The 62,972-nt window shown below is 33.8% G+C and overlaps 2 protein-coding genes across 11 annotated transcripts in view; both read right to left on the bottom strand.

Annotated features, from left to right (window-relative positions):
* Window positions 1-2,328: 2,328 nt before the first annotated feature.
* On the bottom strand, window positions 2,329-30,548 carry LOC127852959 (cadherin-23-like). Of its 10 annotated transcripts, none has more exons than XR_008036376.1 (26): window positions 30,516-30,548; window positions 29,737-29,803; window positions 29,155-29,217; window positions 28,580-28,692; window positions 28,153-28,203; window positions 27,537-27,623; window positions 27,166-27,288; window positions 17,311-17,430; window positions 16,945-17,061; window positions 16,382-16,481; window positions 15,159-15,274; window positions 14,478-14,654; window positions 13,774-13,917; window positions 13,432-13,593; window positions 12,848-13,059; window positions 12,486-12,606; window positions 11,883-11,953; window positions 10,258-10,342; window positions 9,026-9,157; window positions 8,502-8,572; window positions 7,948-8,086; window positions 7,622-7,713; window positions 7,274-7,345; window positions 6,468-6,524; window positions 5,796-5,971; window positions 2,329-3,134 (listed from the first exon to the last, which is right to left on the bottom strand). XR_008036376.1 is itself a non-coding variant. In XM_052387042.1 (26 exons), the coding sequence occupies exons 1-26, from the start codon at window positions 30,528-30,530 to the stop codon at window positions 3,062-3,064; spliced, it is 2,760 nt and encodes a 919-aa protein (XP_052243002.1). In that variant the 5' UTR covers window positions 30,531-30,548; the 3' UTR covers window positions 2,329-3,061. The 10 variants fall into 10 exon arrangements, 6 of the variants coding, with proteins under 6 accessions (XP_052243002.1, XP_052243001.1, XP_052243004.1 ...); XM_052387042.1 differs by having other exon boundaries at window positions 5,796-5,975; XR_008036377.1 differs by lacking the exon at window positions 2,329-3,134 and adding an exon at window positions 3,167-4,951.
* A 16,731-nt stretch (window positions 30,549-47,279) lies between these two features.
* Window positions 47,280-62,972, bottom strand: part of LOC127852664 (cadherin-23-like) — an 18,307-nt gene continuing 2,614 nt past the window's right edge. The window contains exons 5-19 of the mRNA XM_052386613.1: window positions 62,291-62,434; window positions 61,947-62,108; window positions 61,363-61,574; window positions 61,000-61,120; window positions 60,397-60,467; window positions 56,219-56,303; window positions 55,469-55,600; window positions 54,977-55,035; window positions 54,555-54,693; window positions 53,880-53,971; window positions 53,541-53,612; window positions 52,948-53,004; window positions 52,290-52,469; window positions 49,919-50,030; window positions 47,280-49,743 (exon numbers count right to left, since the gene is read on the bottom strand). Coding sequence (XP_052242573.1) covers window positions 48,991-49,743; window positions 49,919-50,030; window positions 52,290-52,469; window positions 52,948-53,004; window positions 53,541-53,612; window positions 53,880-53,971; window positions 54,555-54,693; window positions 54,977-55,035; window positions 55,469-55,600; window positions 56,219-56,303; window positions 60,397-60,467; window positions 61,000-61,120; window positions 61,363-61,574; window positions 61,947-62,108; window positions 62,291-62,434 — 2,391 coding nt within the window. The 3' untranslated portion in view covers window positions 47,280-48,990. The remainder of the gene's footprint in view (window positions 49,744-49,918; window positions 50,031-52,289; window positions 52,470-52,947; window positions 53,005-53,540; window positions 53,613-53,879; window positions 53,972-54,554; window positions 54,694-54,976; window positions 55,036-55,468; window positions 55,601-56,218; window positions 56,304-60,396; window positions 60,468-60,999; window positions 61,121-61,362; window positions 61,575-61,946; window positions 62,109-62,290; window positions 62,435-62,972) is intronic.

The raw sequence follows: 62,972 nt of genomic DNA, 5'->3' as shown, positions 1-62,972 counted from the left end.
TGTGTAACCAGGTAGAATTTCCAATAATTCTTACAACAGTCGATGGATTTTAAAACCTGTTCAGCCAATAGCAGTCAGTTTTTGATTGAGCTGCAGATTTTTATATCTTCATTTGTATTTATACTTCTTACCAGGTTAGTACTAAGTGTATTAAACATGCAATACATGTTCGTGCATATTTGTAGTTATTATATACTTTTGAAATGATTGCAAATGGGTAATGCTCTGTTTGTAAATACTTTGTTTTGAGTTTTTTGTATAAACCTGTATTTGGGAGAGTATTGTGCTTTTCCATTTTTAAGTCCTGTATGCAGTAATCAGGCTCTTTCTATTGTGCACCATAAATCTGATGTTGCAGTTTTAACCATCACAAGTCAGTGAGAAGAGAGAGTCGGACAGACAGATGTAAAAGCCTAAACCACATTTGGTATGTTGATATGTATTGTATGTGTATGTGTGAAAGAGAAGAAAACATAATTTTTGTATGTAATACATATATATGTGATGTTATCTGTTATTTAAGCATTGTTTTATCATATGTAATTGCAAAGGGAATATTTAAACATGTGTAAAGTGTTAATTTTATTGGGCCACTAGAACACATCCTGTAAATAAGTTTATGTGTAAACAAGATTTATTGTTAGGTTATTCTATATGTTTCCTATATGATATTTATGTGTATGTTATTGTTTAATTTCAGGGCTTTAAACGTTTTCATCCAATCTACAGGGAATTGTGTAACCCGACAGTGTTTCATCATGAACATTTTCTTATAAAAACTTTTTTTAACTTGAATACAATTTTATTGAAAGAAAATGTTTTAAGTTTTATATACTGGCAATAATGAAATTACAAATTGAGCCCAACCAGAAAGAAACTAAATTACATATATTTACTTATTGCTTTATGAATTATTTGTTTTAAATTCATTGACGCTATATGCTAAAAAGAACTCTGCGTTGAATCCTTAATTTGAACACATTTTCTTTAGGCTTATGTAAAATCGACACTAAGCGATCATACTTAAGCTACATACGCTATCCTGTTTGCAAACAACAAAATAAATTAATATTTATTCAGGAACTATGTGGTTTAACTTTGAAAATTCAACCGACGTTATGTCTACTCGAAGGTAAAAAAATAGATAGCATTGTCACATTTAATAAAATTTATATATCATAAATTAAAACGGAATGAACAACGAATAATTACACATATTGCTGTATATGATACAACTGGAAAGTTAGCGGACCCCAACAAGTCAGTTAATAAACATGTTTCAATTTATTCATTTCTTCAATATGTTTTTTTGCGTAGGAGAATTAAATAGACAATATAATATTTTCAAATCTATTAAATAGAATGTGTTATCAAAAATTCATTTATACCACAACAAACTTATGCGGCTAAAAGTTTTGTTTCGAGGTCGGCGGTTGAGCACTTTAACGGAAGGAAGATGTTCACCATATGTTTATATGAAGAAACAGACAGCGATTTGATCTAAAAAATTCCCGACTTCATGGTGCTACTTTCTGAGCACTCTAGAGCTTTTGTGTCTCTAGCGTCTGCAATGTCTGTATATGAAGAGAATAGTGAATACAAAAATGTTTATGTACACATTTTGCGAACCAAATGTCTTCGTATATGGTATTCGCACGGAGACACAATGAGCTTTTGCCGACAAATTACCTTCGTCATCTGCGAATGTGTCTACTACCGTCGTTGTGATTAAAAGATGCGAATTTTTACCGTTTGTTTGAGTTATTCAACACATGAAAAAGAATTGACCAACCAAAAACACTTCGTATCAGATCAATGCTCTTTTTATAAAGACGATTCGTAAATATATTCTTTTAATAGATATATACTGACATGTGTGTTATCTGTATAATAGCATTATTTTCACCAGATAAAAGACTACAAAAATACTTATTATTCTAAAAAAGACTCTTCCAAATTGTGTTAGAGTGTACTTATTGTTCATATACGGTAAATAATATTAATTTAAATCAGGTTTAACACGAAAGCGAGAGCAATGTTAATTAAACACGAAAACACATACAAATTGTATTCTTATCTCTTAAGCTCCTGTATTCCTTTTCAGGTTCTCATAATATTGCTGCTCAGAACACTACGTTAATGTAGTTTTAAAATACCATCATGTGAATGTTTATTTAGAGAACGAGACAATACTATTAATAAAAATAATTTAAGATGTAAAACTGATGCGCATAAATTAACAAGGTCAATGAGATGGAAATTCGTATAACCGTTATCACGATAATTTTTATACAAAACTAACGATATATATCTAGCTGATGTGACGAGTACTTTTCATCTGTGTTTATTTAACAAACATGTGCAATTTGAACACTACATATTAATTTATAAAATAACAGCACACCACACACTTAATTGTGAAGAGTAGACATATCATGGACTATTGCTATATTATATAAAGATTTTTGTGAGAAAATTTATATTATCATGATAAACACTCGATATGAGACATGTAGATACAAATATATTGACTGCTAAAGACTCGTTGTAAACAAAACAATGCCTTAATGCCTCCAATCCAAATAGGTAAATCGATAGGATGATCGAAGTATTCGTTAGTAAATATTTACAAAATAAAAAGCAACTAAATATTTCATTAAATAGTAACAACTGTTTAAATATGGTCGGTGAATTAAATGCTATGATAACACGAAATCATGATACTGCTGAACCTGTATCTGTCAACAAACTGTTCCGTAAAAAACTGCATTAACATCGCATATAATTATCTACACATGTGATTATATCTAAAAGTGTGTTGATACTTCTGAAGCAAAGTACTCTTGACTGTTGTTGTCAGAAGTAATGTCCTGCGAAGGGAACCCAATTTCATCTACTTATGTGTCAGGACTTGGTAATCGTCCATTCATTTCGTTTTTATATGCTCCTACATAAACGTCTGAATAAACGTGTCAAAAGCTTCGTGCGATGGGAGTGGAGTCTGTGGAGTGGTTTCGCTCGTACCTAACTGATGGGACGCAGTCTGTGCATGTTTATGCCGCTAAATCGGATTTCGAACCGGTTGTGTGTGGAGTCCCCCATTGGAGTATACTGGGTCCACTCTTGTTTTTGACCTACATTAATGATATGAAAACAAGTATATCATCCAATTGTAAACTAATACTCTATGCTGATGATAGTGCAATTTTGTATTCACATAAAGATCCTAGTACCTTTAGTCAAGTTTTGGGCAAAGAGCTCGAGTCATGTAGGAAGTGGTTAATAGACAATAAGCTATCCCTCCATCTAGGCAAAACAGAGTGTATTCTTTTTGGTTGGAAACGTAAACTCACTAAGGTGGACAATTTTAATATACAATGTAATGATCATGTTATAAAATCTCAGTCGCATGTAAAATATCTTGGTTCGATTTTGGATGCTGATTTGTCTGGTACTTCTATTGTAAATAAATATACAAAGTGCTTTCTTAAATAAAAGTCTTAGAATAAGTTTATGTAATTCTTTGATACAATGCCATTTAGATTATGCATCCTCTTCGTGGTTTTGTGGGCTCACGAAACAGCTCAAGCACAAGCTACAAAGAGTCCAAAATAAAACGGTTCGTTTTATCTACAATTCCCATAGTAGAACATCACTTGGTGTATCGAATTTTGAAGATCTTTGTTTATTGAACATTGAGCAAAGATACAAGCAACTTCGACTTAACCATATCGATAAGATTTTCTACAATAAATGCCCGAGCTATATGAAAGACAATTTTGTCAAATGTATAGATGTCCATCAATATGGGAATAGATCAAGATTAAATTTGTATGTACCTCAAATTGATGGCTTTACTAGTTCTTCATTTTACTACAATGGATTGGAATTCATTACCTGATAATATAAAGTCCATCAAATCGAAATTTACTTTTAAGAAACTTGTTAAGAAACATCTATTAAATGAAATGAAGGAAGACGAGAATTCCATGTATTTTTACTTTTAGATTTGTTTTATTTTATGAAATTGCTTATTTTTATGCTAATTCGTATTAGTCTGTGTATTATCATGTCAACGTTTGAAAGTCTCACTTTTTTAATATGTAAAAGAAATAATTTAAAGATCATGTCGTTTTTATCTTAAGAACTGAAACAAACTATATATTTATAGTCACTTATAAGACCTGTTTAACAAAATCCAGGGACCCCGTTGGAAATAAGCTTATTCATGTTTACATGTCTAGGCTTTACGGGTTATCCTGTGCATACATCATGTCGTTATATTAGTTAGATCTGTGATCAAAGGCACCATTTACACTTGAAGTTACAATGTTAGCTATATCGTAGTATTTGTAATTGTACTTAACATGTAACGATATTGTAATGCATTGATTATATTGAACTGTAAAATGCTTGACATGTATACACACATAAAACTAACTAACTAAGTCTTTTGTCGGGTTGTATTTATTATGCATTTCGTTGTTTTTTAACTCATCTCCTTTGATAGATGGTTGGCCCTTTTCATCGTAACCATTCTCATTCGATTCCATATTTGACGTATTGCACCCTCTCGAATGTTTTTCGCTTCATCCGTTACCTTCAGTGGCTCGCTAAACCTCACTTTTTTGGTATCGTAGTCAGGGTTTGGTTCTTCAAGCAAAGGCTCAGCATTGCAATCAGATTGCGTTTCAGTATTTCCAAGGACGTTGCTGCCATAACTTTTCGTTTTCTTCATTTCTGCGTAAGAAACGTGATCACTACATACAGGTGTTTCACGATTGCGTTCGATTGCTTCATCAGGCATATCTTCAGAATTAAAACCCGTTTGACGCTCATTGTCCTCGCTACATAAACGCTGATCAAGACTTTTCATTACCTCCGTTTCCGACTTGATGTCTTCAACTTTTGCTTCCACATCACCGTTACTGGTCTCAAAGTTTGTTTCGTCCTGCATAAGTATTTTTAATTCAAGGATGTTCATAGAAACAACTTAAAAATATAACCGAGTAAATTGTTATTACGCAACAACCTTAAATCAATTTATCGGATAACACCATGTATATGGAAACATATATTTTAATTTCATTGTTAAACATGGTCGGAACTAAAATGACTAAAGTTTGTACGTTTGTGTTCGCTGATCAAGACTCGCTTTCAAGCGAATTGTCCTTAGTCAGCGTTTCATATCGTTTTTTGTATCTTTTGTGGCTGCGAAGAAATAAATATTTCACAATTTACGCGTGACATTCAGAAGGCTTCTAAGAGTCACAACGTTTTGCAAAGTTTAAGCATAGTGAACGAAGCAAAGTCGTCACGTAAAAATAGGACAAAATGTGAATTTGTCTTTCTTAAAAAAGCACTTTCAGTTAGTTATGTGCAAATAAATAGTTATATTTAATAATCATAATAACACACGTATTTCTGTCTCATTTCAGGCATCACATTTGTAATTGATATGTCGTACTGGGTTATCTCTTTATAATGCCTGATTTTTTCAAAGGTGAACATATCTATCACGACCGAAAAAAAACATATCTACGAAACCGGCAAAGAAACATTCGAATTACAACGCAATATTTCAATATTTGATTATTGTCTTCGTACAGCTCAAGTGTAGACACGTTTAAGTTATTAATATAATATTCTGTATACCTTTAAACAGTAACCCATTCAAGATTCGACCACCACCAGAAGGATGTTTTCAACCAGTTGTGCAAATGGTCAGTTTCAAATTAGTATCGGTTTGAATCTTACTCTTCTTTCAACGACCGATAAGATTAACAATCTCATACCTGTTATACTGCCTGCTAATGAAGACCATCGCGATAGTTGTTCCAACCAGAATAGCAACCGCCATAACGATGAGACCTATCTCTCGTGCCCCCAGGTCCGAATCGGAATTTTTGGTGTCCGCACACTCGAGTGCAAAATAGAATAATGTCCGTATCTCTTCGTAGTTATTATACACCTGTCTGAAAAATATCTCAAATCACATTCTAGCATCCATCTCTGTTTTATAACGTTATTAACAAAACGATATTATTCGTTTAAAACTAGATATAGGAATAAAATAAAGTCATTGCTTCAGGATAAACTCCATGCAAATCGTTTGTAATATTTTTTTCTTTTTCTTCTGTTACATTTAAGATACGGCTCCTATGCAGCATCGACGCGCTTTGACTATACAAGACCGTGGGTAGAACCAGTATTTGGTGTCTTTGAGGTAGATCGAAAGTATGCTACCACAATGGGGATCTAACCCGTGACCTCCCGATTGATATTCGGACACCATATCGCCATAACGCCACGGCGAGTTTTTCCTGATATGACCCACACGTTAAATAAGTGAAACCACACCGACTTTATGACGCAAATACGATAGCCAATCGCATATGATATCAACAATCTTACATCATTTGTTACTTTAACACGCACACAATGACATAAACGACATGTCTGCTTACCTGACAAGTGTGCTGGTTTCGACGGACTTCTCTGTAGGAGTGATGAAGATTCTGGATCTAGAAAACACAAGAGCCAATCGTGACAAATCGTTAAATAATTATCCAATACAGTGGAAGAAAAAAATGATGATACAACCAATTTAAAGGCAAAAAAACGCTATACATTTACGCTACCTAAATATAAATAAAAAGTCATTCTGAACTGAACTTGTTTTCAAAAATGAATTGGATTTCACGCTTTAACATTCTTTACGACTAAATATATATTGTTAGTTTCAAGGTTTAATACACAATTCAATACATAATTCACAGACAGCAAATATTATTAAAGGAAATGTGAGTAAACTTGTTGTTTCAGTACTCGTTAACATTGCGATCTTAAAGGTTCTTTTATTTTGAACACAATATTTAATTGAGTCAATTCACGGACAGCAAGAATTATTTAAGAAAACGGAAGTTCAGTTGTTGTTTCAGCACTCATTGATATTGCAATCCTAAAGGTTCTTATAGTTTTAACACAATATTTGTCAATTCACTGACTACAAATTATTTACGCAAACGGAAGTCCAGTTGCTGTTTCATGACTTATAAATGTTGCGATCTTAAAGGTTCTTGCTTGTGATATATGACTGATTCAGATTTCAGAATAGTAAAAGAAGTCGGATCTTAACCATTTCGACTAAAAAGAACAGGTTTCACAATATAAAAGGTCTTTTTCGCTGGTACAAAAAACAATCAGATGTGTAAAGATGTGTAAGAAAGTGGATAAAACAAGTATATAATTGATAACAGAGAAGGTTACTCACCTGTGCGGAGACTTTTCGTAGGCATCCACATGTAAAATGACTACGCTCTGGTTTAAAATCTCTGAAATTCCCCTGAAAAACAAAAATGAAATACTTGGGTATAAACAATACCAACTATTATTTATGGCGTCGGCTTTCATACTATTCCTTCTTAGTGTATCGTGCTACTAAACGAGTATTATGATTTACTGCATTTAACCATAATTCTAATCTTACATTGTTCGTGTACAATCTTACTTAATCGTCAACGCAAATATGTTACCATTACTTTTCCCAACAATATCATTATCCACATTATGTCAAGTATATTGATATAATTATGCACATTTTTATACAGGTCCTTTTTACCTTTCAAATATTTCTTGCTTGTTTGTTATCTGACCTTTTTGCAGAGGCGTGTTCAGTGGAACTGAGCTAGTAGCACCATCTCCACTGATGACCTTGAAATTGTTTTGTGATACATTTTGAGTATAACTACCTTGCCGCACTGTTTGTCAACCTATTTTTATTAAACTTTTACGTCTGTGAGAATGTACTAGTTAATCGGAAAATGCCAATATAAGGTTACCAGTATTTATATAGAGGTCATTTAATAAAACAGTTAATGACTAGAGGACCATTGAATTTGATCTTAAACGAATAAGTCAAGTGATCGTGAACTGAAGATTGCTTACATAAACAACAGCCGAAGCCTTGTATCGTGGAGTTCCTTGGTCTGCCGCGATGACACCAAGTTGCTCAATATCTCTGACATGGTCTTGATTAACAAGACTGATTTCCCCGGATGAACCGTTGATAAAGTACGAATGACCGCTGAATAACAGCAAAACACGAACATAAAGAAAGCAAATCCGGTTTCGACAATTCTCACACTAAAATCACATTATTAACATATTAGCACAAAAAAAGAAAATACTTTAATTTGAAATGATTAAGATAATCTACAACAAAACATCATTTGTAAAAATAAATACTTCATGTATTAATAAACAGGCGCATACAAACATCTTGTAACGCAGGATTATTGTCTTATGTAGCTTAACGCTGCCAACGAGTGCTTATGAGTAATATTACCTTTCCTTAATGTATATCAATAAATCAGTGGCTTAACGCTTACTATCAATACTTTTACGACAAACCGATTGTGTTAAAAAATATGTGTATGAAAAAGCTTGAAATGCTGAGTGGGCAGATACATATTATTCTAGAAATTAATGTATATATATACTTTTGATCTAACCTTCTGGTTGTGAACGAATACTTCACAATTCCGTTGTCGCCGATATCAGAATCACTTGCCTGAAACATAAATTAACTCTCAATGATGCAACTAAAACAAATTATATCATTTGCATAAAATGAAAACAAAAACTTTTCGAATAATATATCCTCAATGGTCTATAACTGGAAAACAATCTTATTTAAGTTAAGAAAATTGCGATATAATTTATACTTTATTTCTATGACTGTGTTAAGAATTATCATCTTAAATGTACGTTAATCAATATTTGGTTTTGTCTAGATTTTCGCTCTACCGCCTTTTGCAAAAGTACATTTTAAGAGCAACAAACGATGTTTTTGTGAAAAGATGGACTGTTCTCATTTAAATGCAATGACAACATTATGCATGAGACATTATTTCATACTCGCAATAGTAAATGAAGATTAAAACACAAATTGAAATCCTCACATAATAGAAACAAGTATTATTAAAACAATGAGCTTTAAAACAAAATGTTCCACCATACTTACACGAACTGTTCCGACGCTTAGCCCCTTTTCGGTTGGGTTTCCTAGGTACAGTATGTACGTGTCAGGGTGAAATTCAGGAGCATTGTCGTTCACATCAAGGATGTTTATACTAATGTTGAAGTTGCATTTGACCTACATCAGAGTAAAAATATTGTTGTATTCCTCTATAATTTACACTAGAAAACGGACAAAACGTTTTGGAAAAATGTCGTTACAATAATGACAGTGTATGTTAAAAAAGTACCCCAGGAAGTTATCATATCTCACCTCAGTTTAATGATTTGTAAATGAATAATGCATAATACACATACAATAGATTATCGTCTATGGATCTATTTATTGAATAGACAAACGAAAAAACACACGATATTATGGACTTACGTGCACTAAAATGTCAAAACCATAACTGTATCGCATTAACCAAATTATAAAGATTATGTTACACAATATGCAAAAAGAGGATCGTGCTAATGTTTTGACACCCACTGTCATTGCAATCCTTTTGTTAAATGATTTCATGAATTAAAGGGGCCTTTTCACGTTTTGGAAAATTAATAAAATTAAAAAAGTTGTTTCAGATTCGCAAATTTTCGTTTTAGTTTGGTATTTGTGAGGAAACGTAATACTGAACATTTACCATGCTCTAAAATAGCCAATATATGCATCTTTTGACGATTTAAAAACCTGAAAGTTATAAAGCGTTGCAACGCGAAACGATTGAATAATTTGGAGAGTTCTGCTGTTGTAGTTATATTTTGTGAAACTACGATGATTGCTTATATAAAGTATAAAATACTTTCTACATTTGTGAGCGCGGATGGCCAAGTGGTCTAAATGGTACATACTTTAACTCCAGGACTCCAGGGGTCAGTGGTTCGAGCCCAGTTGAGGGTTATTTTTTTTTCTTTTTTAAAATTTCATTATCGATTTTTTCTGGAGCTGTTTATTTCCAATGCTTACAATTATCAATATAAAGCATTTAATGAAAAACTTCAAAACATGCACAATCTGTGAAAAGGCCCCTTTAAGTTTGTAGGCGAGCCTTTGTTTTTTGTATAAATCAATAACGTCACGTCATTTAACCCAATTACGTCATGTGGTTTGTCGCTCAGAGAATAGGAAGCAAATGAAATTGATCACAAAGTGCTGATACACAAGGGAAAGATATTCGTATCCGGATGTATGTGCTACAAGCAGAACACGATAACAGGATGTGATCAGTGATTACCAACCTGCCCATACTGGTAGGCTTGCACCAGAAATTCATATGTCGAAATGTTTTCCCTGTCTAAAACTCCAGTCGTCTTCAAAATTCCGCTAAAACACACAAAAGTCAATACAACGTCATATACGTAATAATGTTAGTAATGACAGTGCATGCTCTTATTTGAAAGACCTAACTAAAAATAATAGGCCAGTGTTAGTAGTTAAAGTTAAATAATTCGTGTATTAGTATCGTTATCGTTGTTTATCTTACAAACAAGCACAATTTTAGCTTTGCTGCACAGGAGCTAGTCTCAAGGGGGCTTTAGCTAGGGTGATTGCATAGCAAAGCATCGAATGATGCATTGATTTTTTATCAATAATAATGCAGACGTTCTTTTTATTTTTTATTCGTTTGCTATCTTATAATTCAGTTTTTGTTTATTGTACAGGCAAGCCGAGTCGTTAATGTGTTTTCGTAAGTGAAGTTTATTAACGACTTTGTTCTGTCTCTGCATTTTTTTATACAATAATCAAATGAAATTTAGTAATAAATAAGCTCACAAAAATGAACAGACGACACTTAAATGATTCAAATTAACAAGCAAATTAAGCTTACATATACTGGATATTTAAAAGCGACGGTATTTTATTAATTACACAAATCTTAATACTTGATACATTTTAGATATATATATATATATATATATCTAAAATGTATCAAGTATTAAGATTTGTGTAATTAATAAAATACCGTCGCTTTTATATACATATATATATATATATATATATATATATATATATATATATATATATATATATATATATATATATATATAGTACACTCATATACATACTGCAAAATGCAAATGTGCGATGTTTGATAATTAATAGTAACATTGTTTATTTCATTTCACATTATGTTATCTCGCTACATTAACATTTCATATCTCGATAATGTTCAAATAAATCTCAAATGCACTCGTATGATTCTAATTTGTATACAGATTTGAAACAATACTCAAATATTTAATGCTTGAAACATGTTATCTTAGCCGTACGTTTCAAAGGCACAATTTATTAATCTTATGAAGCACATTATATGTAATTTGCCAGATGATTTAAAGTGATTCATTAAGTATAGAAATAATATGGATTGAGGTTACAGCTTCATTTTCACAACTTAGCACCCAATAGATGACTATATGACTGAATAACGTTTAAGAATCATTCACGTGTTTCTTAATATTAAGTACATAATAATTCAGAATGACTTCTCGAAGTGGCGGAACCAGAATAAGAAACCCTTCAAACGTTGTCCTATGAATCAGCCGATTTCAACTTTTGTATATACCAAGCACACATCGTAACCGTTTTTTTAAATTATTGGTGTTAAAGATGAACAGAACAGAGCACAAATAAAGCTACTATAATTGTTGAGAAGTATGTATCACCAGTTTGTGCTGTTGTCATTGTCTAAACGTATGGCGATCGGTCACTTGCCTCAGATACAAGAACTTGTAGTTATGATAAAAACAATATCATGTTGTCAAATTGTAAGAATGTTCATACTATAAAAGCGCTGGTGTAATGCTATAGTACTCATCTTTACCAAAATCACAACACAATTAATCATACGTAATACAAGACCTACCTGGGAGATACACCAAACGGCACTGCAGCTATATTGGGTATTACTTTATACGTCAAACCTGTGCCACCACACTGTAACATAATTCATATATATTTTTATTTATTTATTTATAAAGTCCAAAATGTTGTAATTATAACAATAAAATATATCATTGTATTGATTATTGTTTGTATTTCGTTTTCCGAATTTGCTGTTTATCGATCAAGTGTAAAATACAAGTTTTAAGCGTTTAAACATTCTTGACCAATAGTAAGTTTTAACTGAACATTTAAACATTAAGTAATTACGTTATATGAAACTTTCAGACAGGCAAACGTACAGTTAATGTATCAGTCAATATACATCAGTAAACATATTAAGCAAATGGTATTGCTATAAAACTGTGAGATAAAAATAAATGCACAAATATTAACAACACGAAGCGAACCATGTAACTTGTGTAAATTGGCAACGGTATTATTCTTATAAAAGAAATTAGTGAAAAACTGAGCTCTTATGTATTATAGTTGCTCATCATGCAGCAATATTGATGAATCAAACTGTGAAATTTAACACTTAAAGATACTTAGAACAATTCAATGGACAACGCTTTTCTAGATTTACCGTCAGTTGAGCGACGTAAGTATCGATGGTAACTGATTCCGTGACGTTTATGTCCAGACGAGGGTTATCCACAGTCTCATTGGCTTTCCTAGCAACCGCAACCGTAGAAATTGAGCATCGCCTGAAGCGATACGTTCTTACATTAAATAATAAGTAGAATAAACAAAAAAATTCTGTTTTAACATAAATGTGAATATTTGTTTATTATGAAAACTATAAATCATCTAAGTATATGCGTTTTGCAGTTTATCTTGTATTTAAAACATTTCTCATCATGAAATTGAATACTGTTCTGATGTATACTTTTTTTTGAAAATGACATGTTTATCTTTAATGAAAAGAAACCAATCGATTATACTGACCTCGCAATAGGATTATTAGGATTGTCACAAGCCTGAACAACAAATCGGTAACCATCACATGGGAGATTACTTCTGCTCATAACAATAAACCCGGTTGTTTTGTTGAGAATAAATGGACTATCGTTATTACAATTCCCTGCGTTCATGGTCCCGTTAACTATCTCATAGTCGAGAAGAGCGTTATCGCCAGTATCCTTATCAGTTGCCTCAACCTGTTTCATTAAAGCAATCGTCACTATACGATCAACAACTCTTGAGGATTAAATTAGTTCAACAAAAATTAATTCTGCAGGATGCCGATTTGAAATAAAACCACAAAAAACAGCAGGACGGAAACCGAAACATTAGTAAGCTGTCCAAATTTCATATTGATCAACAGGGAAACACAAACAAGACGTAGACGACGGAACCTTGTAAGAATATTGGAACGCAATTTACTGAGAACTTCAAAGCTTTGGTGAAGAATGAGAGTTCCAAATAGTCGAGCATTATGATAAGGAATTTTTAGAATTCCAACTCATTGACAGAATGTTTAATTAGCATAGAATGGACATTTGTGAGATTGTCTTTAGTGCATGTATTACCTTTCCTATAGACGTTCCAGCAGATTGATTCACATACGTTAAACTGAACTCAGACAGATCAGGGATACCGAAAACTGGATTGTTGTCGTTGATATCCTCTAGACGAATGTTCACTGTTAGGTTGTTTTGACCTGCTTCACCATGTTGTGTTAACGGTTCAATCTAGAAAAATATATACAAAGTAGTAATTAATAAGTACATGAATGTCATGTTAAATGAAGAAACGCAATTATGCCGTAATGCATGCATATAAAAGTGATCTTCATGTTGCTTTTAGTTTCCAAGTCTATAAATGTTTAACTAGCATCCTTAAATGGAAAAATTAACCCAGTTGATACTAACAATAACGGTGATGATTTCCTGGTTTTCTCTATCAATTTTCGCCGGATCCTTTACATTCAATGATGCCGAAATGTTGTCAATTTTAAGAAGCTCAAACGCCTCTGTATTGACAATGATCCGATAGGTAATAAACCCGTTTTCGCCCTGAAATAAATGGTGTAATGTCAATCGCCGACAAAGAATTGTTGATATTACATGGTAGGAACACGAGCTGTATAAAAGCCTAAAATAAGACGTCGATACATTTTAAGAGAACACTTTGAAACACAAGTTTGAATCAAATAAACATGTATTTGTAAATTAATAGGAGAAACAACACATAACAAAACATTAGTCCAGAGGAAAAAGATGCCAATCATCCCCCACCAAACACATTTTATTTGTGTCTCAAATCTCCGCTTATGACAAAAAGACCAATTTTGATCTTTGACCTGCAGGTACCTTGAACATAGAGTTAGGTAGACAGGTGTGACACACAACACGAGATCTCATGATTGTAAAATTTTGGCCAAGGTTGAAACACCATGCAAAATAATCAAATTATGGCTTTGAAAAAAAAGCAGTTTTATTGCCAAATTTACTTTTGTTACTTGAAATCCATCAATTTGTGTCAATAGAGAGTCTTTGGACATTCAAAACGCGATACAAAAGTGCGACTACTATGTGCCGCCTTCTTTAAGGTTGCGTAAACACAATAAACATACTGCATCGGTATCCAAGGCTTTCACGTTATACACGTGTGTACCAACGGCTGAATGTTCTAATAACACCACCTCGTCAACATCCGGTCGGAAAAATGGTTTGTGATCATCTATGTCTATGACGTTTACGTTTATAGTTGCTTGAGCGGTGCGCGACTGTGGGTTGTCAACTTGATAAGCCTTAACAATAAAATGCAACTTTTATATTCACTAACACAAGAACGTCCACCTCTGGGAATCTAACAGGCAAACAGGCAACATGAATTTACAAAGTATAAATAAAATATAGTTTGGAATTACCAAAAACATGAATTCAAAGAATTTTGCGATACAATAAAAATATGTACTTTCAGAGAAAATTACTCAAATAAAGTAAACAATATTTTTATTGTGTTACTATTTCGTATTGTATTGATATGCAATCTCAATAATTTTTGATCAAACTGAGCATTGGTGTGTTTTTATGCCATGCTCAATACAACATGACGGAGTCTTAAAATATGAAAGAAACTCAGTACATATTCTCAAAATTCATAAAACATACACAGCATGTTATTTGTTTAATGATTTACAGCAGGTTTGTTTTTACAAAACAAAATGATAGAACGGATACCATAATTATGTTGTCTGAAAAATAACTGTATTGAATGCATCAATACCACCTTGTTGAACAACGACGATTACCTCGATGATGAGTCGGTAATTCGATTGTTTTTCATAGTCCAATACTTCCGCAACATTGACTGTCCCTTTGTCAGGGTCGATAGTAAAAAGGTGCGCACCAGCAGATGGGGTAATAGCTATAACAAAAGACTTCTAGCTGCACCACGAGATTATAAACAACAACATAATCTTTATAATACAACCTTTTTTCTGTTCCAAATTTTATTTTCCACGACAAGTATAACATACATACGTAGCAAATTACATACTTACATACACATTTTTCTTATAGTATACAAAAGTCCATAAACGTTGTTTTGTTTATGTACAGCTACTTGATGGATACATACATGTACCGGTACTTGTTGTACTTTTAACATGCATTCATATACAAATATATTTGTGTTATATTCCACTTATTTTACAACAAAAAAACACAAGCTTTTACCATGCAAATTATACTAATGTTGAATGTATAAATTATATGTATTGTCTTTGATGGAATATCGATTTTAATTCACGAGCGATCATAGAAAATGATCATTTCACGAGTGGCGCAGCCATGAGTGAAAATATATTTTTTATATGATCACGAGTGAATTAAAACCTATATTCCACCAAATTCAACACATTTACTTTTTATTTTATACTTACAAATGATTATGATTGTATGTTTGCCATTCCAGACAATATAATTTACCGTTGGTTGCCCCGAAATTTTATTAAATGTATGTTCAATGGAAGCTTATCCGTATGTTTTTATAAACAATCAATGCCGAGTAGTCGCCCTTGGTAACATTGTGGGCGATAATGGGGAAATCAAAGATATCTAAAAAAAGTTTTGGTCAAACAATGAAAACTATCGATAATTTTCACTGTTATTTTTCACTGTTAGAAACAGTGAAATATCAGTTTTGTATTCACTGATATCTCTATATAAAAGAATGTTCCAGGTTTATAACCTGAAACTTATAAAGTTCAGGTCTATAACCTGAAATTAATAAAGTTGTTCTACGGAAAAACTATGATGACCGTAATGAAGTTTACGGGAATTAATACGTCACGCCCTACCACGTCGTCTTTGCATAAGGCGTGCGAAGTTTAATGTAAATATAATATAAATTGCAGAACGTATTTGAAACACAAATAAGCCACGAGACCAACTAAGAAACGAACAAACAAGGTAACAATTCATACCCCATAACATTGCGTTCTTTAGTAGAGAAAAAAAACGTGTCACTCACTTCTTAGTTTGTATTTAATGGTTGCGTTAATGCCGAAATCTTGATCATATGCGGATAAAACCGGCGTTGTAGTGTATGGTCTATTCACTGTCGCGTTGTCCTGAAAAAGACAAAGATATCGAACAATATTTAATTATGTAAACTGGTAATCAATAAATGTTGAAAACTATTCGTCAATAGGAATTGGTCAATAAACATCCGGAACGACCACATATTTACGAATTGATATTTGTACTTCAATTTTATTAAATCAATCATAAATAATGTTATTAAGTCAACAGTAAACAATTTTATGTTGTCTAACAACAATGTGTGCACCATGACGATATATTTAAAACCATTTAAAATATAAACACGGTTTTCATAGACATAAGCAAACCAGGTGCGAAAATACATGATTACAGTAAATGTAACGGTCTGTTGTTTGCGGTAGACAAAATGCTCAAGATGTGTAACGTTATAAGCGGTTATTGACAATTGTAAATTGATCGGCAAATTTCCATCAGCATTACGTCTTTTGTTTTTAATCTAAGTTCTTCACACAAATCTATGAGTAACATCACCCCTTCAGCGATATCCAGTCTGTAGTCAATACCGTCTTTGATGTTGAATGTCGGATTTTGGTCATCTTCGTCAATGATCTCCACAAAGATTGTCGTTGTTGCTGAACCATGTATACCCTGTAATGAGAAATTAGCGTACCAAGATTGCATGTGTCTGTCATAAATATCTTGATCAACCAACAGTAAAAATAGGTTGAATTGTTAACTAAATTATGATCAATAATTTAATCAACTTAGATAACCAATCAAAATATCACTAGATCATTTATATTCTCTTAATTTGTGTATTTGTAATAATCATACGCGCCATTTACGCAGCCTATTCATTTTAGAACAAAATAATTCCAATCACAAAATAAAACTTACCACATAAGTTCCTTCGATTGTCAGGGCATATTCAGTGCGTTTCTCATAATCGATATTGCCATATGTATATAAGGAATTTCTGTTTCTTGAGGCCCTCCAGAAAAACGGCACAGATTCAGTCTGACGAAAGGTTAGCGTAAATAAAAAATAAAACGTCAAAAACAACTGAGCACGTTTTAATTAAAGGGATCTTTTCACGTTTTGGTAAATTGACAAAATTGAAAAAAGTTGTTACAGATTCGCAAACTTTCGTTTTAGTTATGATATTTGTGAGGAAACAGTAATACTGAACATTTACCATGGTCTAATATAGCCATTATATGCATCTTTTGACGATTTAAAAACCTGAAAATTATAAAGCGTTGCAACGAGAAACGATTGAATAATTTGGAGAGTTCTGTTGTTGTCGTTTAATTTTGTGAAACTACGAAGATTGCTTATATAAAGTATAAAACAATACGACCGGAAGTGAGCCAGCGGAAGTGTCGGAACGGAAGCTGAGGGATCATATGAAGTCAGCATTGAAGCTCTCCAAGGATATGGTGGACGGAATACGGTTTGAGCGAGTACATAGATCACCTAACCATCCGATTCCCGGTAAAACGAGGAAAATTGTGGCAAAGTTCACATATTTTCAGGACCGCGAACGTGTGCAAGAGGAGTGGAAGCAACTGAAGGGCACAAACTACTCCATGTTTGAGCAATTCCCGAAGGCGGTCTCTGACAAGCGCCGGAAACTGGTCAAACATATGAAGGAAGCCAGGGATCAGGGCAAACGTGCTTGGTTGGTGTATGACACCCTGTACGTGGACGGTCAACCGGTCAGAAACTAGAGGGACGATGTGGGTGAGCTTTCCATTCTCTCGTGGAACGTGCATGGACTCTCGAAGGAGAAACAGCAATCTGCTCATTTTGTTAATAGTATTTCTAATTCTGATATTTGCTTTTTATATGAATCGTGGACTAATTCTAATAGTAATATTTCTTTAAATGGGTACACATCACATAACGTTTATAGGAAATTTAAAAACCGTAAAGCTAGGAGAAATAGTGGAGGTGTTATCTTGTTATATAAAGATCATTTGAAAGATGGCATTGCAATAGTTAAAAATCATCATGACACCATTATTTGGATTAAATTGGATCACATATTTTTTCAATATTGTAGAAGATGTATATCTGTGTAGTGCGTATATTTGGGGTGAAGAATTCCCTGCTAATAATTTTGTTAATATTGATTTGTTTGATACTATTGAACAAGATATTTCTGATTTTAATTCTGTTGGATGTGTAGTTCTATGTGGTGATTTTAACAGTAGAGTTGGTAATAAATGCGATTTTATCCCTTATGATTGTATAAATAACGCAATTGATGACCCTGACTATGACCCTGATTGTACCCCCGTACGGGCCTCTGTCGATAATGTTCAGAATAGTTAGGTACTAAATTAATAGATCTTTGTAAATCTACCTCTCTACGTATTGCGAATGGGCGCATATTTAATACTAGTTATTACACGTTTTGTTCGAATAATGGTTGTTCTGTTATTGATTATCTTTTAATAAATGAGCATGACATTATTTTCGGTTTGATAAATACGGTATAGTATGGTTTAATACGTGTTATTTAGAAGAGAGATTATGGTAATGGTTTAGCGCGAATAATGCACGGGTTTTGTGTGCATGTTTTAGCGCGAAAGCGCACGAGTTTTCCGTTTTGGGGTATATATGATTTGCACATCTATTGTAAACTTTTTCGAAACATGTTTGTGTTTTGCATATATTACATCTCGTTCGCTGGATATTGAAAAAACAAAAAACAAAACCCCAGTTTATATGTTATTGTTGTATACAATTAAACATTTCTCTAAATTAAATTAAAACATTAAGAGTTATTATATTTTTCATAATAATTTAAGACGTAAAGTTTTCCATGCAAGGTTGGTGTCAATAACGGTGCATGCATATGTGCTAATTAATTTACGATATTTTGATAAACTGTGGTATAAATTTTGTTTGAAAGGAGCGTTGACAATAAGACTGTTGTTTTAAAACTTAGATGAAAGGCATATATCGGTTTTGTTAAATTTAGTTTCGTCATAGTTAAATGCATTTTTAAAGATTTGGTACTGTACTGATAACAAAAGTAGACCGGATTTATTTGCATTATAAGTCATTTTGTTTTCGTGATAGTTTTTGTTCTTGTTTGGTGGCCTGTTGGCTTGATGTGTAAAGACAGTTTGCTTTTATGGTGTTTGGCCGTTTTTTGAATGCCAGTTAACATGTGTTATTTGCTTATCGTTTTGGTGAAAGCCAGTTGACCAGATGTGGATAAACCCAGTTAGCGCGTGAAGTTTGTTAACCAAACTTGTTAAAACGTGCGTTTACATTTATATTTTTGTTTTTATTTAATGTTGTTAAGATTGTACTGTTCGAAGGGTATTATATATATTGGAGAACATTTAATGTATGTTATTAAGGGCCAGATTGACGTATGTAAATTAACCGGTTGGCTCGGGTTGTCTTTTGACAGTTTGTTCAAGGCAGATTTTTTCAGATGCGTATAAGCCAGTTTGCTTGCGTGTCAGTTCACTAAAATGTCTCAAAACACATGTTGAAATTGCATTTACACATGTTTGCGAAGATTATTTTTTCAGTAGCTGGACAGTTCGAAGAATAAATAATGAATAGTGTAACATTATAGTAAGAGGGCAGCTCGAAAGGTATAATGTTTTAATTTTTTTGTGTGTGTGTAATTATGTGCTAGAAAATAACTTGTTAAGATTAATAATGATTATTTTATTGATGATGATGTTATTAATGTTGATGATAATGCTAACGTTATTGATGAGGAGGAGGAATATTTGACAGTATTTTGTGAATGGATAATACTACATTTACGAATTTTGAGTGAATGAAATTATTTTAGGTTTGATAAATACCGAATTATGTTGGTCTAAACATATTATTTAGAAGAGAAAGAGAGTATGGTTATGGTTTAGCACGAAAAAATGAATGAGTTTCTAGGTTTTGCGTTTAATTGAACAAAAACAAGTATCGGTTCAGCAACAGGGATTATTCTCAGAAGGTACAGGCATTCCTTTTAGAGTCACAGAAATTCAACTTTGCATCAATACCGGTTTTTTTTGCGATTTGTTTGATGGGTTAAAATTCCATAATTTGACGAGTTTTCCAGCCGACCAAGTACCTATAGCTTTGTATTTTAGTGTGTTTAGCATTTTGTTATTTTCAAATTAGTAAATCAAAATTAATACGGTGTTCTATTATAACAATTGAGCTCATGCTATTTCCATGGAAATTTGAGCCAGGTTTCGATCAGTAGCTTAAAGTATGTCTGTGTTGGTGAATTGAATCTAAAAACAAATGTCAAGTCGGTAGTTTTAATTTTAAGAGCAGAACATACGTATTGATTGTGAGAACATTAGGTACATGTGTTTGGTATTTGTGCATGTCTCTTGTGGTCATTGGACCAAGTTGTTTAAGGCCAATTGGCCTGATTTGGAAAGCCAGTTGGCTTTTATGGTCAGTTGACCGTTTTTAAAGCCAGTCTATATGATGTGTGAAAGCCTGTTGGCTTGTGTTGTCAGGTTACCGAACTTTCTTCGAACGAAAGTCTCATAGAATTAACAATATTTGCAAGTTTATTGTTTGCAGTGCAGTAACTGGACAGTTCGAATAGTATATTAAGTATTGAAGAACATAAAGGTATGGTTTATGTAGTATGTTATTATTATTACTAGGATAATTATTATGATGTATTTTATTTTTGTTTTAATAAATATTATTAATTTTATAAATATTGTTTTATTATTTCTGTTGTATTCTCTTTTTTATTATCTAAGTGGCCGGTTGACAGTTTGTTGATGGCCATAGGTGCCTGATGAGTATAAGCCGGTTGGCATGTGTGGTCAGTTGACCGTTTGTGAAGGCCAGAGTATGCCTGATATTGATAAGCCAGTTGGCTTGTGTAAGTTGACCGTACTTTCTTAGAACGTATGTCCACATGGAATAAACAATCTTTGCAAGTTTATTTTTTGCAGCGCAGTAACTGGACAGTACGAATGGTATGTTAAGTATTGGAGAAAATAGAGGTATGATTTATGTAGTATTTTATTATTATTATTAAGATTATGACAATGATTTTTTTTTTATTTTTGTTTTACTTATTATCATTAATTTTGCAAATATTGTTTTATTATATCTGTTTTATTCTCTTGTGTATTATCCAAGTGGTCAGTTGACAGTTTGTGAAGGCCAGAGTGTGCCTGTTGTTGATTAGCCAGTTGGCTTGTGTGGTCATTTGACCGTTTGTAAAGGCTAGAGTGTGCCAGATGTTGATTAGCCAGTGTGCTTGTGTTAGTTGACCGTACTTTCTTAGAACGCATGTCCACATGGAATAAACAATCTTTGCAAGTTTATTTTTGCAGTGCAGTAACTGGACTGTGTCAGTTCGAATGGTATATTAAGTACTTGAGAACATAAAGGTATGGTTTATTTACTATGTTATTATTATTATTAAGATCATGATTATGATATTTTTAATTTGTTTTAATAATGATCATTAATTTTGTAAATATTTTTTATTATATCTGTATTATTCTCTTGTGTATTATCCGAGTGGTCAGTTGACAGTTTGTGAAGGCCAGAGTGTGCCTGTTGTTGATTAGCCGGTTGGCTTGTGTGGTCATTTGACCGTTTGTAAAGACTAGAGTGTGCAAGATGTTGATTAGCCAGTGTGCTTGTGTTAGTTGACCGTAATTTCTTAGAACGCATGTCCACATGGAATAAACAATCTTTGCAAGTTTATTGTTTGAAAGTATTCGTGCTGGTGGAGTATCTATAAGTGCCAATAATAAGACTGTGGATAGACTTTGGCAAAGACATGGTAGAGGGAAAAGTGTTTCAACTAAGGACGGATATGTTAAAGATTCTTTGAAAGACAGATTATCGGTGTCGCTAAATTTAGATTTGTGAAAAGTCATTATTAATGTATGTGTGATTTGAAATGTATGCTGTGTTGTTCGTAGCACATGTAAGACACTATTATATATTATTATATAAATGGTTTGGAAATGCTTTTGAGTATAAGTAAGTTCTGTGTTTGTTTTGTGTGTATGTTCCTTGTGATCATTGGACCAATTTGTTTACGGCCATTTGGCCTGATTTGGTAAGCCAGTTGGCTTGTATGGTCAGTTGACCGTTTTTTAAAGCAAGTTGATCTGATGTGTGAAAGCCGGTTGGCTTTTGTGAGTTGACCGTATTTTCTTAGAAAGCATGTTCACATGGAATAAACAATCTTTGCAAGTTTATTTTTTGCAGTGCAGTAACTGGACAGTTCGAATGGTATATTAAGTATTGGAGAACATAAAGGTATGGTTTATGTAGTATGTTATTATAATTATAAGGATTATGATTATGATATTTTTTATTTCCGTTTTAATATTAATCATTAATTTTGTAAATATTGTTTTATTATATCTGTTTTATTCTCTTGTGGTCATTTGACCGTTTGTGAAGGCCAGAGTGTGCCTGATGTTGATTAGCCGTTTGGCTTGTGTGGTCATTTGACCGTTTGTGAAGGCCAGAGTGTGACTGATGTTGATTAGACAGTTGGCTTGTGTTGTCATTTGACCGTTTGTGAAGGCCAGAGTGTCCCTGATGTTGATAAGCCAGTTGGCTTGTGTGGTCAGTTGACCGTTGTTGAAGGCCATAGTGTGCCTATTTTGATTTAATTATTTTTATTGCTTTTACAAATGTTTGTAATTGTATCTTTTCAGTTAAAACACAGTTCGAGAGGTATATAACGTAGTGGAGAATATTTAGGTATTCATTTTATGTTTTATATGATTTGTATTCTCTCTTTGTTTTATTCGAAAGTCCTGTCAAATACAAGCACTCACTCCTATTTTGTCTTTGGTTTATTATTTGTATGATAATGATAACGATGATGATATGGGTTATAAAGATGATGATATTTTAATAGTATTTTGAGAATAGAGAATAATAAATTTACTCATAACTATGAGTAAGTCATTTTTCACTAGTCAATGATTTTACTATTGAACCATTTAATGAATGGAGTGACCACGCACCATTACGTTTTTCACTATTATGCCCAAAGCCTGATCAGAACGAGTATCCTAAGTGCGAAATTAAACATAAATGGAACGAAGAAAACGCGGAGCGTTTTCCGTTCGGGTATTATAGGGTGCTTACCGCGTTTCAACATTATACCCAAAGTATTGATATATGTTGTAGGGAATCTATTAATAAAACGGACGAAGATTTTTCTGAAATTATTAGATCCGTGGCTATTCCATTGTTTTCTAGGTGCTATTTTGTTAATAACAAGCCTTTTTTCTCAACAAAAATTGTGTTAAAAAATACAGATTGGTTTAATAATGACTGTAACTCTGCGCGGGTATTGTATTTGCAAGCACTACGCCTATTGAATTCTGATCATAATAACGCAAATAGGGTACTTTTAATGCAACGTAGAGCCTCTTATAAGAAAATCGTAAGGAAATGTAAAAATACAAGTTATAGACAAAAAATGAAAAATATTGAACGTCTTAAAACATGTAAACCCAAAGAATTTTGGAAATATTTTAAAAGTAAACAAAAATCCGTTTATGCTGATATTTCAATTGATGCGTTTCAAGAATACTTTGCTCATCTAAGTAATGATTTATCTAACTGCTACAATGAAGAAGCAGAATATTTTTGTGAACATCATGATTTTAATAATGTATCTGTTTGTAATACTGAACTTGACCAGCCTATCACCGTGAGTGAAATTCTAAGTGAAGTTAAATCGCTCAAGCGTTATAAAGCTCCAGGTAGCGACCACTTATTAAATGAGTATTTCATAGAATGTATTGATATTCTTGCTAGTCATTTGTCTGATATTTTTTACGGGATTTTAAAATTCGGGTTACTACCCAGAAAACTGGATGGAAGGCTTGATAATACCACTTCATAAAAAATGCGACCAAAGCGATGTTAATAATTGTCGTGGTATTACACTTGTAAGCTTCTTGTCCAAGCTATTTACTACAGTCATAAATAAACGCACTGATAAGTTTTGCACGGAAAATAACAGGATTTCGTAAAGGGCGTTCCACAGTAGATCCAATTTTTATTTTGCATTCTCTTGTCCAGAAAAATGTCAATGAAAATAAAGGGCTCTACGTCATATACGTGGACATGATGAAATGTTTTGATTCTATTTATAGAAATGAACTTTGGTTAAAAATGTTTAAAACAGGTATTGATGGAAAACTGCTAAGAGTTGTTAAAGACATGTATCAAAAAGTTAAATCTTGTGTCAAGGCATGTTCTACTTATTCTGAATAATTTAACTACGCTGTTGGCTTGAGACAAGGGGAGGTTATGTCACCTCTTTTGTTTTCATTATGTGTTGAAGATTTAGAGCTTTATTTGCAGTGTAATATTGATTCAGGCTTAAGTGTTGATGATTTAACTTTGATTTTGTTATCGTTCGCTGATGATATGGCTATTATAGGTAAAACACCTGAAGAAACTCAGAGGCACTTAGATCTTTTGTTTTAATACTTTTGTTCATGGGGTTTAACTGTAAACTACAAAAACAAAAATAATGGTTTTTCGAAAAAGCGGGGCATTATTAGCAAATGAAAAATGGACCTATAATAGCCAACATATCGAAACATTTGATGATTTTAACTATTTAGGTACTGTTTTTAACTACACTGGGAACTTTTGTAAAAACATTGAACATCTTAATGGAAAGGCCTTGAAATCCTTAAATGTTCTATTTTGTAAATGGTCTTTCGCCAAAAACGTTGTGTCAACTATTCGATGCATTCGTATCGCCAATACTTAATTATTCATGTGAAGTTTGGGGTTGTATTAAATCCAAAGAATTAGAAAGAATACACCTTAAATTTTGTAAACGATTATTAAGCGTAAGAAGTAATGCGTGTTCAGCTGCAGTGAACGGTGATCTGGGCAGATACCCACTGTATATTCACAGATACATAAGAATAATCAATTATTGGTTAAAAATCAAAGACAGTGATAACATTATATTGAGAGTTGTGTATAACGAGGCCCTTAAAGATTGTATTAGTGGGAAGAAAAATTGGGTCACGAGTGTAAAAACTCTCCTGAACGAATATGGATTTGCGTACATTTTTGAAAATTACCAGTACCTTAATAATAATGTTTTTCTCTCTGAGTTTAAATGCAGAGTCATAGACTCTTTTAAACAACATTGGCTTCACACACTTGAAAGTCCAGTTTTATTTTTGTACAAAGAATTCAAAATATCATTTGAATATGAAATATATTTAGATATCTTACCCAAAAGTCTCAGATTTTACTTCTGTAGATTAAGAATGTCATGTCATCCATTAAGAATTCAAACGGGTAGGTTTAGTAATAACCGCATAGCTAGGGAAGAAAGATATTGTATTTGTTGTAACTCACGTGATATTGAAGATGAATATCATTTTATTTTAATCTGCCCATGTTATACAGATATTAGGAAAACATACATAAAATCTTATTATCTCAAACGGCCATCAGTATTTAAATTCTTAAGCCTTATGAGCACATGTAATAAAGATGTTCTCATTAAGTTGTCTTTTTTTGTGAAAGAAGCTCTGATAATTAGGAAAGCAATATTGAATGTTGTTTAAATATCAGCTGAAATGTTATGTTCCGCGGGTTTTGTTTTGTGTTTGTTTATCTGATTTCTTGTTTGTTGTGTGTATATAATCCTCATAATGCAGTACCAGTACCTGCAACAACATGAGGTGAAATATACATGCATGCTTGTGTTTCCGGATTTAATGCATATATATTGTGTGTTTTTTTATTATTATAATGATCCGTATCGTCTCTACTTTATTATACATCTTTCACATTTCTCTAGACGACTAAAGAAATAATTAATATGTACTCGTATACAGATGTGAAATATACGTGCCTGATTGTTTAATGTGTTGCCATAGTTTAATTTGTGTAATTTTGTAATTTTTGTTGTAGACATAAACAAAAATGTGCACTGTCTATCAATATTATTAGCTATTCATCCACATGATATGCGTAAGATAATCCACTCTCAATTTGGTTTATTTAACATAAATATAAACAGCATGATAATCGATTGCCACCTGTCACAATATGTTTTAACATTGCGATTGTTTCCAACCACTGTCATGTATTATATAATACGTTATGTACACTAATTATTATTGTACACCCACTTTCTTTTTCACGTGCCCTTTTGAAATGTATAATATAACATGGCTAAGACAGACGATGTACTATGTACAAGTCGAAACAAGGTTCTGTTCTGTTCTATAAAATACGTTTTTCACACATATTTGGCAGGATGGCCGAGCGGTCTAATTGTTTTTTACTCCAGGACTCGGGGGGTCACTGGTTCGATCCCTAAAGCGGTCTACTTTTTTTCCTTTTTTAAATTTTATTCTTGATTTTGTACTGGAGTTTTTTAGATCCGATGTTTACATTTATCAATATAAAGCATTTAATGACAAACTTCAAAACATGCCAAAATCTGTGAAAAGGCCTATTTTAAGCACTTAGTGCAGTTATATAAAAGTTTATGTTATACTCATGACTTGGGTATAAATAATACATGGATGCACTCTAAGTAATACTATATTGTTATTTCAACAAAACGTTTCCTTTTGTTTTGACGCCATACATGCATCAATCAATATTGTGTTTTTCATTTGTTGTTTTTATACGAATATATTCATTAAATAATTATTTTGGTTGGAAAATGTCTATACTAGTACATTTAATTGATTGGAATAAACTTACCTTTAGTGCGAATGATTTTTGACGCTCCCACGAGGTTTCATCTCCATTATAACAGTTACCCATCGCGAGATTTACTCCCAGTCTATCGGAACCGATTTGCAGCAATGTTGCATTTTTCGTATTCTTCAAATAAACCGAGCATAAAAATAAGAAAGGATAAAAGTTATGCCCTTGATATAGACTTTTATTTATTAAATGTAATAAAAACTACTGCGATCATGTGCTGATGTATTATAAATTACAAATTTAGCTGGGTACTTAAATTCGAATGAATATAAGTTAGATACCATTTTTCATAGGGTTTAAAGTTTGATTATGGATGATTAATGCATAGTTGTTAAAGTTGCAAAAGTGTTCGCAATGTGTTTTACCTCTGTTATAGATACTGTATAATTCTCTTCTTTGTAAGATATGTTGTAATATGCGGTTCGCACAATGGTCAGTAGAAGTAGAATATTCTAAAGAAAAACGAACACACAAATGAATACATATACATAAATATAGATAATGTTAAGATCATACTATCAACATGTACTATCAACATGAACTGGTTTTTTGCTTTTATATATAATTTAAAGCAAAATTTCTGACAGGCAACTCGCTGAGGCTGTCTTTAAAAGACGACTTTTAGTGCATATAGATCATGCACTCGCATACTTACGAATTAACGAGTTTAATGGAAATAAGTACAAGTAATCGATGGTACAGCCGAAGATCAAAAATATGCGCGGTGCTTCGTCAGAAAAAGTCCGTTGAAAAAAACATATTTGAAATAATATTCAGCATAAAGCCGTATTATAATTTTAATTATGCGTGTTGGTAATAGTTCTTTGTCATATTACCAACGGCCGTTTAGATGCGTGGAATCAAATCAGCCGTGCTTCGCACTCTTCTTCCTTTAAACCCTGCCAATCTTCACTTCCGACCGTTTATTATTTTACAACAGACTATGACCTACAAATATTATTTCTAAATTGTATACACTACCGTCTTCGAACAGTCGCTTGTATCGAATCGACATAGAGGCAATTCGTCTGCCTGCAACATGGAAATACAACAACGAGATGAAGTGAACAATTGTTGCGAGCAGTGTTTAGTTGTGTCCTTCCCCACAAGTAGCGTTAATAAAATATAATAAAGCAATTCGAAAACAATCCAGAAAGAATTATTGTATGGTCATATTCTATTATAATTTACATGATGAAATCATCAGTTTAATATTTATCTATTAATGTTAGAATCAAAATAGTATATGTACGCGGTTTTTAATTAAACTATATTTTACAATTCAATAGCAATGAGCGCTTATGGCCTTGGTTGAAATCACTTTTCTAGGGATTTACAATTTGCTTTTTCTCCCATACTATTACACAAGTTATATATGATTAGTTTAATTGTGTAATTGTATGCTTACACAAAGCGTCGTTAGCTTTGATTTCAATACAAGTTTCCCGTTCGATAGTTCCAAAAAGTTTCCGCATCCATTAAACTGTGTAATATTTCCAGTGGTAGTAACCACTACATGCCCTGAAAAATACGGCATTATATTATGCATACTTACAACTGTATACTGTATGTCTATTGCGACGGGATGTTCATGTCTTGAGAAAATATAACCAAAAGAATCATGTTAACATATCAAGAATCGGTTTCAAGAAAATGAATGCTAAGATAGTCAATAGTAGATAGTTATTTGGTAAGCCAGTATGCTTATTTGAAAAAGCCTGTATGCTCCGGCAAATATAATAATGTTTGAGGATATTACATAAAATGGGCTACGGAACTTAAAATCGATCGTTTTCTAATGACAGATAAAAAACGATAAATCGAAAAGAATTTCGCTATTGTATGTCAAATTGCAAATTTCTATTTATTGAAATGTTCACAAAATACAAGTTTTGCAAATTATACGCACAATGTTTACACGCTATAACATTATAAGCTTAAATAAAAAGGCATTTCCTAGTTGACGTGTGCGAATTTACTTACCAATGGGTGTTGTGTCATTGACCTCAACCTTGTGAAAAATGTCTGAACAATTATAAATTGCTCCTGAAAAAGATGTCATATTATTGTTTAATGTTTAGGCGAGTTAATGTGTAACGAATAATAAAGAATATTAATTAATCAATATTCAGTTTTTGTTATTATGCCAGCATACGATGAACGAGTCCATAATCGGTATTCTATTTGCACATTATGTTCTGGATGATAAGGGTTTTGCAGATAGTTTATACATTAAAGAGACACGATAAGACTCAAACAAAAGTTTTAAGCTGTAACGCGGCGTATCTGCTGCTAATATCAGTATTCATATATATATATATCACATACGTGTAGCATGGTTTAACCAGATATATTTACGCAATAGGAGTTATGTTACTCTAGATCAGTATCCACTTTCATTTTATACTTTAAAGTTTTTCACAGCATTTCAATTGATCATAAAGATGTGACTACTACTGTCAAATTCGCGTGTTTTTTTTTTGTTTATCGGAAATATTTTAATTGTTAATAAAGCACCATATCATATCCGAGTAATCAAGGAATTTGTATAGTTCGTTAACTTACCTTCGGGCATGTGTACGAACAGACTTGACATGGCAACCACGATTGCATTAAAACTAACCATGGTTTGCTGAAAAAGAAGTATCATATACATGAAAATTGTATACTGTAATTGAGATGATAGTCTTTGAAAAATTATTTATATAAAACGCATCAACGACAAGTCATCTCTAGAGAAGGTACCAGTATATAGACGTACTCTAAGAAAGTAAATATATTCATGCTTTAATAATTTCAACTGTCGCTGTTTATCTGACAAACCTTTTAAGTATATTATGTTTACAAGTATGATAGTCCTGCAAAAAAAGTTTAAAAAGTGATGTTTTAAAAGCTAAAAACTTGATTTATTTAATAAAATTGTATTAACCCACGTGGTGGTCTTGAAAAGCATTTGTAAATAAATTGCGTTCAAGGTATATATTTTTAAAAGTATTATTGTTCATTGATTTTATAAAAGCACGTATGCCTAGATGATAAGTTAGGAAAGGCGATGTTCCAACTAAAACTTTATGAAACTTTATAATCAAAACCGCAGTTACCACATACTTTTCAAACTATGTTCGTTTACATGTGTATTTTAATATCGATATTTTAATTATCACAAGAAATACCAACGACACAAATTATGTTTTACTTTTGTTCACATGCGATTCAAGTCCAGGTACAAGAATCAACACAATACAAGGTATTTCGCTAAGAACATGGAGATCCAAACCAATATTCTTGAAACATTAACGATTAAACACACAAAACTGTCAATGTATAAATGTTGGTTTCCATACTGAATGAAACGTCATTCAAGTTCTTCCACAGTGACTCAAATGATCTAAGATAAGCAGAAGCACGTGTATTTTTTGTCTGCATTTTTTATATTTGTTGCTTATTGTATGCTACGGAATACCGTAAGGGCTATCGTGGTTACAGATTAAAATTCTTTAGGGCGACAATGCGATAGTGCGATAATACGATGGCGACAATGCGATAGAACGATGGCGACAATGCGATAGTACGATGGCTACAATGCGATAACGCGATAGCCTATGGCGACAATGCGATAGAACGATGACGACAATGCAACAACGCGATAGTACGATGGCGACAATGCGATAGTCATATCGTTCTGTCGCCATCGTATCATCGCATTGTCGCCATCGTACTATCGCATTGTCGCCATCGTGCCATCGCGTTGTCGTACTGTCGTCATCGTATTATAGTAATGTCGTCATCGAACTATCGCGCTGTCGCCATCGTATTGTCGCACTGTCGTCATCGTATTATCGCCATATCGGATTGTCGCCATCGTACTATCGCAATGTCGCCATCGTTATATCGCGTTGTTGCATTGTCGCCATCTTACAGTCGCATTATCGCAATCGTACTATCGCGTTGTTGCCATCGTACTATCGAATTGTCGCCATCGTACTATCGCACTATCGCATTGTCGCCCTCTTGATTTTAATGTGTAATCACGATGGCCCAACGGTATTCCGTAGTGTGCCTTATCTGATGATGTGTTCTGATCGGTTTTATTACCTGTTGAAGGTCGGTAAACTCCCTTTATTGCTTACGGTATCAGTGTTTTATTTGTGATGAAGTAATCCATTATAAATATGTTCTTAAGAACAAGTCACAGACATGTTGTCCGACTGTAAACATCCTCTATTGCTTACGTGATCAGTGTGTAATTTGCGCTGATATAATCAATAATAAATCTTGTCTAAAAGAAATCAGAAACATTTTGTTCGATATTAGCGGGAATGTAACGGATGTAAGCGACCCCGATTTAAATTCTGTATTAGTTTCGTTCAACAGTATATGTATCATGGTCACGTTCAGTTCATACAAGTGCTGTACTCATTAATGAAATACTCATTTATGTTAACACTTCTTCTTGTATTGATTGATTACACATCAGCAGTGTGTTTGGATAAATGTGTTTGGTTGTTATATTAAACTGAATATTTTTTATTAATAACGTGTTAATATAATGCCCATGCTGCTTTATATAAATTATATTTATCATTAACTTCTTAGTGATAAATGGACATGGATTGTTGGGGACAAAATCTGAGAAACATTGGAATTATCTTCATTTATTTTTTAGAGAAATTTAGCACCACGTGCCTATATTTTAAATTTTGGTTAAATGTCCGTGTAGCATATTGAACAAGATTTTGAAAAAGTCGGACCGTCGAAATTCAATGTCATTGGCAACTTATCAAACTAACTAGATATCTTGACCACAGGTGGTTAGCGTGTGGCTATGATATTAATAGTAAAAACATCAAATTATAACGTACAAATTGTTGATTTTTCGTTATAATGATTATTTTTATTCAAAATTATGTTTTTACTTGTAAATATCAAAGTCACACGGTAACCACCTGTCATCTTGACAGCCAACTGCATTGTATTTGTGTTGGCTTATATTTCACATTCACGTGCAAACATCACATAAAATTATATATCATATCGATGAGGATCTCGATGAGCAATTTATGAAAAGAAACAAGTATCGTTATCTACCATTGTCAAGTGAAGTGCTCTCATTTGTGTTATATGGCCAGAATAGGCGATGATAAATAGCTCTGAGCAATTTAAATGTACCCTTAACTATGTTTGAATGACATAAACTGGCATTCATTAACTGTGCTATTTCTGAAATGTAAATTTGCCATGTAGTTAAATTATACTGTTGATTTTTTTTTTATTGGCCTACTAACATTTTTGTAAATCCTGATATTCAGCACGAACCTAATATCACGAACATCTATAAAAGTCAATTAAACAAAAATACCAATGAATATATATAGAGGATATTTGTTCATGTCAGTGTAAGATCGTTTGTTATTTCTCGAGTGATCATAGAAAATATATTTTCACGAATGGTGCAGCCACGAGTGAAATTATTATTTTTCTATGATCACGAGTGAAATAACACACGATATTACACTGATATGAACACATTTTCTGTTTCTTTTATGCCCCTTTTTTTCAAAAAAATAATTAACAGCTGTTTACCTTTGCTGAAAAGTTATCCTTTCTCGGAGTTTCTCCCGTGGCGTGCCTAAAAACCTTTCAAAACACAAAATGACGTCATTAGTGTGACGAAATTACGTCATTATACCAGCAAAATTCTCCATTTAAACTCTTTTACAAAGTAAATAAACGGTGAAAAAGCATAAAATGAATAAAAAATTTGTTGGATTCGGTGGAATGTCGATTTTAATTCACTTGTGATCATAGAAAATATATATACAATTATTTATGATAATCTAAAAATAGAAAAATGAGTTCCGAAAATTTGTTCTTTTCATCAGTGAAAATAACAATTTGTTCTTTTCAATGCTGTTATTTCACTGCAGAAATGTCATATTTTATCATTAGGTATAAAAGAAAGACAGTTCATAATAAATCAGATTTGTAATTGCAGACGCAAACACACGACATCGGTACTTTTATTGGTTGATATATTATTTTAACCATTATTGAATTTTTTTGCATAATTTTTGACTCACCGTTAACATGGTTTGCAATTTATTACACCTTTATTTAAGCCCATTTAAATACATCCGCTTTTATGTACACAAATAGCACACAATACATTCAAATGCTGCTAAAACTAAATTTTGTTCTAACTTTTACAGTGTGTTGTCTTTGTTAGGTGCTTTCGACGTATGTTCTGTGTTGTTTTTGAACGTTTAAAAAAAATCGCTTATCATAAATGAAAGTCTTTACCAAGAGTTTGCGCCAGCGGTGGCAACTGGAGTTTTATCGTATTCATATTTATTTATGAGAATTCATTCTTTGCTCATGATTTCGGATTTTTTAATTTTGCTCATCTATTGTATGAGAAGCGTCATTCGAACATGGGTCTTATGCCATGTGTCCGCTGTTAAGTCACACAAGGTTTCGTTGTCTAATTAGCGGACAGGGTAGTTCCTGACCAGATAGCGCGGATAAAAATGACATAAGAACAGGATGATCATAAACGATGCATCAGTAAAGCTAGGACCCTGAAGTAAAACAGAGTGCGACTTTATTTTCGACATGAATTCATTCAGGTGATTGTTTTATTATTGAATACATGAAACTTTGATATGCTTTTATCCTCACTATTTCGGGGCATGCATACACTTTTTTGTAACAGAACAACACATTTATAAAAAGTTATTCGAGCATAAGATTGACGGCTTGGGGTTCATATTGACTTTTACACAACGAAAACAGTGTATTTACTATCCATAAATGCATTCAATAGCATGAACTGGATCCGTTTGGCCATGTTTTTATTTTGTATGTTGCAAACAAGGAAATATGGTATATAAGAGATGTACATATTATTCATAGAACTACTGAATTTCAAGCTAATAGAATCAATGTGTTTGTTTTAAAAGATTTCGTCAAATTTAATGTCTACGTAAGTGAAGTCGATAATGGTTACTACTGGTATCAATTATAAATAATAAAAGTAATAATTATCTTACGCAAAATTTGACATAAAGGAACAAGAAATATTTAAAAAAAAAGATATACGGCGTTGATGGTGGTTTATGTTGATGAACGATCACAAGTTATATTTAATCGCAAGTGTAATATATGTCGGGAACGTGTCTGCATGTTTATCTCTATGCGCATTCCCACTGACCGCTACCTGGCACTAGCACATGCTATCTGCGTCTAAATAAACGTCTTAGAAACAGCACGCTTGTGTTCTTGACTTGATTGTCTATAATTGCCTTATCACATGTGTGATACTACTAAGACTAAGTACATTTGTATGAACATACATATAATCTATAACTTGTTAACATAACATAACATAACATGGTGTCAGAGTAAAACATTAATAACTTTGAAATCAACTTTCTTCGATTTTGTTAAATTTTCAACTTTCAGACGCTGGAAACGGTATTGTTATTTTTATTATTTTTAGAAACCTTGTTTATTTGTATATAATTAGAATGAAATACTGCTCCAGCAGCTGGAGTTACACTTCTTTAAATTTATATTTGTGTAAAAATATCTAGAAAATGGAATTAACTAGAATAACACCTCCGTGTATGAACTGGACTAAGTCAAATCTTCATGAGCTTCAAACGACGCGTGGAATTAATGTTCTCCGGACCTCTGAAAGCCAAATGCAAGTAGGAGAAAGTGTCCTACCTATTACTATGGACAGGCGAAAAAGGAAGGTATATTCACTCCAGTTCGGGTGACATATCTGTAGAAGATTCAAATAAACTGGACACGTTTTACAACATATTTCAAGTTCACGTACAGCCAATGCTGAATCCCATATTTGCGAGTCGCAAGTTCCTTAACGAAATACAGGGCGGCGATTCGATCGACGCATTCGTCACTCGACTACGGTTGACACCAAGAGACTGCAACTTTCGCGACACGGACGAAATGATTCGCGACCGCATTGTATTTGGCATGAATTCATCGAAGATTCGTGAAAAGCTCATAAACATCAGAGCAGAACTAACCCTCTATAAAGCAATTCAGAATGCACAGTTTTCCGAGTACTCGCAGAAGCAGCTTCGGACCATGACGGAACAGGACGTTCATCGTATCCATACAAGGGGAGCAAGAAGTGCAGTGCGACGGCAGCGGCAACAGCTTCAGCCAGATAGGAATTCGGGACCAAACATTGCAAGGGTTACGACGCGGGAACATTCAAACATTCGTGTGACTTTTGTGGCAGAAAACATCCAGAGAATGTGAAATGCCCAGCAAAGAGAGTGACATCTCACATTTGTGGCAAAAACAATCATTTCGCAAAAGTGTGCCGGTCGAAAAATGTGCATGAACTGAGTGCAGAAACAAACAGCTTATGTTACGAAACAGACAGTGCATGTTACACTATTGATTGCAACATTGATATGGTAAGCAAGCTTTCTTCTCATCCTGGTCGTGCATTTGTTCAATTAAATGTCGGCCCCTCCCGTGTCCCGATTCAATTTAATATAGACACAGGTAGTGCAGTCGTAGTTTTACCGCTTAAACATTTTCGCACTTTACATCTCAAAACCCCGTTGGAAGCGCCAGATAGCCGTTAACCTCATACTCTGGAAACACTCTCCATTGAAAGGGATGGTCAAACTGACATTGAGATACAAAGATAAGATTACCGAACAAATGTGCTACATTGTTGATGGTAATGCTTCCCATCTACTGAGTCTCCAAGCTTCTGTTGACCTAGGTCTGATCACACTAAACTACGCAGTAGAAAATTATCTCAGAAATGACACTTTAGACAAGGCGTAGGAACCATAACAGGTGTTTGCAAATTACACATCAAGCCTGATGCCATACCTGTATTTAACCTCCTAGACGAGTATCTGAAGCACTTAAGGATACGTTACATAATGAGCTCCAACGCTAAGAACGTGATGGCATAATTGCTAAGGTCACCGAACCTACTGACTGGGTTAATTCAATTGTAATTGTAGAGAAACCCAAAACAGGCAATTTGAGAATTTGCCTTGACCCGAAAGCATTAAATGACGCCATACGACGACCACACTTCCCAATGCCAACACTAGAAAACGTGACGTCAAAACTTACTGATGCTAAGTACTTAAGTACACTAGATATTACGCATGCATACTGGAGTATCCAGTAAGACGAAGAATCTTCATTGTGGAAAACATTAAGCACCGTGTTTGGTCGTTGCAGATAATTAAGATTTTTGGAATTTCTGCGTCATAGGACCTGTTCCAAAACAAAATGGACCAAGTATGTAATGAACTGACGGGCATGACCACGCTTGTCAACGATATGTTGGTCACAGGAAATACCAGACAGGAACATGACACAAATTTTCTACGTTGTCTCGAGCGAGCACGAGCAAACGGAATACGGTTTAACCCGGACAAATGCAAAATCGCAGTTCAAGAAGTCACATTCTTTGGTCATGTGATCAGGTTAAATGGACTGAAACCCATTCCTTCAAACATCGAAGCGATCACACAGCTAGGTATTCTACAGAACAGGACGGAACTGGAAACCCTACTTGGCATGGTCAACTACCTGCAAAAATTTGCACCAAACTTAGCTGAAGTAACAACCCCATGAGATCATTACTTAAGAAAGAAGTTGAATTAATCTGGGATTAGGCACAGACAGACACATTCAACAAAATGAAGCACATTGTTATACAGAGTCCTGTCTTAGCATTCTTTGACCCTCAGAAACCAGTTACACTTGAATGTGATGCCTCAAAGCACGATGTTGGCGCAGCCATATTTCAAGATGGCCGTCCAATAGCCTATGCATCAAAAACATTGACACAGACTAAATCTGGTTAGGCAAACATAGATCGTGAGATGCTGGCTAAATTGTTTGGTTGCAAACCCTTCCATCAGTATATTTACGGTAGACGTGTGACAGTACACTCAGATCACAAGCCATTATCAGCAATCATGAAAAAGTCAATTTCTGTTGCTCAACCCCGTCTGCAAAGAATGATGTTACAATTGCAGAAATACGACATTGGCGTACAACACGTTCGCGGGAAAGAAGTTCCATGTCCAAAATTGTAGTATTTGTCAGAAATACAGCCAGTCAAATAAAAACAAACAAACTGATTTCAAATGCGGTACCACAGCGACCATGGCAAATTGTCTCTACTGACATATTCACGCTTACCAACAAAGACTACCTGATTACTGTCGCCGCATACAACAATTATTTCGAAATTGACTACCTGACATGAAAAGTACACCAGTCGTACGAAAACTCAAATGTCACTTTGCTAGACATGGTCTTATTCCCGACATTGCTGGTCAATACACGTCAGATGCAATTAAAACTTTGCAAATGAGTGGAATTTTACGCAAGTATTTCCCAGTCCACTACATCAACAGTCAAATGGCCTAGCAGATAATGCCGTGAAAACAGCTAAACGTTAGCTGCACAAAGCCAACGAAATCAGACAAGATCCTTATTTGCGCATTCTTGAATACAGAAACACACCATTTAAGTCTGGCTACACCCTTGCGCAACTGCTCATAGGGCAGACGCACTAAATCTGTTATACCGAGTACCAAAAAACATCTGGGTCCCCAAACAGTTAACACAAACATATTCAATCTTTTAAACAGAGAGAGAAAGAAAATCAAAAGCAGTATTTCGTTAGGTCAACAAAAACACTGCCAAAACTTGGCGTCAATGCATATGTTCGAATGCAGCATGACATCTTAGCACATACTTTCCCACAAGTAACCCCGATTAACACTCATCACAGAAACAACTTTGATCAAGAGATTAACAGATCAGCATCCCCAATTAATGGCCCTTATCAGACACGATCGGGTAGAGTTGTGAAGCCAAACAAACTTTACAGTGGTGATTTATGGATATGTAAATAACTGTAAATAAATATAGTTTATAGCTTACAGATGCAGCTTAAAACAAAGATGCATGACTACTATCATATTCAAAACAAAAATCAGTATTAAATATACAAATATTCATTGAATTTAAATATATCAAGTTAACGAACAAATCATGCTCTTGAAATAAATATTTGAAATGGTATTGAATTTAATTATGCTATGTATACATTTTCTTCTTTAAAGAGAGGAGGATGTTATATATAACCGCCACCGGAAAAACTTCACCGGAAACCGAAATTTCGCAAATTTTAGTACCCTTTTTATTGAAGATTTGCTTCTTTGTGATAAAGTATAAGAAAAGATAAAAGTCTTACTTTTTATTAATAATTTGTTATTTTTGCTTAAAAAATTGCGTTTTCTTCACAATGAACTTTATTTGCAAAGTTGGTCTTCCCATGGTCATAGGGCAGACGCACTAAATCTGTTATACCGAGTACCAAAAAACATCTGGGTCCCCAAACAGTTAACACAAACATATTCAATCTTTTAAACAGAGAGAGAAAGAAAATCAAAAGCAGTATTTCGTTAGGTCAACAAAAACACTGCCAAAACTTGGCGTCAATGCATATGTTCGAATGCAGCATGACATCTTAGCACATACTTTCCCACAAGTAACCCCGATTAACACTCATCACAGAAACAACTTTGATCAAGAGATTAACAGATCAGCATCCCCAATTAATGGCCCTTATCAGACACGATCGGGTAGAGTTGTGAAGCCAAACAAACTTAACAGTGGTGATTTATGGATATGTAAATAACTGTAAATAAATATAGTTTATAGCTTACAGATGCAGCTTAAAACAAAGATGCATGACTACTATCATATTCAAAACAAAAATCAGTATTAAATATACAAATATTCATTGAATTTAAATATATCAAGTTAACGAACAAATCATGCTCTTGAAATAAATATTTGAAATGGTATTGAATTTAATTATGCTATGTATACATTTTCTTCTTTAAAGAGAGGAGGATGTTATATATAACCGCCACCGGAAAAACTTCACCGGAAACCGAAATTTCGCAAATTTTAGTACCCTTTTTATTGAAGATTTGCTTCTTTGTGATAAAGTATAAGAAAAGATAAAAGTCTTACTTTTTATTAATAATTTGTTATTTTTGCTTAAAAAATTGCGTTTTCTTCACAATGAACTTTATTTGCAAAGTTGGTCTTCCCATGGTATTTTTGCATTTTCCCATTGTATTTTTCTTTCTCCCATGGTAATTTTTGTTTTCCCATGGGATTTTTCACGTGTCTGCATGTTTATCTCTATGCGCATGTCAACTGACCGCTACCCGGCACTGGCACATGTTATCTGCCAGTTGTAAAATAAACGTCTTAGAAAAAGCACGCTTGTGTTCTTCACTTGATTGTTAATAATTGCCTTATCACATTTGTGATACTACTAAGACTAAATACATTTGTACGAACAAACATATAATCTATAACTAGTTAACATAACGATAAAACCGTCTTCATGAAAGAGCGATTATACAGAAGAAAATGAAATACACATCTTTGACGTAATAAGACATTTAATTAAATCAAACAAACTATGATAATTGTTGTGTGCTGAATTATTAAAGCATTCAATAGTATAAATCACAATCGCAAAATTAAATATCTCGAAAGAAACAACTGTGTTACTGACTTTATTTCATGGAAAACAGTTTTTAATAAGCTTAATTAAAACTAATGGGAATGTGGGACCAAAAACTTTAAGAATAACCAACATGAATTAAATAGTTAGCATAGCAAGTCCCTACAATTAAAGAAATGAAAAAGCTTTTAAAGCAATTTTAACATCAATAACTTACACGGGTATGACAAATCAGAGAAAATTAATCTTTTTTCGGTAGTAAAATTAAAATACTTATTTTAAATATTTTCAGAGCCATCTTGTACAACACTTAATGATGAAACAAAGAGTATACTTGACTTTATCAGGGATTCTAAAGCTGTAAAACATTAAAAAAAAAGAAAACTCTATAAGAAAACTATGTACATTTTGGCCGAAAGACATAAATATACGTAGCGTTTTAAAATATGTTTAGCAGTTGGTTTTAACGTGATATGATAACGAGCATCACAATATTGCTATTTAAAGCGAAAGGTCGTCAGCGAGTATTCCCGTCGTGTTGCAATACTCATTTAGATCCATTATGGAAATCGTGAATCTGTGTTGGAGAAAAATGCACTACAACTGATGTTTCTGGCGTTTCCATATGAGTATATTTTAAGCAGTTTTTCTAAACATTTTAAACATTTTTTTAAATAACATCACCTTGCTTTACGACATTGTGTAAGTGTTTAGTGGCGAAAGCAGACACACAGCAAATAGAAATAGTATATTGCAATAACGGAAAGAAAGAACATGGTTGTATGATATATTTTTAGACTTATAGACTTAAATCTTTTGAACAAATCGCTTAGCGTGTTGCAATATTGAACAAGAGTAAACAAGCGCACAGTTATTATTTTATTCGTTCGTATTCCTAAGTAACCGCAGGTATTTGACAACGCTTTGCTTTATTTGCAAAACAATTTAACACTGCAAATGCGTGTTATCCTAGCTACGAATGTCTTTGAATGTCCTAAGTCATGAAGAAAAATACAAGTTAAGTAGCAAGCGACAATAACGTAAAACTGGTTAGTTATAAGCATTTATTTGAATTATACTTTTATTTATCTCAAAACGCAACTTACCATTTCGTGTCTGGTTTCGTGTTGGTGCACTGTCTTTTTACAGGCAGATTTCCATTTCTCGTTAGACGGAAATACACTGTTGGTTTTAAAGGGGCCTTTTCACAGATTTTGGCATTTTTTAACTTATTCATTAAATGCTTTATATCGATAAATGTAAACATTGGATCGTAAAAGCTCCAGTAAAAAATCAAGAATAAAATTAAAAAAAGGAAAAGAACAATGCCCGGAACAGGTTTCGAACCAGTGACCCCTGGAGTCCTGCCAGAGTCCTGAAGTAAAAACGCTCTAGTCTACTGAGCTATTCCGCCGAGTACACGTACTTGACGTATTTTATACCTTATATAAGCAATCTTCGTAGTTTCACAAAATTTAACGACAAAAACAGAACTCTCCAAATTATTCAATCGTTTCGCGTTGCAACGCTTTATAATTTTTAGGTTTTAAATTCGTCAAAAGATGCATATAATGGCTATATTAGACCATGGTAAATGTTCAGTATTACTGTTTCCTCACAATTATCATAACTAAAACGAAAATTTGCGAATCTGAAACAACTTTTTTCAATTTTGTCAATTTACCAAAGCGTGAAAAGATCCCTTTAAAGTTTGTTAGAGAGTTTTAAGGTGATATTTCCGCAGAATGTCCACACTATCTGGAATTAATGCAATTTCTCGGTTTTCGCACAAATCAAACCGACACAGTCTTAAAATAAATATTCAACGACACGGATTTTCTATTGGGGCTTGGCAAAGTTAACCAATGCACGCTATATTTTGTATATAAATTTGCGCTTCGACGGATAACATTTCTGCAAGGCCTAGCACCATGTCCGAGCGCGTTAGGTGTGGGATACATTAAACATGTTTCAAACAGAAGTGCTGGGCAACCTCGAGCTGTTGCATGTCGGAATTGGAGATACTGTTCCACAGCTCACAGACAAACAGCTCTTTGGGAACGACTGCGGTTTTGTACAGCTTAATCGCGATGATTCGGTTTGTTCCGGACCTTCCGGACACTTTCTGGGAGAGGGAAAGGACTGTGCCTATAACTGTCGGTTTAACAGTGGCGATGTCGTATGTGTATTTTCCACTGATCGACTGGATTATACCTAAATGTTTATATTTTGCCTCTTCATGTATTGGTGATGAGTCGTATGTAATTTGGAGTGGGGTTCCGCTTTGGTCCGATTTCGGTCCATGGTCATAACGGCACATTTGAAAGCGTTGTTTGCGAAGCGCCACTTCTTGACATATATGTTGTATTTCTCTACCAGTTTAAGCCGCGGCGCGATCGCGACATGAGTACCATGTCATAAGCTTGGGTTGGGGAACATTAAGACAGGTCGCCGATCTGAAAGCCGTATGGGGATGTCGTGAATTCGTTCAGTAGGTCATTTATGTAGACGGTGTAGAAGAATGATGCACATATGCTGCCCTGCCGAGTTCCCTGTTTAATCGGATAAATCTCCGTAACAAATCCGCGTGAGAAAACGCGACTGGTGCAGTGTTTAAGTGACTTAAAGATAACTCGGAGCAACTTCTCGTAATGTTTGTGAATCAGCCCTTTGATCCAGTCTTTGTAGATGGCTGACTGAGCGTCCAGATAACACGCATTGAGGCTTCGTCCACGTTAACAGGAATAGTCGCGAGCCTCATGTAGCATGTATGATACCAGCAGTATGGTGATACTTTGTAATAGATAATATAAGAATATATTTAACGTAAACGTTTTGGTAAACGTTGAATGTTTCTTCGTTAATATTTCCTCCACTAGTATATAACTTACATGGGAAAAGGTCGATACAGTTTGAACTGATGGATATCATTAGTTTATTTACTATCTATTTTCTTATTGTAATTAATAGGCAAATTAGCGTCGAATTCGAGAATCTGTTGTCCTTTGTTCGTTTCAGAAATTGCATAATTGATAAACAAGCTACACGAGCTCTTATGAAAATGCTTTTTCTTATTGTATAAAAGCAGTAAATATATGTTTGATAACTGATTGCAGAGACGACACTTACTAGTATTACAAGAATATAAGTATACATTAAATATAATAAATCTGTATTCAATAATATGTAGTTTGTTATTACTAAATGTGTGCAGCCTACTAAGAAAGAGTCAGGAAAAAGGAATAATCCAATTTTATTAACATTTAGTGATGGGAACATGTAAATAAACTGCGCAATCATTATGTCTGATATATTTCTAAATAGATAAATACATGACATTTGTAACTGGTGTTGAAATCGTACGTGGTTCTCAAAATTTAGATCCATTCCGTGCAATAAGATATGAGTATTTAGGATATTTAAAAAAAAGTTTCTACCAACATTTTAGACGAACTTTAAAAGAATATGCTTCGACATTAATTATGTAACGAAACCTCTGACAAACAAATGGTAACTTAGTAGTCCAACATTAAAATCATACTTTTAAATAAAGTATATGACAGATAAGAATGAGACGAAGACCAAATAATATTTGTTCATAGTATTCACACTAAAACATACAAATCATATAAGAAAGAGCAATATATATGGTCGGATTCTAGTCAGATTACTGATTGATGTGCATAAAGCCAGTTTATTGCATACAATATGTTTCAAATTGCTTGTATGGCTTTCTAAAAGGTTTGTGTATAGTGTTGCTATTTTTATCTGTTTATACCTCGCGTGCGCATATATACGAAAGACATTGGGTCATCATGGTAGAGATAAGATACACATGTTGGAAGTGTAGGCTGGACTATTGTCGAGCCAAAAGGGTTGTTATGGATATATGCAAATGTGTGCCGTAGCTGGGTTGTGCACGGTATGCAAACATTGCTTTAAACTGACTTTAGAAATTGAGAAGCCTATACCAACTTAGAGTTAGAAAAAGACTGTGATATACATTCCTAGATCGTTACACATGCACAACGTATAGAATATTCCGTATTGAGTGGTATTGAACATAACTTTGAATTTCAAAAATAAACATTTTGAGTAGGAAAATATTTATCTATACCCAGAAGTAGGAATTCCTTTCAATAGAACTAGTGAAAGTTCTGAATATATACAAAATTAACTAAAATTGTTCAAAAAGATGACTTTTTCCCCGGTGTTGCATGAACTTTCTTCGGGAGTTGATTAAAAGTACAATAAATGCGCAGGGTCACATACGAAATTCATGATGACACAATTACGTAACTCTCTATAAAAATAAATCGGATGAAACTTGGCACTGTTTATGTTAGGTTTTGTAAACTTTATTACAAGACCGATTGCTCGCAAAAGTAACTTTTAGAACAATGAATTGTTTCAAGATTATCATTTTATCCCATTTTCACCGCGACATTGACGGTATAACACGTTGTGGAATATACTTGCTTGTATTCAACACTGTGGAATATACCTGTCGCGTGCACGGACTACTTTTTAAATGACGTCATGCGATATGCGCTAAAATTAGGTCGATATTGTTTGGTTCATTGATCGAATTTTAAGGTCACCCATTAGAAGAAAATGTGCATATTTTGCAGAAAAACATATATATGACATATTCACCAAAAGAAATGTTGAAATAAAATATGAAATTACACGATTTTTTTTTTTTTTTTTTTTATTTATAACAAAGTCGACAAAACTTAAGCTTCAAAATTATACGACCTTCAACCTTTAAATCTAGTCATATGACATAATTTTTCGTCATCCGTATAATGAATCAGCTGATTGATGGCGTCATAAAATGACATACTTATTGCGTCATTTTCCCCATTTTTTGACGATTTATTATAAACGCGACTTATTTCACATGTTTCCTACATGTACTGTATGTCGACATATCTGAATTGTCAATTGATCACATTTTCCTTATTTCGTGTAATGTGCATTGTTTATAACCAAAGCATATACTTTTGACATTTAACTTAAATATTAAGAATGTACAACAAGCCATACACATATCGCACAGTTCATGAATAATCGGCTATGTTTGCTTTCCTATTTAATTCACGTTAGGCATAGAGCTGTGTAAAGTATAAGATGGTAAAAATAGCACCACACTGGAATTGGGAACGTCCCATTTTGTACACGGGTATTTTCTACTCATTTATCTGTTGTGTACTGGAATGTTTTCCATTCTTTGTGTATTTATATATTAAATTATTTTCTCGTACAATAAGGGCATTTACCATAGATAAATAAAACATTGTGCAAGTTTAAACATAATTATGTTTGTATGCAGAAATCTGCAAATGCAACCGAGTTTACCAACGGCTATAATTAGATAAACTGCTCCGGTTCATTTGAACAGCAGTAATGTAGAGTACATGACGTAGCGTGTGACGAAGAAGAAAGTTTATCGCGTTCATAAACTCATTTGAATAAAGTGATAGAATGGCATAAGGGTCTTTATTTAACTATGCTAAAATAATATTAATTATTAAAGACCCTAGATGCAAAATCGTCAATTATTGAGTTAAATGGATTATTAGATTGATTTTAAAGGATAATTAAAGGTAAGATACTCGTTCTTACGTGTTTTGATTTTTGTTTGTACTTTTGTCGTTCCCTGTTCTCGGGGAAATGATTTTAACATGGGCGCCATTGATGCATCGGATCACACACGGCATACCCATAACATTATATAAAAAACACGTTCTGCGCGTCCTTAAATTCGTCGTCCGAAGTCGGAAAACGTATTGCCCTGTATATTTTGTCAAATAAAGTGTCAGTCGCTGTTATTGTCTGTTTACTCGTCAAAATTGTCAAGGTCTTCGATAGCTTAGGAAACTTCAGCGTACAGTTTATTTAGTATTGACAGACCTGTACACAGTCGCGCCAGTCAAAAATCATAAAAAGCGACATTTAAAGTTATGGTAGCCAGAACTAGGTCGTCGATGGTGTACATGTATGTTGATATCGACAGCATTTTGTCAGGAGCAATCGCCGCCATATTGGATTTTGATCATTTTCTTTCCAAAATAAAATGAATTATAGTAAAGTAAAATCTTCTTTTCGCGGTCGTAATGTGTTAAAATTTGCATACTGCGTAAAATTGAATGTAGGCATATGGTGATATTTTTACTTGTTTTACAGTTTGTGTGTGAATTTTTTAAAGACTATTTTGCGTACCAGAACAAATACATGTATATCACTACGCATGGTTACATTTGTTAGATTTTAAGCGCTTTTATGACTGAATTAAAATTATTGTTAAGGTTATTAGATCTATTTATGTTAAATGTCACGTTGAAAAAATCAAATGGGATAAATAGAATACTAGGATTAGCGTTGAATACAGAGAAGTTTATGTTGCTCGGCTCGAACACCGAAAGCGCTCGCCAAGGCTCGCGCTTCCGGCGTTCTAAGCCTCGCAACATAAACTTCTCTGTATTCAACGCTAACCTAGTATTCTCTATATTCTCTGAAATCTCAACCGAGTGTATATATCTATCATTACTTTGCATGCATAATTCGTGTGATATTCATCGACGTTTATCAAAACATTTGTTTAAAAGCGCTGTATAACCATCATTAAAGGGGCCTTTTCACAGATTTTGGCATTTTTTTAACTTATTCATTAAATGCTTTATATTGATAAATGTAAACATTGGATCGTAAAAGCTCCAGTAAAAAATCAAGAAAAAAAATTAAAAAAGGAAAAGAACATTGCCCGGAGCAGGTTTCGAACCAGTGACCCCTGGAGTCCTGCCAGAGTCCTGAAGTAAAAACGCTCTAGCCTACTGAGCTATTCCGCCGAGTACACATTCGTGACGTATTTTATACCTTATATAAGCAATCTTTGTAGTTTCACAAAATTTAACGACAAAAACAGAACTCTCCAAATTATTCAATCGTTTCGCGTTGCAACGCTTTATAATTTTTAGGTTTTAAAATCATCAAAAGATGCATATAATGGCTATATTAGAGCATGGTTAATGTTCAGTATTACTGTTTCCTCACAAATATCATAACTAAAACGAAAACTTACGAATCTGAAACAACTTTTTTCAATTTTGTCAATTTACCAAAGCGTGAAAAGATCCCTTTAATACCGACTACGCTGAATAGTCTTAAATGCCATTCTATAATAAGAGAAAAGGGCATCCATTAATTGGATAACAAATGTTTGTCTTAACCACAGTGTTGACAAAGAAATACCGCCCTATTAAGATTCTCAAGCCGCTTCTTTAAACATTTGCATAACTGTTATGGTATATCGTTGGCATAATGCTTCTTCGTAACAGCCTTTGCGCAAAGGTTTTACCTTTCTCGTAGCTCATATTTGCTGTTTGAGAAATACAGTTAACAGTAAATCATCAGTAAATCAACAGTAAATGCCTAGTTTGTTTAAATAGTTAAACTATTCGAATATTACAATTTATAAGGTAAACGGTTATTACATGTTTCACAAAACTAAAGGTAAAAATCAAAGACTCCCAACAAATATAATTCACATATTCATCAAGAACTAAGCACACCTTAAATTCGCCAAAATATGCATAAACAACAGTTTGTAAATATTGTTTCAGTGGTAGGAAACTTTCATCATACTTTTGTAGGTAATCACTCGAAAGTACATTTAAAGCGTTCAAATTGTAATAACATGTACGTGCTTTACGATGTTTGCTAGTAGTATTGCAGTGATAAATGTTACTATACGTATAAATAGCATAACTAATATTGAAAGCCCACATTGAAGCGTTTACATATAAACCCATTTCGAATGCATTGTCTGAATATTATTTCTAAAAAATATATAACACGAAACAATACAGATACAGATATAATATACACTACAAAACATTTCATAATGCTTATTTGCATAGAAAAAACAATAATTTCTGCGTAAAATTTAACACATCAGGAATGAGGACATTATAAAAATGATTTTATATTAATCAAATGATGCATACATCTTATTAATCATATACAAAATACTTATACTTTACAGTTTGTCTCTTGAAGGGATTTTCTAGTTGAAATTAAAGGCTCTATAAAGGTGAAGATCCGTTATTATTTACCGATTTTTAAATATTTTTTTCATATTTTATTTATAAAGGTTATCAAAAACAATATATATATATATATATATATATATATATATATATATATATATATATATATATATATATATATATATATATATATATATATATATATATATATATGCAATTAGACATATACATAAAAACTGAGCAATACAACTTGTTTTGAGCTAAAAATAAAGTGCCCTCCAAGTCAATTGTGTTTACAAACAATCATTTTATTTACATCGCTGTTTACTCGGGAAAGAGAAAGTGAAAGTGACTCAGGTCACCAAAAATATGACGATGATTTTTAACGTTTTCCGGTATCACTCACAAAGTAGATCTCTGCTAAATGGTTAAAACGTTTGTAGTGATCTGATACTTTACTTTCTGCTGGTAAAAAGTTGTTTACAATAGAATTAAACTTGAATTTTCTTTAGGCTATTTTTAGCATTTGTCACCGTTCTGAGGCTACACATCACGTAAGTTGCAAAAATGTAAACATTTTTTCCAATTATGAAACGGGTTTACCTTCCATAATTCTTGACAACGTTGTACCTAAGCTGTGTTATTAGCAGTTTTTATGCAAGAGTAACTGAAATACGGTAACCAGTTGATATGCATAATAATTGGATTTGTCACCTTTATAGAGCCTTTAAGAATAACTTATCAGGAATTTCTTTATTCATTTACATATTTATAAAATTCAATCACAACACACATTTACTTTTGAGGAGTAGAGGACTCTTCGTGAAGATTGTTTTATTGTGAATTTCAACATTCTAATATATTATCACGAAATGCTATCGATATGAAACATGAATACAGCAAGATATTGGATGTTCATGACGATTTGTAGAAACAAAAATAATAATATTTGACTAATTTTGTAAATCAATTAGAATAAGGAAACATTTATTATTAGTAAAAAATTACAAAATTAAGTATACAACTTTGATTGGATAACTAGACCCTTGATACGTAATAACAGCACATGTTTTATGTTGGTCTGAGAACAATAGCACGAAATAATGATACAGCTAAAAATGTTTCTGTCACCAAACCGTTCCGTACACAAATTACATCAACATCGCATCTACTTATGCGCACCTGTGACTTAATCTAAAAGTGTGTTGATACTTCTGAAGCAAAGTAAAAGTCAACCTGACTGTTGTTGTCAGAATTAATGTCGTGCGAAGGTGACACAATTTCATCTACTTCAACGTCTGTGTCAGGACTAAGTAAATGGCCAATTATTAGGTTTTCATTTGCTCCTTCATTAACATCTTTGGTCGGATTGTAATCATTATGCATTTTATCGCTTTCACGCTCATCTCCTTCGATAGTTTGTTTGTTCTTTACATCTTCACCCTCCTCAACCGACTTTATATTTGACTTGTCGTCACCCTCTCCGATGCTATTCGTTTCATCCTTTACTTTCAGTGGCGTCATCTTGTTTTCATCAGCATCAAGCACCTCGGCACTAAACCTCACTTCTTTACGATCGTAGTCAGGGTTAGGTTCTTCAATCATTACATCTTGAGCCTTGAAATTAGACAGCGTGTCTGTATTCCCTAGGCTATTGCTGCCATCACTTTCCGTTTTATTCATTTTTACATTTGCGTAAATGACATTGTCACTACTGCCGGGTGTTTCCTGATTGCTTTCGATTGCTTCATCAGTTAAATCTTCAGAATTAACAACAGTTTGCCGCTCATTTTCCTCGCTATACAGACTCTGATCAAGACTGTCCATCGCCTCTTTTACCGACGTGCTTTCTTCAACCCTTGTTTCTCCCACATTGTAACTGGATTCCGATGCAATGTTATTGTCGTCCCCCGAAAACAGCAGGTTTTCTCTAATAACTGCTTGTTCCTGTATTATACAAAGGTAGTTTAAGTAGACAATTCCAACAGAAACAACTTTTAAATAAAAACAAGTATTCAATTGATACTCAATATATTTGATAAAACCATGTATATTGAACACCTATATTTTAATTTAATTGTAAACCATAGCTGGAAGTAAAATGATTTTTTAAAGTTCGTACGTTTGTGCTCGCCGATCCAGATTCGCTTTCCATCGTTGCATTGACTTCTTGAGACTCGTACATCGAACTGTCCTTAGTTAGCGTTTCATAGAGCTTTTTGTATCTTTTGTGGCTGCGAAGAAATATATCATACATTGCTCGTGATAGTCAATAGGTAACAGACGCACACCGTTGGGCAAAGTTTTAACATAGCAAACGAATGCAACATTTGTAACGAGCGACGTAAACTGATTTATAAAACAAAAACATGCCTTCTATGTAAACAACGGGGCGCACCAAGCAACAGTTATATTCAGCGCCCTGATTTTTTTCTTGGAGTGGTGACCTTAGTTTAAGCCAGCGTGATTGGCTCATGACATCTGAATTTTTTGATTGACATTAACATTGCAATACAGCCCTTTTATGGGTACAAATGAGATGAAGACATAACATTGTTAAACAATGACTCCTAAACTATCGACCTTTAAGTGTTAACCTGACCTTGAACCGATGCGACCGACTCAAGCCTTCTGCATATCGTTTCAATGACCTTTATTTAATAGCAAATGCTCATGTTAACCAAACAGTGCGTGTAGAAAACAAACAGAAGACATAAAAGTGGAAGCCCACAAGTTTGACCTGGAAATATTGCCTTAAACTTACACCGGCATAACTAAGACATATCTTTTTCGCATTAACTTTTGGTAATAAACGTTGTGGCCAAGTTTACGGAAAATCGTTTATATATGGTATATGACATATATAGCTGTTATGAAGAATGAAGGCTCAAACAGTTGATCTTCTATCTTTACTTTGACCTGCATATATCGTGATTGATTCGTGCCGTTTGCACATCGTCATAGTGACCTTTACATTATATTTGAGTGTCTTTATAATCCTCTAAAGGGTATATAAAATATGGAGCGGACATGAAAATCGAGTCTCGAACAGTTTACAATAACTTACGACGTTGATATGATATGTCTGACTCATACCTACTGCACACAGTTACCCGAGTTTCATGAACAAATCCTCTATTTATAAGTCAAATGGACCAATGGTGTAATGCAGGCTCACCAATTGATATTGAGTACTGACCTTGGCCTAACGAATGCCTCCTGCACATCTTTATATAGACCTTTACATTTAGTTGAATTTCGTGAAAATAATTCAAATCATATAGGTGATCTAGAGCGAACGAAAAAAATGATGGTCAAACCTTCAACATTAAAGTACGACATTGACCTTAAGCTGGCTTAAGCTTGACGTATTCGTTTAATTTGCATACGGTATAAATGCCTGATTGAGTGGACACTTAAAATGGAAACTTAAGCATTGCCTTTGAAGTGCGGCCTTTACCTTTAGCCGAAAAGACTTAATAAACCCTTCTGCAAAGTATCTCAATGACCTTGACAGTTAAGGCCTGTTTTAAGAAAATAAATCAAATTTTATAGAAGATATGGGGCGGATATGTAAGAGCTACGGACATAGTTACGGACTTACGGACAAAAAATGGGCCTTCATATATTTCAACACCCGCTTTTCTGCGAGGGATTAAACAACAGGAAATGTCGTCAATAAGTTTTTTAATAGAAACGGAATGACGAAATAGGAAATTATAGTTTCTTAGCATTTCCCTCCATGTCATTGTTGTGAAAATAAATACTTTTTCTTAATGTCAGTGATAACAGGAGAATTATAATTTCATTTGAAGCATGCTATGCACACAATGGTATTGATATGTCGTACCGTGTGTCCTCTTTTTCATGCATGACTTTCATTATTTTCTATTCGTCATAGTACAGCTCAAGAGATATTATGAAAGTAACATTCAAATATAAAGTTGGATTTATGCGGTTATATATGCCCATCATATGACTTCATATTAATATATGTTTATTTGTTAAAAAGACTCAAAGGTTTGAATGCATAAAAAACGAGTAATATCTTCCATATGAAGTTTGAGATAAAAATTCTATTCACTAGTGAAACTTGTTGCAGAATAATATAATGAGTGCTGCAATTATCAAACTACGTTTGAAATTATGTTATAACATTCTCACTAAAACACGATAACATGTTTACTCCTAATATTGTAAATTGATCTTTCTTCGATATTATTAAATGTTTTGTATTTACTTCATGCTGTTATTGTATACGATTGTTAATGGCGATGTGCTTGACATGCTTAAGTCTGATTAAACGATTCTGCTCTTTATTATGATATAATGATCAATTCAATATTATGTATAGTTTAAAACGGTTACCTTTTCGAAAATTATTTAACCATCCAAAATATCAATGTTTTCTAACAGTTGTGCAAATGGTCAGTTTCATAATGTGACCATTCGGTATTAAAGCAGTGTTTCAACGACATAAAATTACTTCATACCTGTTAAACTGCCTGTTTATGAAGACAATCGCAATACTTGTTCCCACGAGAATCACAACCGCCATTACGATAAGACCTATCTCTGGTGCCCCAAGGTCCGAATGGGAAGATTTGGTGTCTGCAGTCTCGAGTGCAGAAAAGAATAATGTCCGTATCTCTTCGTAGTTATTATACACCAGTCTGAAAAAAAATCACGTTTTAGCACTCCTGTTTGTTTTATAACTGTATTAAGAAAATATATTTCTCGTTTAAAACGAGATATAAAATAAAAATAAGGTCATTGATTCAGGATTAACTCCATGCAAATATTTCGTTATATTTCCTTCTTCCTCGTCTTTCCTATTTAGTTTGGGGTTCATCTGGAGCATCGACGCACTTTTAGTATACAAGGAGTCTTGGGCCCTGGGTAGAACCAGTGCTTGGTGCCTTTGGTGTAGATCTTAAGAATGATCCCACAGTGGGGATCGAATACGTGACCTCCCGATCACTACACATACATCATATCCATTATGAACCACACGTTTTATAAGTAAAAACAAATAAATCTACACCAACATTGCGATGAAAATACGATTTTCAATCGCATGTCCTGTCAACAATCTTACATCATGTGTCAGTTTAACACGCACACAATGACATAAACGACATGTCTTTATACCTGACCAATGTGCTGGTTTCGACGGACTTCTCTGTAGCAATGATGAAGATTCTAGACCTAGAAAACACAAGGGACATCCCATTGACATCGTAAAACAATGATTAAATAAAGTTGAAGAAAAAAATGATGATCAAACCAATTTAAAGGCACACAATTCGCCATGAATTAACGCGATTTAAATATAAATAAAACTGAAATTGTTTTCCAAAATGCCTTGGATTTCTTTCACTTTCTGAACAACTGAATGCATGTTCTTAGTTTATATATTTAAAACGATATTTAATAGAGTCAATTCACGAACAGCAAATATCATTAAAACAAACGGAAGTCCAGTCGATGTTTCAGTACTCGTAAATATTGCAATCTCAAAGGTTCTTATAGGAATGCCAGAATATTTAAATGTCAAATCACTGACATCAAATGTTATTTAAGCAAACGTAAGTGTTGTTTCAGTACTTATTTTTGCTGCAATCTTAACGGTTCTTGCTTTAATTTAAACAGGCGTTTTCGCTAGTACGTAAACCAATCAGATGTGCAAGAGAGTGGTAAAAACAAGTATATAATTGAATTATAACAGAAAATGTTTTACTCACCTGTGCGGAGACTTTTCGTAGGCGTCCACATGCGAAATGACTACACTCTGGTTTAATATCTCTGAAAGTCCTCTGAAAAACAAAAAAGAAATACTTGGGTATAAACAATATCAACTATTATTTATGGCATTGGCTTTCAAACTGCTTTGTTTATCGTGCAATTAAACGAGCATAATGATCCACTGCCCTGAACCATACTTCTGACCATAAATGTTTTATTTATAACGTAAGTTTATCGTCAACGAAAATATGCCTTTACTTTTCATAAGAATATTGTTTAACAATTATGTCATATACATATATACAATTATGCAAATTGTTTATATCGATCCTTTTTACCTTTCAAATGATTCTTTCTTGTTTGTTATCTGTCCTTTTTGCAGAGGCGTGTTTAGTGGAACCGAGCTTGTACCAGCATCTCCACTGAGGACCTTGAAAAGAGTTAGTTTTGGGATACGTTATGAGTATCACTACCCTGCCGAACTGTTTGTTTACCTATTTCTTAATAAACTAATACGTATGAGAGAATAAAATAATCCGAAAATGTCAGGTCACCAATATGCATATAGAAGTCAAATAATGAAACAGTCATTGACTATGATCTGAATGTGAATATGATCTGAAACAAATAAGGCAAATGGTCTTTGATTTGGCAAGCGAAGTTTTACTGTTTCACTTATATTGTGTTTATTTATTTCTTGTTATGGGCAAAACATCCATTTTGAAATAAAATAACATGCAATATTATGTCAAGAGGTTGTTTACTTAATTGCTCAATGGTACACAGTCTTTGAATTATTTTAGCATAGTTAAGACGTTGTTTTGGGTATACTAGCTTGAACCAAAAATGAATTGTCTGAACTTTTTTACAGAATTGTATCGATACAAGTGTATATATTCGAGCGTGATAAACAAGATAGTTTCAATAGAAGATCGATATTTATCTTCGCTCAATTGAGGTTATTTATAATAAATATTCTATATAAATATGAGTTCAAACTGAAGATTGCTTACATAAACAACAGCCGAAGCCTCGTATCTTGGTGTTCCTTGGTCTGCCGCAATGACCACAAGTTGCTCAATATCCCTGACATGGTCTGGACTAACAAGACTGATTTCCCCGGATGAACCGTTGATTAAGTACGATTGACCGCTGAATAACAGCAATACATGAACATAAAGATAGAAAATCCGGTTTCGACAATTCGCACAGTGAAATAACATTTTTACCATATGAGCACAAAACAATAAATTACTTGTGAGTATTAATACATTTCCTTAATATCTATAAATAAATCAGGGGATTAGTATTTACTCTCATATTTTTGCGACAAACCGATAATGTAAAAAATATGTGTATGAAAGAGCTTGAAATGCAGAGAGGGCAGTTACATATTATTCTAGAAATTAATGTCTATATTTATTTTTGATCTTACCTTTTGGTTTTGAACGAATAATTCACAAATCCGTTGTCGCCGATATCAGAATCATTTGCCTGAAATATTATTAAACCCTCAATGATCCAACTAAAACAATTAATTATATAATTTGCGTTATATGAAAAAAAAACTTGTTTCATTAATATTTCAATAGTCTATAACTGAAAACAATCTTATTTATCAGAGTTAAAACAATTGCGAAATTTTTATACGTTATTTCTATGACTGTGGTAAGAACAATCAACTTAAATGTACGTTTAAGAAATTGTTGTTCTACCGCCTTTGCAAAAGTAAGTTGTAAGAGTAACAAACGATGTTTTTTGTGAAAAATTGGACCGTTCTCATATGCAATGACAACATTATGCTTGAGACATTATTTCATACTTGCGATAGTAAATGAAGATTTAAACACAAATTGAAATCCTCACATAATAGAAACAACTATAATTTAAAACAATGAGCTTTAGCAAAATGTTTCACCATACTTACACGAACTCTGCCGACGATTAGCCCCTTTTCAGTGGGGTTTCCAACGTATAGTATGTACGTGTCAGGGTGAAATTCAGGAGCATTGTCGTTCACATCAAGGATGTTTATACTTATGTTGAAGTTGCATTTGACCTACATTAGAGTTAAAATATTGTTGTGTTCCTATGTAATAAACACTAGAAAACTGACAAAACGTTTTAGCAAAATGTCGTTGCAATAATGACAGTGTATGTTAAAAAAGTACTACAGGAATATATCGTATCTCACCTGAGATTAATGATTTGTAAATGACTAATGCATAATACACATAAAATAATTTATCGTCTATGGTTTTATTTATTTAATAAACATAAGAAAAAAAAACAATTGTATGGACTTACGTGCACTAAAGTTGTCAAAAACATAACTGTATCGCATAAATCAAATTATAAAGCTTATGTTACAAAATATGTAAAAATGCTAATTATGCATAAAGAGGATCGTGCTAATGTTCTGACACCCACTGTCATTGCAATCCTTTTGTTAAATTATTTCAGGAATTAAGTTTGTAGGCCAGCCTTTGGCTTTTAGTATGTATCAGTAACGTCATGTTATTTAACCCAACAACGTCATCTGGTTTGTCGCTCAGAGAATAGGAAGGAAATGGAATTACTCACGACGTGCTGATACATAAGGGAAAAATATTCGTATCCGGTATGTATGTGCTACAAGCAGAACACGATAACAGCATGTGATCAGTGATTTACCAACCTGCCCATACTGGTAGACTTGCACCAGAAATTCATACGTCGAAATGTTTTCCCTGTCTAAAACTCCAGTCGTCTTCAAAATTCCGCTAAAACACACAAAAGTCAATACAACGTCATATACGTAATAATGCTATTAATATCAGTGCATGCTCTTATTTAAAGACCTTACTAAAAAACAATAGGCCAGTTTAAGTAGTTAAACTTAAATAATTCATGTATTATTATTGTTATCGTTGTTTATCCTACAAACAAACACATCTTTAGGTTTGCTGCGCATGAGCTAGTCCCTAGGGGCTTTAGCTAGGGTGATTGCATAGCAAAGCATCAGAATGATGCATTGATTTTTTATCAATAATAATGCAGACGTTATTTTTATTCGTTCGCGATCTTTTAATTCAGTTTTTGTTTATACCCCCGTCACACTAGGCCACGTTCCCAGTACGTCAAAAATATGAGAGGATGCAGTGCGAACGTGTACAACGTAGCAACGACGCAGTAGACACGGCTTTGCGCGTGGTACGGTTTTCATGGACGTGAAGGACGTGGGTGAACTTTGAACCTGTTCAAAACTTACGTGGCGAGGACGTGGTCAAATCAGGACGTGGTAAGAACTTGGTAAGGTCGTAGTAATGACGTAGCTTAAACATAGTAAGAACCTCATTGGCGCAATACGCGCGTAGTGCAGACGTGGACGAGTGTGTGACGTTCGCATCACGTTGTCTCTAGATCGTCACTACGTTCTTGCTACGTCCATCGGGTTCTCACTACGACCCTTTCACGCTAGTGTAGCGACAAATATACGTCCCTACTACGTTTCAAAAGACCGCATTAAGTTCTAAGTACGTTCTACCGGTGCTTATAACGTCTAATGTACGTTTGAAGCAGGCTCTAGCCACGACCATGCCACGTTCTGTTGGTCGAGTATAAAACTGGAGTCATTTCACTTTCACTTCCATTTAAATATGGAATGGACAACCAAGAACGTCTCCAGCATGTTGCTGTATTGGCTGGACAACAGGCTTTTCTCGATGGACAGGTTGCACTATTGCTTGTGAGAAGGAGAGGGTAGAGAGCAAATAGAAGACAACCCAGGTCTTGCTTGATGCGGCCTAGGCTCTCAGCAGAAACAAGGCTGCAATTCAGCCATTATGACCGACTAATGGCGGAATTAAGAATGGAAGATCAGCGGTCATTCTTTAATTTTCTTAGAATGCCTTCTGAAATTATGAGCTTCTCAACCAAGTTGGTCCAAGATGTCAGAAGACAGACACCCATTGCAGAAAAGCGCTGAATCAAGGTCTGAAACTTGCGATTACGTTACGACACTAGGCATCTGTTACCTGTCCTTGCAGTACGCCTTAAGAGTTGCTAGGAACACAATATCTTTGTTTATTCTTAAAGTGTGCCGGGAAATTGTTGACGAATATAAGGACGAGGTAATATCATGCCCAACATCACAAGTAGAATGGCGCACTATTGCGGAAGAGTTTCAGACAATGTGGAATGTGTCACTCTCCTGTGGAGTAATTGATGGAAAACATGTGGCTATCAGATGCCCGCATAACACTGGATCACAATTACAAAGGCTTCTTGTCGGTGGTTCTTCTGGCTTTGGTGGACGCCGATTGTAAGATTGTGTGGACAGATATTGGTGGATACGGGTCCATGTCTGACGCTCAGATGTACAACGAGTTCGAATTGAAGGAGTGTTTGGAAAATGGAACAATCGAATTCCCAGATCCAGACCCAATACCCAATGATGCTCAGGACATGCCATATTTTATCTTGGGTGATGACGCGTTTTGACTACGAACCCACCTGATGAAACCGTATTCCCACCGAGGACTTTGAAGAAAGAGTTTATAACCAACTATAGAATTTCAAGAGGGAGACGTGTCGTAGATAACGCTTTTGGTATACTGGCACAGAGATGGCAGATAGTATTGACCACAATGATGCAAGGACCTGACATAGTGAGAACTGTACTCGAGGCTTGCATGTGCCTTCATAATCTAATGAGAAAACGGTATCCCGTTACGCAGAATGCCCAACTTGACGCGGAGGATGATCAGCATAATGTAGTACCAGGCCTCTGGAGAGCCAATGCAAACATGCATGAAGTTGAAGCAATCAACGGACCTAAGAGGGATACTGTAGCAGGGAAGAGGCAACGGGAGTATCTGAAGTTGTACTTAAAAAGTCGAGCAGGATCGATGCCATGGGAAGAACATATGGTAACAAAACAATAGAGTTGGATAAGAGTTTTGGACCTACTAAGACTGATAACTAAATGTTTTCCTGGTTTAACTAATGATTACATTTGACATTATGTGATGTGTAAAATTTACTTTGTATTGGTAATTAAATTATGGTTTGTTAAATTGGTTATGTAATATAATTTGCATAAATATGTACGAGTTAATTTATAAAATCCTAACTCTGTTTATTCATAGGTCATACTGCAGTTAATGTATAACAAAACTGCGTCGTTCCATGAAAAAAGCTGTTTTAGTGATACCTACGTAAAATGCCGCCTTGGATCAGCCTGTGCAATTCGCAAAGGCTAATCCGGATCACCACTTTCCTCTTTCATTGAATTTTCGTTGAGTTCTCGGTTTTGCTTTCGTAGCTGCTTTGCAGCCCCCTCCCTTCTCGGCATATTTTCTGATGTAATATACTTTACTTTTACTCAGAAGAAAGTCGCCGATTGAATCATCAGATCGAGCCGAATCGCAGTATTTATATGCAGACGCGGTGAGAACGTGATGGCGCGTGGTAAGAACGCAGTGCTATCTTGGCGGTCGCAGTAGCAACTTAGTACGAGCGTAGTTACAGAATAGCAAGAATGTGTTGGACGTGGTACTCGCCTGAATACACGCGCAGTAAGAACATAGTGGGAACGTGCTGGACGTAGATAGCACTTAGCGCAATGTCGTATGGCCGTATCAATAAATTGAGAAACGCATTTTTTAACAATTTTTACCCCGTCCTCGCTACGTCCTATAACAGTAACAGGACGCAGCGCGGTCTTCATGAACGAGGCCTAGTGTGATGGGGTCTTTAGTGTACTGGTAAGCCGAGTCGTGAATGTGTTTTCGTTCGTGAAGTTTGTTAACGACTTTGTTCTGTCTGTGAATTTATTTTATACAATAATCAAATGAAATTAAGTAATAAATTAGCTCGCAAAAATAAACAGACGACACTTTAATTATTCAAATTAACAAGCAAATTAAGCTTACATATACTCGATATTTAAAAGCGACGGTACTTTATTAATTACACAAATTTTAATACTTGATAAATTTGAGATATATATATATATATATATATATATATATATATATATATATAGTACACTCATATACATACTGCAAAATGCAAATGAGCGATGTTTGATAATTAATATTAACAGTATTTATTTTATTTCATTTAACATTATGTTATCTCGCTGCATTAACATTTCGTATCTCGATAATATTCAAATAAACCTCAAATGCACTCGTATTATTCTAATTTGTATACAGATAAGAAACAATGCTCAAATATTAAATGCTTGAAACACGTTATCTTAACCGTACGTTTTAAAAGCACAATTTATTAATCTTATGAAGCACCTTCTTTGTAATTTGCCAAATGATTTAAAGTGCTTCAGTAAGTATAGAAATAATGTGGATTGAGGTTACAGCTTCATTTTCACAATTTAGCACCCAGTAGTTGACTATAGCACTGAATAACGTGTAAGAATCATTCATGTGTGTCTTAATATTAAGTATAGAATGATTCAGAATATTTTCTCGAAGTGGCCGAACCAGAATAAGCAACCCTTCAAAAGTTGTCCTATGAATCAGCCGATTTCAACTTTTTCTATATACTAAGCACTCATCGTAACCGTATTCTTTTTAACTATTTATTGGTGTTAAAGTTGAACAGAACAGAGCACAAATAAAGCTACTATAATTGTTGAGAAGTATGTATCACCAGTTTGTGTTTGTTGTCATTGTCTAAACGTATGGCGATCGGTCACTTGACTCAGATACAAGAACTTGTAGTAATGATAAGAACAATATCATGTTGTCAAATTGTAAGTATGTTCATACTATAAAAGCGCTGGTATAATGCTATAGTACTCATCTTTACCAATATCACGACACAATTAATCATACGTAATACAAGACCTACCTGGGAGATACACCAAACGGCACTGCAGCTATATTGGGTATTACTTTATACGTCAAACCTGTGCCACCACACTGTAACATAATACATATATATATATATATTTATTATTTATAAAGTCAAGAATGTTGTAATTATAACATTAAAATATATCATTGTATTGATTATTGTTTGTATTTCGTTTTCTGAATTTGCTGTTTATCGATCGAATGTAAAATACAAGTTTTAAGCGTTTGAACATTCTTGACCAATAGTAAGTTTTAACTGAACATTTAAACATTCATTAATTACGTAATACGAAACTTTCACACTGACAAACGTACAGTAAATGTATCAATCAATAGACATAAGAAAAATATTCTGCAAATGGTATTGCTATAAAACTGTCAGATAAAAATAAATGCACAAATATTAACAACACGAAGGCAAACATGTAACTTGTGTAAATTGGCAACGGTATTATTCTTATAAAAGAAATTAGTGAAAAATTGAGCTCTTATGTATTATAGTTGTTCATCATGCAGCAATATTGATGAATCAAACAGTAAAATTTAACACTTAAAGACACTTCGAACAATTCAATGGACATCGCTTTTCTAGATTTACCATCAGTTGAGCGACGTAAGTATTGATGGTTACGGATTCCGTGACGTTTATGTCCTGACGAGGGTTATCCACAGTCGCATTGGCTATCCTAGCAACCGCAACCGTAGTAATTGAGCATCGCCTGAAGCGATACGTTCTAACATTAAATACGTAAGTAGAATAAACAAAGAAATACTTTTTTACATAAATGTGCATATTTGTTCATTATGAAAACTGTAAATCATCCAATTATATGCGTTTTGCAGTTGATCTAATATTTAAAAGCATTTCTCACCATGAAATTGAATACTGTTCTGATGTATAATTTTTTTGAAAAATGACATGTTTATCTTTAATGTAAAGAAACCAATTGATGATACTGACCTCGCAATAGGATTATTAGGATTGTCACAAGCCTGAACAACAAATCGGTATCCATCACATGGGAGATTACTTCTGCTCATAACAATAACCCCGGTTGTTTTGTTGAGAATAAATGGACTTTCGTTATTACAATTCCCTGCGTTCATTGTCCCGTTAACTATCTCATAGTATAGAAGAGCGTTAACGCCAGTATCCTTATCAGTTGCCTCAACCTGTTTCGTTAAAGCAAACGTCACTATACGATCAACAACTCATAAGGATTTAAGTTAGTTCATCAAAAAATAAATCTGCTGGATGCCGATTTGAAATAAAACCACAAAAAACAGCAGGACGAAAACCGAAACAATAGTTAGTAATCCAAACTTCATATTGATCAACAGGGAAACACAAACAAGAAGTAGACTGTGAATCTTGAAAGAATATGGGAACGCAATATACTGAGGACTTCAAAGCTTGGTAAAGAATGAGAGCTCACACATAGTCAAGCATTATGATAAGGCATTTTTAGAATTTCAACTCAATGACAGAATGTTTAATTCGCATAGAATGAACATTGGTGAAATTGTCTTTAGTACATGTATTACCTTTCCTATAGACGTTCCAGCAGACTGATTCACATACGTGAAACTGAACTCAGACAGATCAGGGATACCGAAAACCGGATTGTTGTCGTTGATATCCTCTAGACGAATGTTCACTGTTAGGTTGTTTTGACCTGCTTCACCATGATGTGTTAACGGTTCAATCTAGAAAAATACATACAAATTAGTAAATAATAAGTACATTAATGTCATGTTACAATGAAGAAACGCAATTATGCCGTAATGCATGCATATATAAGTGCTCTTCATGTTGCTTTTAGTTTCCAAGTCTATAAATGTTTAACTAGCATCCTAAACATGTAAAAATTAACCCAGTTGATACTTACAATAACGGTAATGTTTTCCTGGTTTTCTCTATCAATTTTCGCCGGATCTTTAACATTCAATGCTGCCGAAATGTTGTCAATTCTAAGAAGCTCAAACGCCTCGGTTTTGCCAATGATCCTATAAGTAATGAATCCGTTTTCTCCCTGAAATGAATGGTGTAATGTCCATCGCCGAAAAAGAAATATCGATATTACATGGTAGGAACACGAGCTGTATAAAAGCCTCAAATAAGACGTCGATACATTTTAAGAGAACACTTTGAAACACAAGTTTGAATCAAATAAACATGTCTTTGTAAATTAATAAGAGAAACAATACACAACAAAACATTAGTCCAGAGGAAAAAGATGCCAATCATCCCCCACCAAACACATTTGATTTGTGTCTCAAATCTCCGCTTATGACAAAGGCCAATTTTGATCTTTGACCTGCAGGTGTGACCTTGAACATAGAGTAAGGTAGACAGGTGTGACACACAACACGAGATCTCATGATTGTAAAATTCTGGCCAAGGTTGAAACACCATGCAAAATAATCAAATTATGGCTTTAAAAAAAGCAGTTTTATTGCCAAATTACTATTGTTACTTGAAATCCATCAATTTGTGTCAATAGAGAGTCTATGGACATTCAAAACGCGATACAAAAGTGCTATGTGCCGCCTTCTCTAAGGTTGCGTAAA

Source organism: Dreissena polymorpha, chromosome 12 (genome assembly GCF_020536995.1).
Source record: "Dreissena polymorpha isolate Duluth1 chromosome 12, UMN_Dpol_1.0, whole genome shotgun sequence".
Classification (NCBI taxonomy): Eukaryota; Metazoa; Mollusca; class Bivalvia; order Myida; family Dreissenidae; genus Dreissena; species Dreissena polymorpha.
This window is presented reverse-complemented; position numbering and strand designations above follow the sequence as displayed.

Bases quoted from the DNA above. Each gene is read 5' to 3' on its own strand.
- LOC127852959 (XM_052387041.1), bottom strand. The intron at 29,218-29,736 runs GTAAGTTAACGA...CATCTTTTTCAG, and splicing joins GTTCGTACACATGCCCGAAG to GAGCAATTTATAATTGTTCA. The intron at 27,624-28,152 runs GTAGTGTATACA...GTTTTTCTTTAG, and splicing joins CAAGCGACTGTTCGAAGACG to AATATTCTACTTCTACTGAC.